General features: G+C 25.2%; 3 protein-coding genes across 7 annotated transcripts; 2 read left to right on the forward strand and 1 right to left on the reverse strand.

Annotated features, from left to right (window-relative positions):
* Positions 1–7,898: 7,898 nt before the first annotated feature.
* On the forward strand, positions 7,899–23,720 carry LOC132926824 (DNA excision repair protein ERCC-5). Of its 5 annotated transcripts, none has more exons than XM_060991227.1 (18): positions 7,899–8,119; positions 11,948–12,123; positions 14,249–14,463; positions 14,747–14,918; positions 15,016–15,232; positions 15,914–16,072; positions 16,506–16,616; positions 16,689–16,919; positions 17,160–17,471; positions 18,252–18,353; positions 18,482–18,597; positions 18,654–18,752; positions 19,278–19,491; positions 19,568–19,807; positions 19,887–20,074; positions 20,170–20,308; positions 23,065–23,183; positions 23,421–23,720. In XM_060991227.1, exons 1-17 carry the CDS (start codon positions 8,032–8,034, stop codon positions 23,142–23,144), a joined length of 2,859 nt encoding a protein of 952 aa, XP_060847210.1. In that variant the 5' UTR covers positions 7,899–8,031; the 3' UTR covers positions 23,145–23,183; positions 23,421–23,720. The 5 variants fall into 5 exon arrangements, with proteins under 5 accessions (XP_060847210.1, XP_060847213.1, XP_060847214.1 ...); XM_060991230.1 differs by having other exon boundaries at positions 16,734–16,919; XM_060991231.1 differs by lacking the exon at positions 23,065–23,183.
* Positions 23,721–24,606: 886 nt separating this feature from the next.
* On the reverse strand, positions 24,607–44,248 carry LOC132927788 (protein timeless). Its single transcript, XM_060992378.1, is given in 17 exon segments — positions 24,607–27,290; positions 27,292–27,333; positions 27,443–27,638; positions 27,748–27,955; positions 29,569–29,668; positions 29,751–29,877; positions 29,981–30,223; positions 30,288–30,470; positions 30,664–30,836; positions 31,027–31,110; positions 31,248–31,433; positions 32,203–32,352; positions 34,038–34,221; positions 34,283–34,341; positions 35,335–35,429; positions 36,431–36,564; positions 44,157–44,248. Coding segments are annotated over 16 exon segments (2,214 nt in total). The 5' UTR covers positions 36,528–36,564; positions 44,157–44,248; the 3' UTR covers positions 24,607–27,203.
* Positions 44,249–65,888: 21,640 nt separating this feature from the next.
* On the forward strand, positions 65,889–66,645 carry LOC132926928 (uncharacterized). Its single transcript, XM_060991352.1, has 2 exons — positions 65,889–66,135; positions 66,204–66,645. The coding sequence occupies exons 1-2, from the start codon at positions 65,889–65,891 to the stop codon at positions 66,524–66,526; spliced, it is 570 nt and encodes a 189-aa protein (XP_060847335.1). The 3' UTR covers positions 66,527–66,645.
* The last annotated feature ends 5,444 nt before the right edge of the window (positions 66,646–72,089 follow it).

Here is a 72,089-nt window from a genome sequence, read left to right on the forward strand (position 1 = left end):
TTATAATTTATTTATAATTGCTTGTTATTTATTTCTGTTCATATTTTTTCAATCCAATTATAAATCATTACTATTGATTAATATTATATATTTAACAGGTGATACTAAAAAAAAAAATTATAATAATAACAGTAAAAGTTATACAGGTTATAGTTATATTAATGATCAATTATAACACTATTGCCAGTTTAAAATTTTAAAATATGTGATTATATTATACTATATTATAGGTAATGACTTTAATTGGTGTGATTTTAAATTTGCAAATATAGTACTCGGGTACTCGAAGACAGAGGTGAATCTAGCAACAAAAATGAGGTATATGATATAGATAGTCTTGTAAGAGATACTTTGAAAAAGTATTCAAGTACAAATACAAATATTTTCAAAAAGTATTTATAGAAACTTTTAAATACCTACTTTTTTTTAATGTGTTATTATATGTAACTCGACTATTTTATTAGGAAATCGATGGACTGTATATATTCAATTAAATGGATAGTTTAGGCCTCTAAAAATATTATAATAATATATCAATACATAACGATGAACAATCTATAAATAAAAATGTTGTACAATTTGTATTAATTATTTAAATCTGTGCGTCATTGTATATTATTATTATTAGATTAAAAAAGTATTTAAAAATAGTGTTTGATTTTAAACACAGATTCATTAAAAAATTATTCATATACTGTACCCATGCAAGTACTTTTTTTCAAATGTATTTTTATTTTTTAGAATATGTATTTGAGTACTTAAAAAGTATTCGAATACTTTTATTCAAGTACTAGGTATACAAGAGGATAGATATAAAATACACGCTTATATAATATAAATCGAATGAGCAGTGCCGGATTTAGGGGGATGACATGAGCAATAGTGGCGAATCCAGAACGATTTAGATAATAATATGTGGGTAATAGGGGTGCTACGACTATTCTTATTTCACACATTTATCTGGCACAAAAATGATAATAAATAATATAACTTTTTATTATAAACAACAATAAAAATCAACTGCATAAGTCGAGGTAGGGAGGGGTGTTACAACATTCAATCTCCCCCCCTTCGCTAGAATCTCTCCTGGGCATGAGACCCAAAGGTAGATTGCCATGAGTTTCAAAAGCATAAGTTTGATGCCTTTAAATATTCAAACGTCAAGTGTACAAAAGGTGGTCTGTTCGAATAGATACATTATTAAATGAAAGGTCGTTTTATATACAAAAAATAGACGTATTAAAAATAAATTTTGTAATAAAAGATTATTTATAAAATAACATTTTAATTTTTTATATTAATAACTTTTCTAATCAGTTTTTAAATATAACATAAAAATCGAGTTTAATAATAATAACAATTCTAAAAATTTAAATAATTGTGTATGATCTTTCTTCTACGAAATCGATAACAATATTATAGTCTAAATGTTTTAGTCTATATTTTTAAAGTACTATCTATATAATTGCATTACCGTGTTAGTATTTTATTACTTTTTATTATTTATTACGTATATTTGTTGTATATTTTTCTTTTTTCATAATTGCTTGTCCTTGAATAATTTTTCTAAGAATATTTTATAATATTATAAAAAAATAAAAAACGTAATTCAATATCGATTGATCACGGATAATTTTGGATTGATGTAAATGTAACGAGACATAAAAACGATGACGTACAAGTCGGCAAGTCGTACAACAATAAAATATTTCGGGCATAAATTATAATATTAGAACGAACGTAAAATCAATTGTACCTAATTAATCATTATATTATTAAGATAAACAAATATAATATATAGATTATATGTACCTATAGGTACTTCATATTATCTGATTATTTGGGATGTACACGCATAACAAAATACATTATAGTTGAGTACTGAAAACAGTGAAAACATAAAATACTTTTCAATTTTATCCTGTTAGAGAATTATCGCTTTAAAATAAAAAATAAAAAATATTAAATATACTACAATATAATCGTAAACGATTCTGATTAATAAATAGTAAAATATTGAAAAACTTATATTTTCAAAAGAAAAATACAATATTATAATCACAAATTTCAAATACATTGTTTCCTATTAAAATTATAAGTATTACAAATTTCAAATACTATACTGAGTAATTCTTTTAACAAACAACAATCATTATTTCAAAAACTATAAACATTTTTGAAATAATGATAATATTGTTTGATAAAAGAATCACCCAGTTTACCTATCACCTCACTCGACTGGATTTTGTGGGTATTCCATAATTTACTCCATATTCTTAAAGACTAAGAATCTTCAGAATAGTATCTATTTGTATTAATTATTTGAAAATTTCATACATGGAAGTTAGTTGGAAATCGAAAAAAAATCCTCATATAGGTACAAATATTGAAACATGACTTACAAAAGTTAACTGTTGAACAAAATTAATTTCTAACGTCGCTGTATAATTTAAATTTAAATTCGACATTAATATTTTCAATAAAAAATTATTAGTTTTTATCTAATCATATAGTTTTTTGGAAAAAAAGTAGATAAAAGAGAAAGATGTGGTACAATTTTAATTTTAAAAACAAATTATTGAATTTGTTAACTACATAAAAAATAAACTTGCTATAAATCAAAAAAAAAAAAAAAAATCCAAATATTTTTTTTAAATTAAGATACCAGATGGTTGGTAGTTTACTAGTTTGGTACTGGATAAATTTTATTTTCGCTTTTGGTGTTATCCATAAGCATCATGTCATAGAAAAAAAATATTTGAACGAGCTGATATTATGTGCGCCAGAATATTTCTAACCGCAACCATATTGTTAATGAGATATAGTTCAGACTTCGGAGAAGACACACACTTATGATCGTTTAATACTTACATTCTCAAACGTCACGTAGGTAATTAATAATTATTTATAAAATATAACCTACCAACATTCAACCCTTAAAAAAGCCCGCTCAGTTGTATCGGAACTATTATGAGAATGCTGCAAGTCACTCGTCACAGTTTTAGCTACAAAATAAATTCCTAATCGTTTTACTATTCAACTTCTGACCGCATTTGTCATTATTTGTTAAATAAACGATAACTACACTGAAATTCTGGTTTATAAATATATAATTTAGGTATATATTTATTAGTTATTACTAAATTACAATTGATTGCTAGGAAGTAGGTACATAATATAATAAAATAAATACGGATTTAAAAGTATTTGCATACGGTGTTACGTATATATTTGGTCATGAATTCATAATAATATAGATATTATGGCCATAGCTTATATAAGATTAAAACTTCAAATCAATGTTTTTAATTTTAATTTTCAATATTTTATTGAATTTTCTGTTGATTACTATTAAAAATTGTATTAAATCATCTAGACATTCTAGACATATGGCCTAAAGTCTAAAAGGTTAAAACATCGATTATGAATTTATGAATAAAGCAAGGAAATAATACGGATTTAATGTACAATTTATAATCTCTTATTATGCACTAAATACTTGAAATTAATTTACAGCTTATACTAAATATGATCCATAAATATAGTATAAAGAAATTATGCAAAGCAACAAAGTTCAAGCACTACTTATTACCTACTCACACATAATACATACCTATATTGACGAGAAATATAAAATTATTACGTACCTAAATGGCTACATAGTACATTTTATTTTATATTTATAAGGCATGAATTATTTTCGTAAAACATATTTTTATAAATGATTCTAAGAAAAAAAAAATTATAAACTGTATAAATGTTTAGGAACGGTTTTAGCGTTAACTGCAAAGGTTGCAATAAAATAATATAGTCGATACCTAATAACTGTTTCTGAAATTGTTTATAATTGGTTAAATTTTGTTGTTGATTTTATCGATATAATATATATATATATATATTATTTATGTATATGCATGTGTTCAATAACCATTCTCTTTCCTCTGCAGCCCATACCATACAAAGCGTCTACGATATTATAATATTACGATATAATAATTAATAATGTATATATATTACATATTATATAGTTATATAGGAAAGTGTATATTATAGGCGTTTGGGTCATCTACATCATCGGTGCGCGCATCTAAATCTTATATGTTTTTCTTAACGAGACGACCGGATCGAGTGTGTTGGGCGGAGATTGACACGACTGACTAAACACCGCTGTTGTACCTATAATAATAATAATAATAATAATAGTAATAATATTATAAACACGCGGGTAGACTTTATGCAGTTAATAGTATAAGAAATAAGAACTAAGGCGGAAGGGGCTTACGAACAAACCGAACGCCGAACTATTTACTACGCCGTCATTGCACAGTTGAAATGGATTTTTTTCTCTGCACGCCGTTTACCGACGAATACCTATAACGTTTGTTATTACTATTATATATTATTTTTTTTTCTATAATATATTTAATATGTATAGGTGATCAATTGATTTATATGTCGGAAATTAGTGTAAAAACGAACCGTAACCGTAACAATAATAATATACATTAATACTATACATATAGGTATACATCATAATATATAATAACAATCATTTCAATGTCTGTATATATATATATGTTCATATCTATAAATTATACACACACACACCTATGATTGCTCTATAATGACGTTACTTTTTTAATCTGTGTAAGTACCTATGTAATAACGTCCGTCCTGTGACCCGTACATTATTACTTTATAAGACGAACAGCTATAGGTCATATGGAATATACCTGCGCGAAGACTTCGGGGGTGTTGGACCACTATATTATGTTGTATTAATATATATACTATATATAGTCGTTTCGCTTCGTTCGCCCCGGTGTAGGCATTGCATTGTTATTTTTAATTCGTGAGCAATGGCAATCACATATAATTAATCATTGTCATCAATCATAAAATTATTATTCAGCAGAGCGAATAACTCGGAATCGTGGACTAAACATTCACAAGAGTTTGTTAATTTAAGTGTCTATACTGTTTTTTTTCGTATTTTCCACTATTTTTATATTTTTTTTCAACTATACTTACTTCAAACAGTATAAATAAATTATAATATTTTTCAGAAATATTATTCTATCAGTAGCCAAATAAAACTATATAAGTACACAAATATACACACTGACGTGTCTAAAAACGCAGTCGGTTTCGCTGTAATAATAGGTTATAGCCCATAGGCAATGTATTATGATAAAAAATAATTTATTAATTAGATTGGATTTTCAAACTATTTGAAAATGTTTTTTCTTCGCTTAAATCGACAATAACAAGCAATTTACAATAATTCATAATACTATATATTGAAATAATTAATAAATAATAACCTAATTATAAATAATTAGGGAACGGAATTATAAGTAAATATATAGTTTTATTAGAATAATCAATAAGATATATTATTATAGAGTATGACAAGAAATAAAAAGAAACCAATTATATTTTACATACCAATTTCGCTATTTCATAAATACCTATCATGAAACATATATTGGTATTTCATTGTTTATACGTATAGGCTTACAGTTATACAGACATATAGTATTGTTGTATTGTTATAGTATTTTGAGCACTTTTTAAAAATACAATAAATTATTACCAACAGTAGGATAAAATAGTCGATTCAAAAACCTCAACCTCAACCCCTCTCCCTCAACCCTCAGCATCAACTCAACCGTTGAGAGGGGTTGAGGTTGAGGTTGAGGTTTTTTTTAGGTTTTTGAATCGGCTATTTTATCCTACTACCAACAAAACAATTTTTCTGAGTCAAAAAGTTTATATACCCGTATCAACAAAATAAATTTATAATCGTAGAGATTTTCGATTTTTAATATTTATAGGTAATAGCTTTACCTAAACATGATGTAATTTTAAAACAATTTTAATTTTTTTAAAACAATAAGCATTTTAGACATGTGATTTATGTTGTTAATATAATTTTTTTTGAAAGTGAAAACAGTTGATAATTCAATACAAGGATCTTCGACTCCTTGTTTTGAGTTATTCACATGCAGACAAACAGGATCCTGGAAAAAAAGAACAATTTTTAAAAATTTCAAATATATTTATTGATTATAAAAGAGAGAATGAGAACTGAGAAGTGTACATGGGAAGTTTCCAGTACTTAATAAAATATTATTTTATATTTTACCACTAGTTATACCTATCTTATGATAAAGTATGAAAAGGTCACCTATAAGGGCACTATGATTTCTACACAGGGAATTTCTAGTAATAAAAATGCACCTTACATTATATTATACTAAGTTATATTGTATAATGTATTTAATATATAAAAATATACTAGGTACCTCTATAAAGATGAAGGATGGAAGATATATTTGTTTAAATTTTCTCACATAATTTTATTCAATAAAAAAAACATTTTTCAAAAGAAATGCATTTATTTTATATTTAAATATTTTTAAAATTAAATTAAATATTATACATTTTAGATACTGACGGTTATTAAGGAGTTTAATGTAGGCAATTTCGATGTGACTGTATGCGGGTTGTGTAAATGTAAATGTGTGTAAGGATACTAAGTACTAGGTAGTAAATGATAATTTTTTAATTTTTATAATCAATAAATATATTAAAATTTGTTCATTTTTTACCTTGTTCTTTTTTCCTTGGTCTTTTTTACCGATTACCGGCAAAAATCAATTAAAAAAAATCGAAATATAGTAAAATATTGTTGTAAATGTGTTTACGATTCAAATAATCAATTTCTACCTATCCATCATGTAATTTCTTTATATTTTTTTTTCAATTTTAATCAAAAGTTAATTGTTTATTTTAATTTGTTAAAAAATACAAATACAAATACAAATTACATTGAATATCTAATAAGTATTGTAATAGTTTTAAATCTTTTCGAACCGTCTTGTTTTTCATAATAGCTACAATATACACACATACATATAAAAACGCTTGCCAAGTCAGAGATTGGCATGTAAACTTTCTTGATTTTCAATTTTTAGAAATGTATTAATTGTATGCAATCTGTATGTATAATGTATTTTATTTTCATTTTCGTTTAGTGAGATAGACCTCCAAAACCGGAGAGCGGATTTTGTTATTTGGAGTCTTGTTAGATTCACATTGGCTAGGAGAAGTGTAGTGTAGATTTTGAAAACTTTATCTTTTATGGTTAATTAAAGCACTACAGAGCTTAAAAAAAAAATTTAAACACATTATATTGGGCGTTTTTTTTTATGTTTTTCGGCTTTATAGCTTTGTAGTGAGTTAACGATTGAAGATAAAGTTCTGAAAATCTTCACTGCACTTCTCCAATGTGAATCTAACTAGATCCCAAATAACAAAATCCGTTTTCCAGTTTCGGTAATCTACCACGCTAAATGAAGATCTAGCAAAATTAACTATTTTTTTAACTGTGAAAAATTAAATAATTTTTTTTTGAAAATTTTTATCTCACATTTTGTACCTATCTACTTGATAATCCCTTTTTAATGAACTATATCAACCAACTTTTTAGCTATAACAGTTTTGGAGAAAAGTTAAAAAATAGAAATTTTGGGACTGTTCACGCCGACGTTTTTGTGGATTCAAATCGCTATACCGCTTGGGTGTGATATCGGATCGCTCTCATTAATTATCCACATACTCATTACAACGGAGTTACATTTTTATCGTTTTCCTATTTAACACAAATTCTCGAAGTTTTAAATATTCTGACTTTTTTCATTTCAATTACCATACCAAGAGAGTAAAAACTCACGAGCATAATACTGATAATAATAATAATAATAATATTATGTTGTTGTGAATTTGTGATTCGAGCCGCTGCCGCAGTGCTTACGACAACCTCCCACCACCGGACACCGCGTTATCGTCTACATCGTTATCACGATAATATTGTTTGAGTTGAAACAGGCTGAGTATTGATAACGCCGTGTTGTTGTTATTATTGTGTTCAATAGTTTTTGGATTATGAAGGAGACCGATCAAAATGTTTTTTTTCTCCACATCGTTTTTAAGTATTTTTGTCTTCTGATTTCAAATTAATACATTATGGGTGTGCAAGGCTTATGGAAATTATTGGAATCGGCTGGGAAACCGATTCCTGTTGAAAAGCTGGAGAATAAAGTACTGAGTATTGGTATCCTTTTTATTAAACAACAATTACCTATAATGTCAGTTTAACTTAATGTATAATAAAGAAATTGTCTGTTTTCGTCACATCACGCTAAATGGTTCGAAAACACTGTACAGGTATTGATCTCATATTACAGTGACCCACGTTTGTACGTCTTTCGTGAATAATAATAAAAACTAATTAAGTTTTACAGTTTGTGTTAATCATCGCTCGTGTTGTTGATTTACTTTCAATTAGATTAACTTAAATTGACTTAATATTAAACACTCAAACACAATTAATCTCGTGATGATGAAACACCTTGTGACGTATGCTTGAATATTTCCATATGGTTTATTTCAACATCACTTGTTAAGTCTTCATAAACTAAGTATACGTATAATTTGAACTAGATGCCTAATTGGTATTCTGTTAGTTATTATTTTAAATTTTGTTCACATTAGTGGTAAGCGTTTTGATAGTTTTATCTTCAAGTATGATTAAAGTTTTTGTAGTTTGACTAAATACAACTGACAACTTAATAACAAAAGATATTTCTTCGTTTTTAATTATTTAAATTGCTATGTATTATTATCATTTGGTTTGGTACAGTATTATATAGTCGTCGGCTTATGTAAAATCTGTTTGTGTGTTTTTCTTTACATAGATAAAAAGTTAAATATTATCTAATGACTCCCATTAATTGGAATTATTGAATTAATTCCTTTTTAAAATTTAAAATTGATTTTATGTAAATTAGTTTAAACATAAGAATATCAATAATTGAAAATTTTAATTTTAAAACTAGTATATAATAAGCTGTTTAGTTAATAGTATTAGTACATACCGCCCATGACTTTATTATTAATTATTATTATTCATTAATGATAAAATACAATTTCTGATAGGTACTTTTTGATGTTTTGAATTTTTGAATAGTACATTGATATTTTCTTGATTTTTGGATAAGAAAATGTTATAAATCGGTAAAAAGGTATTAGGACAGTTATTAATTTTCAGATGGATTGTATCTGAAAATAACATGTTAAAAATTAGTTTGACTAAAGTATTCTGAAAAAAACAATTGAAATTAGCTTTTAATCTAGTGTATAAGACTATTTTAAAATCTGATTTTGATCCCCACATTTTTTTTAAGTGTAAAAGTCATTTTTAGCTTATAGTAATACTTAATTATAGGTATCAACTAATATATATTATTTATTGATTAGTCTTTAGCTTACTAAATTACTTAAAAAGATTTTTTTTTTAAATTTAAACTCAAATTAAACTTTTTTATCATGTATTTTCTAAAATTCTTAGAATTCAAAATAACGAGCACTCAAATATTTGTTGTTTTATAATACAGAGCCTGATTATTTAGTAATTAAGATTAAGTTTCATGAAAAATATTTAAAAAAAATACTTAAATAATTTGAAGTTTAGGCTAAATATTTATGATTTTAAAATATTAAATATTTAATTTAGTTCAGTTAATTTATAAATTTAATTATGTAATTGCTTAAAAAATGTCCATTTTAATATGGTTTTGATTATTTTTTTCAAAACATCTAAGCATAGTATCCATTATTTTTGATTTATAGTTTAAATAATGTTCAGAATATACATTTATAGTTCATAAATTAAAATTGTCTAGTTAACAATAGTTTTGATAAGTTCGTGACTGAATATGTAACTAATTAATTCTTATTATGAGTCTTATCTCATTAGTATTATAATGTATGCCATTTTATGGTTAAAAAATCTATCTTTAGACAATTATTAAAAAATAATCGATAACTTTACTAACTTAACTATTACTATTAAAATTTTATTGACAAAATATAACAAGAAGATTAATAATTAATAGTTATACATAGTTGCAATTATTAAATATCATATGATATCTATACTAATATATAAATTTGCTTTATTTTAGAAAGATTTAAAAAAAATATTAATTGTTTTTTATTTTTAAATTTAGTATTACTTTAAATTATTTTTTATTGCCATTAATTTATTATGAACTATTATTAATCATGAAAATGATTTATTTTGTTATAATTTTACAAGTTATTCTGTTTTTTTATAATTAATTACACTATTGTCTATAAAAAAATAATAATTTATAATTTATAATATAGTTTCTTGGGAATATACATAACATACATACATATAACATTATTTATATTGATTAAAATAGAATTATTATTATTTTTTTAAATATACATTTTTAAGATGTGAAAGCCCTTCCATTTCAGTTGTTATTGACTTGATATTTAATATGTTATAAAGTACACTCAAATTTTCATTTTCCCATGGCCATACAAAGATGTATTGTCGATTGTATATAAAGCAATTATATGATCATTATGTGTACAATAATTAATCATGGGAATTCAGAATAAGATTCTATGTATTTGTGTAATTAAAAAAGAAAAAATGAAACACTTTAGTCTTCTTCAAACTTTCACAAATTTTCAATTTTAAGCATTTATTTCAAACGTATGACCCATATGGTATAAAATAATTTGAATGTTATAGAAAACAAATGTGATGCATTTAAATAAGTTTATAATCTTTAAATAACAATTTCTTGAAAACTTGTTTATTATTTTTTATTTGTACTATAATATTTATACACCTAATACATTTTTGTAGCAATTCAATTTAAAATGTCAGCAATTAAAGATTGCAAAAAGCAATGTGTATGTGTAAATAAGTTAAAAATATTTGTTTATTATTTTTTTACATAATTATGTAATATATTCTGATTATGAGGATATTTCTATAATAATAGATGAATAAAGTTGTTATAAAAAAATGTTTAATTGATTTTTATTTAAATTAATCAATTACTTAATTTTTTATATTAGTCTTTAAAGGGCCTTGCTACGGTTATTATTTATGTGATAACATTTAGGCAATTCATCATCTCGTTTTAGCCACCCGAGATCTATGTGTTAGTTGTAAATGATTATTAGTGTAAGTGAAATTCAATGCGGGTATTGGCTGGAGTCATCGAAGGTTGCCACTCTCGTACGCACACCCACATGTCAATAACTCAATAATAATAAAAATTCACTATATGAATTTTACAACAACTTACTTATTGATTTGACAAAATTAAAGTTAGTTAACGTTGTCTGATCTTAATTCTGAAAAATACTTAAATTCAGCAGAAAAAATGTCTGTAGATCGTACGAAACTTTCAGGTTTTAATTTTAATTTTAATTTTAAATTTAATATTATGTTTTGAAAAAATTCATATTTTCAAGTTTTTATTACCATTTCATTAGAATATAAGATTAAATTTTTTCAAAGTATTCCATACAATCAATAGACAATTTTCTGCCGAGTTCAGATTTTTTTTTAGAATCAAAATCGGACATCTTAAACTAACTTTAATTTTGTCAAAACTTAATGTCTTTTGAGTTCAAATTGACGGCAGTAGCGAGGCCCCTTAAATATATTTCATAATCAAATTATTACTTGTATTTAAATTTTATACAATTAACTGACATTCTTGAAAGTATCACGGGTTTCTACAAATTACTACAATTTTCATTCTGTACATTTTTATGAAGTATAATTGTGTTCACAATTCTTTTTACTTAATTCAAATGTACAAAAAAAGTTTTATTTATACTAGATTATAGATATGTTATTCTCTAGTAACTAATAGAAAGCACAACTATATGTGATATAAAATAAATAAAAGTTATTACTTATTAGTTATTAGGTAATAATTAAATTTTATATTTCTTGAATAGTTCATAAAATATATTAATACTACTTTAAAAGCATTAAAAATATGGCAATCGTATGAATTTCCTTAATTATATTATCAAATAGATGTTTCAATATGGATGTACCAAATAATTAAAGGGGTTCAAGAAAGTGAACATGGTGCTACAACAAATGGACATTTAATTGTAATGTTTCATAGAATATGTAAATTATTGTTCTATGGTATTAAACCAGTATTTGTATTTGATGGTGGTGTACCAGAGCTTAAAAAAATAACTATCGTAAGTATAACATCAAATTGTTAATTAGTAATTAATAATTACTTATTTATTTATTTTTATTTAAATTTAAATCTATGAGATTACTGGGCCTCACTAAGACATACTCGTGTGGAGGCCCAGGGTCTACTTATGTTTAAATATATATTTTATCATCTGAAATAAATTTGTTAAACACATACACTACAGAAATTGAATATTTATATTAACTATTAGTATAAGTTAATATATTTGTTGTGTATTTTAAACATTTTATCAACAATTTTGAAAATTATTTTTTATTGAAAGTAATTAATTAATATATAAATATATTTAATTTAGGGTATTTAGTTAATTTAAATAATTAAATAATGCTATTGTGATATTTTTGTAGAGTATTTGTGATAAAATAAAAAAAATGCCTTAAGTTTTATTATTTTCTCACATTATTTTCGAGTTATTTAACAGTTAGGTATTAAATAAAAATAGAGTAGATATCACTGGTTGTTTCTGTTTTTAGTTTTGACGACCACAATCATTTTTGAGAATCCATGGGAAAATCATTATATGTTAACTTGTTGTTACAGATTCTGTGGGAACAAAAATATTTTTTCTTGACTAATAACTGTTTGAAATGCATAGTAATTTATTTTAGCTATAATTAGTCCTTAATTACCATGCATCAGCTTTAGCATTGTTTTCATGGATGTGCTACTTATATACAATACAATATATATAAAAAAAAACATCTGATTATAATCAAAACTAGTTGAAATGTCAATAATTTTTCCTATTTATACTTCCTGTATACTATAAATAAATCATAAAAAATTATATATTTTTTTATACACTTACCCATGAATCATTAGTTGCATACATATTTCCATTTGTAATTGCAAGTAATGTACGAATATAATTTTTTTTAAATTATTTTATAATGATTTCTAGTTTTTAAGTATTTAACTATTATAATAGTATAAAGTTAAAGTTAATATATTTGTATACATGAATATTAGTAATATAATATTACAAATGTTAGCACTTATTTATTATACATTATAACATGACCTGGTAAGGTTGATTTAGCGATCAGCTAAGAATTTATATACTTAATAAGGTACCTACTACCATGATAGTTGGTAATTAATATTTTACAGTAAAAATGCAACTAAATATTTTTAGAGCAAAATTTATTTAATTCTATTTAACAAATTTTTCTATCATACAATTATATAATTGTTTTTGTTGCCCATTAGGCTTTGTCAATTTGTCATATGGAAGATTCATTATATATGTATATTATGTAATTGTATATATGAATTAATTTTTTTCACGAATTATTTTCTTTTTGGAATATTACTGGTTATTACTTGTTAGTTATTATTGATACTAAATCATTTATCTATTTAATTGTATTCTAATTTACATTAAATAATTATTTTATGTATTTAATGGAATGTGTACATTATACCTACACTACACATAAATAGTACAAGTATAGTTTATGATAATAAGAAAATTAGTTAAAGGAAAGTGGCTATTGGAATAGCATCCCTAAAATAAAAAAAATGATTGTAAATTAATTGCACATTATTAATTAATTAATTAAACTGTATAAACACACAACAATTTAACTTAATTGTATGTAAAGGAATTGAAAGCTGTAAATAATTTATTTTAGGAAACTGATTCAGTTTAGAAATATGGATATTATTTTTTCATAAGATAATTATGTAATAATGGGTATCAAAATGTGAAATAATGTAAAAATTTCAATTTTTTTAAATAATGTATTTGTGTATGCTGATTGCTCTGCGATATATGGAGATTTTTAAATTGTAATATTTTACTTACTTATAATGTTCACGAAAAATGAAATATTGTAAAAAACACAATTTTCCTCATTTCAAGTTTTATTATAGGTATATTCAGTCTAATATTAGAACTAACAATGCTAATTTGCTATGTTGCATATAGGTTAAAGAGAAAATAATTAATGTTTTGGTTTAAATCTTCTTTAGGTATTTTATTTTTTTTATTTTTGTTAAGTTATTTTTTCTTTTTATGGATACATACTTTTTATAATATGCATTTGTCACAGTTGTTATAGTTATATTATTATAATTTTTTAAAATATAATTCATTTTAGGCTCAAAGACAAGCTCAAAAAAGCCGTGCCAAAAAATCATCTGGAAAAACCAAAGAAAAATTATTAAAAAACATGTTAGAACAGGCAGCCTTAAAAACCGTTATGAATGCTGGAAATGCATTGACTGAAGACGAAGTAATTTCAAAAACTGTTGGCAGATTGAATAAAGGATCTGAAATTGATTTGTTTGAGCTACCAAATTTGCCAGAACCCATGTAAATATAGCATTATATAATTTATTAAAATAATGGAGTAATTGTGTTTTTAAGTTTATAACTAATTATACTCCATTTAAATTTAGAAGTGACCTGGGTGACTGACTTATGCACATAAACATGGCATCGTTATGTGTTTATATTACTATTGGTTGATTAAGTAGAGAAAACAGTTATGTGTGAACTGCGCACTACTAAAAAAACTGGTCGCTTCTAAACATAAATGGAGTATACATATTATTATTTTTAAATTGAGTTGGAATTTTAATAATTTGTTTTATAGTGAAATAGACAAAATTAAAATACCTACAAAAGAAAAAGATCAGTCATACATGAATTTATCAAATGAAAAAAATGAAAATATTTTATTATTAGCCGTTGAAAATCAAAACAACGATTTTTTGTATGCAAACAGTGCCAAGGACAAGGAAAAAAGTTCTCCAGTGAAATTAAATGTATGTAAAATATATACCAGATACATATTGAAAGTTATAATCATATTTAAAAATAACTCCATTTTTACAACTTGTATATACCAAAATTTGATTCCAGGCATTTTCATCTATGCAAATTGGTGAACTTTTGAATGGTTTTTCACAAGATCAAAAACGTTTATCAGAAAAAAAAAATCAACAAAAAGCAAAGCGTGAAATGACATTCAATGAATTAGAAAAGTTTTTGAACGATGACAATGAAACTACTAAAAACATTGATGAATTTAGTCAAAAAATTGATTCTGATCACGATACTGTTTTTTATTATGAGTCTGGTATGTAATTAAAAGTAGACGAAGAGAACAAATTTAAAACTGTAATAATATAAAAATATAAAATTAAATACCCAGGGTTAATTAGACTTTGTTAAGAATAAAAACTTTTTAACCCACCTTAAAAACATTAAAATAAAATAATAAAAGAATCTACTTTGCAATTCAGTAAGATAATACAACTATAGCTGTAAAATATAATAGTAAAGAATCATAATTCTATGGTTTTAATACCGTCTTCATAAGTAAAAAAAACCTAGTTTCTTTTTTTTACAATTGATTTTATATTTCAAACTTATTTTTTGTTATTGACATTTTATAGATCAACTTGTGTCTTATTTATATTTTATTATATATTTCTGATTTACTTACATTTTCACAAAAGTTGTGTAAAGTACTACTAAATATATTTATTATTGTCATTTTTGTGGATTATTTTATTACTATAGTATTTTTATTAATATCAATTTTAGCTTTAAGTAAAACCTGATACTTTTTTGGACATGTTTTATAATTTAATATGCATCTTAGATAGTTGAATGATCAATAGAATCAATAATATAGATTAATACATTTTTCCAATATTTACATAAAAATTGTCTAAACTATAAAACATAATAAATAAAATATAACTTAAACTTATTCAATAGATACTGCATTATATAAAATTTTTTGTTCATATAGGTTTTAATAAATCAGCAAAAAGTAGTAATTCAGAGAATAATGAAGTGCCCAAAAAGATAAAAACATCAAATTTTGAAAAAAGCGTTGAAACTGAATCAAAGAGTACAAGCCATAAGATTCTTACCACTGACACCATTGGATCACCTACTTTAACAGAAGGTTTGCATTTAAGCATTGCTAAGAGGACTTGATGCTTTCTTGTGTTGTCTTAGTCTGATAAATTTAAAATATAGCAAATCCACGTTCAGAAGAATCTATTTTGTGTTATTAATTTTAATATAACAGTAAACTTACTTATTATCAGATTTAAATGTAAGTTTGTTATATATTGTTATCTCATTTGTTTGCCATACTTTAATTTTAAATTAAAATGAGAAGAAAACACAGACAATATTCTTATTTTTAAATCTACTGTTATATTAAGAGTTAAAATTCAAAATAGATTCTGTTGAACATAAATTTGGCATTTTATATTATATTTAAAAAAAAAAAACATGCCCACCGTTCTCTTAGTGAAATTATTAATAAATATTTCATAAATTATACACTTTTAGAATTTATGCATATTAATTATTAAATATATATCTTATAGATATCGATGAAGATATATTTAAAGCACTTGCTGGTGATGAATCCCTTGAAGAAGATAGATTAGCATGGCTTATCTTCAATGAGAATAAAATAGCTAGTAAAAGACGATCAAGTAATCTTTTATAATTAAATAATACATATTAAAATAACAATTACATTTTCAATATGGAATTAATTGTTATAGGTGAATTTGAGTCACCAAATATAAAATGTCCTAAACCTGATACAGGTTTTAGTAGCAGTTCTGAAGTATTAACGTCAGATGTGGAAGAAGATGTAACTATGAAAAATAATAAAGTTTCTACCAAAAAATATTCTTCGAGAAGTATTTTTATTACAGAAGACGATGTATCAGATGAAAATATAGATAATTTCAACGAAGAAGATTATCTATCATGGGTGTCACATAGTAAAGGTACACTTATACAATGTTTTGATTGAATTAATTTTTAATTATAGTTTAAGGATCTCTGTTTTAAGCCTAGTTTTATCTTAAAAATCCCTTCAAGTTTAAGTTAGACTTATTTAATAAAGCATAATCATATCAAGGAATTATCTTATAAAATCATAATATAAGATTTAAATGATATCACACTAAAAATATAACTTTGTTAGTTAATGGTAATTAATTAGTTTAATTATTATTTAATTTTAGATGAACCTAGTCAAACAAAAATAGAAAATACAATTCCAAGTATTAATCATCAAGATATTCCATCTACTAGCAAATCTTTTTTATTTCAAGAAAAAGAAGATGATGTATCTAATAAAAGAATTGCCTTGGATCAACAACATATCAATGAATCAATATATTTTGCATCAAAATCTATAAAAACTGAAGAATTGAATGCATTTATTAATGATTCACCCACAATAGAATCTGATAATTCAAATGGCTCTCTTTCTGAAAATTCTGTTAATTTTTCACCTGAAGAAAGCTTATCTGAGGACGATACAATATTACAAGGTTTACTTAAATTTTTCTAAAAATATTATTTACTATATTTATAACAGATTTGAAAAGTACTAAAACTTTTAATTATATTTTGTACATTTATATTTAAATTTTAAAGTAAAGCTTCAATAGCTTGGGTCATTGGAAAACATTATATTACAATATACAGTAGTGTCGTGGTAATCTGAAGGTAATAATTGATGAAAAGGATCGTTCGAATTATTTATGACTATTATAAAATTATTTTGCAATTTAAACTTAAAATTTTTTTTTAATAATTTGTGTATAAACTATTTGAGTACTATAAACATAATAATTGATTACATTTATTTTTAAAATAAATTAAAATTATTATTATTATTTTAAATTTTATACGTACTCATTTATTATTAATTATATTATTCGTTATCAACGCACACGTATGATATGTAGTCGTAATAAACGTTATAATTATTATTTTATTGGTTTTTATAATTATAATAATAGAACGGTGGAGATGTAGAATAGAAGACGTTTTGATAACCGCGTCTTTCAGATAAGCCTATGTTCAGTTTACTGCAACACTACTATATAAGTATGCAAATATTTAAGTTGAATTAAAAATTACTTACTGATATGCTAAATCTGAGTTGCACACAATTTTATGAGGCTTAGATATATTTGTATTCTATTACTCCAAAAGAATATAATTAAGTTACAAATTATTTTTTATATGTTTAATTTATGATCTTAAAATATAAATAAATATATTTCTTTAATTTATTGACTAAGTATTTGTATTTACATTTTTAGATAATAAAAACAAACAAAAAATCAATCAAGATTCTAATAAAAAGTCGGATGTTCCAACAGTTGCTAAAAATAAATTTCGAGAAATAAATTCAACAAAAAATGGTAATTATAATATTGTATTATAAATTACAATACATAATGTATTTGCCCATTATTTAAAAACTGTTCCACTATATATTAAAATATATAATTTTTACATTTTTTTTTTTTAATTTATGTTTTATAATTAGTTATAAGAGAAAAATTTAATTCTCCAACAAAATTAAATAATATTTCTACAAAACGGCCCGAACCTCTTGACAGTCAAACAAGTTCTATGAATGAACAATATTTTCAGTCCATACAAGTATTTATATGACTAATTAATGTATAAAAAAAATAATTAATAATTGTATTTTTTAGGATACATTAATTAAGCGTCAAAATGATTTGGCTAGTTTACATAGAACATCTGATCGAATGGCTTCTTCTGTTACTCAAAAGATTACATCAGAAATAAAGGTAATATGACGTGTTAGTTATTACAGGGTACTAGTTTTCATAATAAATTAGTTAAAAAATTCTTAATATTTTTTGAGAAAAAAAAATAAATATTGTTGGTTTTTAAGTTCTTAACTTTATAATATTAGTCAGTCATAAACATAATTATTTAATCATACTGTTTTTACTTATTGTAATTGTCAATTAATTAAATTAAATAGGACTGATCTAAAATACTCAATAATATTATAATTATTTTTGTAGTATCCATTATAATAATATAATTATGTAAATAATACCAATAATATTTTAAAGTAAAGTTCTTTTTATAAATAGTTAAATCTTTGTATTTATGTTTACTTATTGGTTTTAAATTATTACGCTATTATTTGATCATTATTATTGCGATCAAATTTAATGTCGTGATATACTACTAAAACCAATGCAGCATTATTTTTTATTGCTATCAATTATCACATGAAATACATTATAAAAGATAAAAACTTAAAATAATTATATTAATAAATATTTATTTTTTATTTCTAGGGTCTCTTGAAGTTGTTTGGTATACCATACATAACAGCACCAATGGAAGCAGAAGCACAATGTGCCTTTTTAGAAAAAATTGGACGAACAGAAGGTACTGTGACAGATGACAGTGATGTATGGTTGTTTGGAGCTAATGTTGTTTATAAAGATTTTTTTGATAGTCAAAAATATGTTAAACAATTTAGGAGTATTGATATTAAACAAAAATTTGGTAATATATCTTTATGTAAATGTATTATGCAGTATAAAATTGTATATTTAAATATGTTTTAATTTATTTATTTTAGCTTTGTCTCGAAATAGTTTTATTCAATTAGCATTTCTTGTGGGAAGTGATTACACAAATGGAATTGATGGAATTGGTCCAGTATCTGCTATAGAAATTTTATCTTTTTTTGAATCAAAAACCAAAAATATGAACATTGAAGAAAAATTACTAAAAATTAAGGAGATTGTCAACTCAAAAGCTGAAGTATATTGTGATATACCATTTATGAAAAAATTAAAATCCACTAAAATTGGCAATGGTAAATCTATATTCTAAATATTATTATAAAATCATAGTTGAACTAAAATGAAATATTTTTATTTGTAATTAAAATGCAGATTTTCCTAATAAAGCTGTTATTAATGCTTATCTTCACCCAATTGTAAATGAATCAATTGAAAGCTTTAATTGGGGTACACTCCAAGTGGACTCAATTGTTCAATTTGCTCAAACTAATTTTGACTGGGATGTTTCTAAAACAAAAAGCAAATTAGCTCCAGTGTTAAAAAAAGTTTCTGAACGAACAGTATGTTTATTTAATATTCTTATTATTTATTTATATGATTAATACATAATAATTTTCTTTATGATTGGTTTAAAATATTTTTATTTTTGCTTTAGACCCAAACAACATTAGATTCGTTTGTGAAAACTCTTCCCAAATTGAGCAGTACAAATACTGGTATGAGTAAACGTGTTAGTCAAGCTGTTAAAAGGTTGCGAAATGATAGCAGCTCTGTTGAATCTAATAAAAAATCTGGTAATTCAAAAATATCATTATCCGATTCAAATGATACTACGAATAAAAAACGTAGGAAAAATCTAAAATAAATGTTTATTTAATTGTCATAGTAAACAAAACTGTGCCAAAATGTATTATGCCCAATATTGCTCGAATTTTTTTTAATATAATAGATATTAAATTATTTTTACCTTAGGTACCTATTATGTATTTATATTTTAAACTTATATATTTAAAAATTTATTTATTTAATATGTATACATTTTTATGTGATCCATATGATTCATTGTTTTTGATATTATATTACTGTTATTATTCTTTGAGTAAATTCATCTGTAGGATTTCTAGTCATTCATAATTAGAATTTATTCTTGTAACATTTTTATGTATTGAAATATCTATAAAAAAAAAAAAATAAATAATAATAATAATGAAGGGAAATTTAAATTGATTTTTTTGGTTTAATACTATTTTTTTTTAAATTAAAAATAATTATCTTAGAATGTAAATTAATTTAAATATTTATTTAGATAATAAAATTCATTATTATCCAATAATCCAATAAGTGTGTTTACACACAACAAAGTTAAACAGTTCACAGTTTATTATGTACATTAATAATGTCTTATTCTCTTAGCTATTTTAGCTAGAATAAGATCAATCTGTTCATAATTTAATTAGCTTTTATAAACGGTTTACTTACCTATTTCATATTTCAAAATAAACTTTTATAGTAAATCATTTATTTTAAATTTAAACACAAAACTATGTATAATAAATTACTTATAAAAATGCATATTAATTTTTAAGTTGAAATTGTTTTATGAAAAACTCATGATTTATTCTACTCTGTATTAGAAGTTTTAAAATACTAAAAAAAAACAATATTATATAAGGAATGATTGTTTTTTTTTTTTTTTATGATTATTATTCACTAATTTAGTTTTAATTAATTTTAGTAATTTTCATGTGGGACTGATTAAATGTATACAACATATTATCATTAAGCCTATGTAAAATTATAGATAAGTAAATGTGTGTTAAAAAATTGATTGACAAACAAAACTGTTTTTTTCTATAAAAGTAGTATAGTGTGGTTATTTCTTAAGAGAATGCTATTGATCAATATAATATTGTTTGCTCAAAAAATAACCATTGAGGCTGCAGCCATTGTTAAGCAACCAAATGATATATAATATTTTGTATTCTTTATTTTTTTATCGTTTTTGAGAACTATGACTTGCTTTAGTGGTTATTTTTCGTTTGCAAAATTGTTATTCTATATTTATAATTTTATATTTACATAATCACCAACAATGGTACTAATGTGGGACCACTTGTAAGTTATTTTGAATAAGTATTAAAAATTAAAATATATTATAATTAAAAAATTTAATTTTTCTCATAATGTCATTGAAATTGCATATATTATCTAATTTAATAAAAATTGGATTTGTGATATTCTCTTTTTAGTTTTTATTATAATTAAGTTGGGTTCACATTATAACTATATCATGTTATGTTTTATATACTTAATATGTAGTTAAAAAAATATTAATAACACGTTACCTACAAGTTGAGTATATTTAGCTCTTAATTGATCGTTACTTAACTATTCTTGTCAAATGTAAGATTGCATATTTAATTTAGCTTTAACCAACAAATCAGTAACTAAAATTTACTTATTATTATTGTTAAACACATTTACTAATCTATTGAACTAGGTATGTGTATAATTTATACCTAACATTCCCACTTTAATCAGAGTTATATATTTTAAATCTCACCTTGTCAGACATATTAAAAATATTAATGTTTTAGACATATTGTAGTTTTTCTCAATACATTTCATTTTATCACCCTTAAACATTAAAATATGTACATTTAGTCAAAAACAAGTTTTTACATGTTTAAATTTAGTATTTAAGATTTATTAAAATAATATAAAATTATTAATCTATATTTTTGGTTTCTTTTTCTTTTTAAATTAATTTAAATTATAATAAATTATTTAATGCATTAATTTGTGAAAATTTTAATGTGATAGGTCACACCATAAATTATTATTTTGACTCACTTATAAGAGTAAATTAAACCTGTGTTATATTTTTCCAAACCATGAATGTTGAGTGATTTAATTTGATCAATTATATATAATATAATAAATAAAATTATTTATTAACTTGAATTCATGAAAATTAACAATACATTTTATATTATCTGTATATTCTTATTTAAAACTTGATTTTACGTTAAACTATATAATTAAATTACATAGTTAAGTTTAATTATATAATGTTTTATTTTATTTTAACAATTACTTTTTGTTCTGAATTAATTATATTATGATAAACAGAATTATTCATAAAATTAAGTAATTATTTAATTATAACAGTAACAAATACATTTAAATTTAAAATGTCAAATGTTTGATTAAAGTAATTATTTAGATTAACAATAGATTTTAATATTATTACTACAAGCTGAAGATCTATGTTAATATATTTAATTATTTATTTATAATTTATTACAATATATATTTATTTATTCAATGTTAAGTCGGCAATTATTATATATGTATTATTAAAATTATTGTAGTGTCTAATATTGTTAATAACTAACATAATACAATAAGTGGTTTTTAATTTAATTTTCATATTATGTATTTACTTGAAAGTTTATACATAAACTTGTACTTAATTGAACAAATAAATGTGCTTAACGGTATTATTATATATTCAGAAGTAGTTAAAATTATAATTTATAATTTTTAGATAAAGCTGGCCAATTTAACGAGATAATTGAAAATACTTGTCAGTCGATATACAATTTTCGAGTTAAAAAAATATATTAATGTATAGTTTTAATATGTTTTGAAGATGCATTTTAAGAGGTTTGATATTAGTTATTTTAATGATATTTCGGGAAAATAAAATTTTTTATTTTAAATTTATTTAAATATTAATAATTTATTTATTTTTTCAAGCAGATGATAGCCTGAACCTAATTTAACTGGTTGGAAAAGTTGTTTTATTTATTAACTAACCAAATAAATATGTTGTACCTTAGGTTTGCTTATTGTCCTTTTAAGTGATGTGATAAAAATGTTTAAAAATATTTTGGATTTCAGAACTAAATTCTGCATATTTTATCATTTGAAATGGATCAAGAATTCTGAAATATTTTAATGTTGAAGCAAAAAAATGCATTAAGAAATATTGGCAGTCTTATCATTGTCTAAGAGACTAAGAAAAATTCATATCTGTGATAATACCAGTACATTCTTCATTAGTCATTATGCTCAGAAAAAAAATTTGTTTAAGATGATATTTAGTTAATTTAATAGATTAATTATTTTGATATAATTTAATAATTTAATAGATTACTATCTAATAAAACATAATAAAACATTAAAAATTTAATTTTAAAATATTTGGTTTTATTTTTATAATATGTAGTATATACTAATGTGCTATATAATTACAATTTTTAATATTCATATGGTCAATCTAAAAAATTAATATTACTAATATCCTTAAGAATTGTTCTAAATTGTGGATGGGATGTACTTAAGTACGTTTCCTTACATAATATTATGTGATACAGCTAATTATTATTTGTTAAAAAAACATGAAATTATTATAATATTCTAAGATTATGTTAAATTAAACATGATGTAATATAATAATAGGTAAATAGGTACAAAAAAAAATATATATTTTTGGCATTATACCAATTAATTATATACTCTCAATACTCGAAAATTCAAAATTGAATTATACTATAGTTTGGTTATTATTATTATTAATTTTAAATATCTTGTTGAACATAAGAAATAATTAATAACAACTAGGTTTCTTAATTTGGAGCGATATAAATTATATAAAAAGCACTTAAAGAGTAAAAAAGCAATTTTAATAAATTCAATTAATTAAGCAATAAAAGCAATATTTTTATTTAATTTTTCAATAATTTTTAGTAAATAAATGTCATGAATAAATTTTAACATTAAGAACTTTGATTATCACTCAATTACCAGAGCTAAAAAACAATGTATTGATAATTCTATTAGCAAAAATATAGCTAATACATGAATCTAATTTAATTTGTGTCATTAGTCATTAGCTGGTACCAGTTATTCATAGCACATCAAAACATTGTTGAACTATTTTATTAATTATGTTACCATAAGTAAATCTGAGTTACTGTAATAAAATAGTAATTTAACATTAAATATAAAAAATAATTTATAGGGAAAATAGCAACGTAATTCAATACAATTTTATTACATTTGAATGGAAATGAAATGCACTTACGTGTAAAGTATAAGAATTATTTTTCTATGTATTATATATATATTTTTTTAAATAACAAAAAGTAGGTACTTGATATTAAATCCTAAATCTAATAATAACTGTATTTGTGACAGATATATACTATAAACTAGTCTATGAAACTTATATATTTATAAATGTAATGCTCGAAAGAATTTCATGTCCGATTTAGCTTTATTAATTTTTAATTTTACTACTATACTTACCTATAGATTATATGATTAGATTTTTTTTTTTTTAACAATAGTATCAAAGTAAGTTTAAATTATATGTAAGTACTAAATTATGCAAAAGGCGATTATTTATATTATTTTTCATTAATTAAAATAGTACCAAAAACTTGCTTGTTTTGACAATATTAGTCTTAAGTTGATAATTAACTGATAATTTGTTACTCTTACCCAGGGCTGGGCAGTATATTATTTAAAAATGTTTAAGATACATATTTGAGATACCATTGTATCTAGTATCTTTTTATATTTTAAGTAATTTTATTAAAACCAATTGCATTTGCTTTAGATTATTTACAAAATCAAGTTAACTGTTATTATGGTAGGTATATAAATACCAAAATTATATTTTTAGTTAAATTCTGGTTTGAAACATTAAAAGGAAAAAAAACCATGCCATTTGTTTTCTATAATATTCTCATTAATAGTGTCGTTGACCAAGAGATTTGAATATTTTTTACATTGAACACTTGAAGTTAATAATATTATGTTATTTTAGGCTTCTGAAAAAAGAAAGTAAGAGATCGAGAAAAAATAAGAACATAACAGACAAGTAACAAACTTGAATTTATAAGTTTTTTAAATGATAAAAATAAAGCACTTAATTGCCTAAATAATTACCCAAAAATAAAAATAAATATTTCTAAAATATAATACTAGTCTCTATTCTTCAGCTGCTGTTGAAATATTTTTGTAATGTACTAGGCTTATTCATTTTTTATGTATATTATCTAGTATGTCAGATAATATTTTCAAAAATGAGTTTCTTTAAAAAGGTATCAAGGAATTTATTTTAAAACATGGATCATATACCACAATTAAATAATTTATAAATTTATAATTTAAAAATATTAAATATTAGAAATAAGAATTAATAACTGTAATACATTTAATAAATATCATTAAAAATATAAATTATCTTGTATCTTTTTCTTAGATATTACAAAATGTATTTTGTATTGAGATAGTTTTTTTTTAGATACCTTGCCCAGCCCTGCAGTCATGTTATACATATAATTTTAGATTTAATTACAATTAAAAATATTTATCTATAAAATTAAAAATTTAAAGAGAAACAGAATATAATATTACGAGATCAATCTAATTACTCATTTTAATACCTAATACAACATACATAATTAATATTAAATTATCAAATTAACACAAATGAATTATTAATATATAATATATTGTAATAAATATCAAATCAATAGTGATTTTTTTATGAATATGACTAAGAAAGTGATTGCTTTACTCTAAATTCTAAATTTATAGCAAAATTGTGATACAAACATGATAGCTACCTATTTTTTTTAATACTTTTCCTTGATCCTTAGTCGCTTTACAGCATGTTTAATAGGTTACAAAACTGCTGATAATTCTACTCTTATAGAACATATTTTACATCCTCTTTTTATAAAAATGCTCACCAAAAATTTTCCTATCTAAAATGTTATAATTTGGTACCTAGCTCGCTCATAGTTACCTATAGGTTTAGGTATGTTAAAATTATTCTTCCTTTAGTATTAAACTTTATCCACTTTAAGTTAATGACTTTTTTAATAGAAGATAATTTAAGATGGTTAATGTGAAAGAACTCAAAGTGTTCATTAAATATGTCCATAGTGAAAGAGAATTGAAATTAAAAAAAATGATTTATTTTTATCATTCAAAATATTCAAAACCATTAAAATATTATTTCCCATTTGTGTAAACAAAATGTCAATAAAAAAACATCTTTAAATCCAAAGTAGCATTCACTTATATGCGATGCAAATTCACTAAATACCTTACATAACCAAAATTGGAGCCCCTAATTGTGCCTTAATGTCCTTCATGACCACCAATATGGTATGGTAGTCTATAATACATATTTATTTTAAACAATATTGTTTATGTAATCTTTATTTGTCTATTAAGCCTTTTAACTATCCAGGCAAATATTTTAATTCCAGCATATGAAATTTCTTTTATGGTAATTTAGTTTATAATCATCACCAGCTAAATATTTTTGTGACTTCTTTGTAATTTTACTAGATAAGTACTACCTACTCAAAGAATAATAGGCATTCTGTAAATAAGCAGCTATCATGTAATAAGGTTAACAATAATTAAAAGAATAATTAAAAAAAAATTGCTTCCTATGCGATTTGATTATTAATTACCACAGTACAGTACCTACATATGCATTATGAATAATATATAGGTAACATACGTTTATTATATAGTTTTAAAAATAACAAATACGCGTATTATAATGAAACGGTTATTTTGGTTTTTTATTTTTTGAGATACCTACCTACCTACGTGTTTGTAGTTACAAGTAAATTTTTTTTCGTTTTTATTTATTCAACGTTTAAATTTTGAAGTCCAATCGTAGATAGGCGGAATTCCTCGAAGAGCGTTCTCAGAATAGGTCTTTGTTTGAGGTAGATTTTAGAAACTTGTTTAAAACATTTTCAATCAAATCGGACCACCTCTAAAGTAAATAAAAACGAATGATACTTAGGTCAGTAGTACATAAACGCTATTTACAGATATGATACAACCTATCCTAGTAGATACTAGTGAAAATATTTCGTCCTTACTTTGTACTGAATATCATTGTTTTCGAACATTTTCAAAAACGTTTTCAAAATGATCGGCTGAAAGAGTGCTGTAGTATTTTCAACCTTGCTGACGTGATGCATCATAGTGAACACGGATTCGTTGATTATTTCGCTGTTTTTTTCGTAGTTTTGCAGGACTACGCCATACTTATACATTAAGTCGGGAACAGCAAACCTGTATGCAGTACAATTCAATTATCCCATAGGTACGTATCATATTTTACGTAATTTTTGTAATTATTATTCACATTACAATATATGTTAATCTGTATTATATTATTTACTTTTTGATGTATGCAGTAATATTGTCATTTAAATTCCAACAGTCTTTAAGGGTATCAAACAACGACAACACCATGTGATTTGTAACTATTAAATCGTGCAAGTATTCAATAATCTGTATGTCGCTATCGTAGTAACGGATTAGCAATGTGAATAAGGACTTGAGGTCCTTTGCCCAAGTGATTGATTCTGGCGAGTTGTTACCTGAATCTAAATATCATAATATACGTTTTCAATTACTGAACATAGGTATTTCTATAATTTTAATTTTTGGTAAGTAAAACTTATGATATCTAACTATACAAATAACTGAGGTATTTTTACTGTAAAATACAAACTATATAAAAGGTTATTGCGAAATGACTACAATTTGTTGGTCGGTGATCAATACGGTGTGAAACATAATATTTTATATCGTAAAAATACCTACTCTCAAGATAATTTAAAAAATCATTGATACGCCGCGTATACCTACTCTCGAGTCTCAATGAATTTGCGGAAAAAATAGTTATTGTTTTTGTAGTGAGCGATTTAATTCCTTTTAGAAAACCAAATAAGATATAATTTTAAGGTATAGAAATTATTTTCCGCTAACGTTCGTTGTTTTTTGTGGAATAGAATCAACCATAACATAATATATTATAATTAACTGCTTAACTAATTTATGGGAACATCACTGGGTGTATCTAACTATAATAATTGTGTGTTCTATGAAGCTATAGGCGTCGAGAGTGTGCTCAAGGCAATGCGTTATTTTTTAACCGATTAAACAATTATTCGTGGGTGTGTGAGCGGGTAATAATATTTGTCCAGTAAAGCTAATAATTTTACCAAAACATGGCGTACCTACGAATAAATATATCGCGATTTCGTGATTACTGATTACCCAACCGTCTGGAAGTTAATTTCTAAAATGAGCGAAGAGTTAGGAGTAGATAGAGCTAAAATAGCGTTACAAGAATTAGGCGAAGGGATTCCAGCACCGAAAAAACGGAAGTCTAGTAACATCGGCGAACGTATGTTCTAGAGTGGTCATTAACGAGATATCGGTGGAATAATTTTTAATTAATATTGGCCATTGCATTCGAAAACGAAATAAATATTAGTTTTAATTATTTGTAGTTAAATGTTTTAAATTATATAAATATTAAATTATTATTACATCATACCAATCATATTTTATATTAAACCGGACTTTTTTTACGTATAATTATTTTCTGGTCGGACTTTTTTCCGTGTACTTTTTTGCCGACTGCCCTAGTATAACATCAGTCATTAGTCATAGATTTTTTTATTGATATGTGATAGTATGTAATATTTCTGAAGTTCTGTAGGTAGGTAAGTACCTATCAGGCATTAGTGAGGCGAGTAAATTAAAAAAAAAAATTGCATTTGTCTTCGTCGGTGAAATATGAGTGAGTGGGTATTACGTTGGAATACATTTGCTGTAATGATGTATTGATCAATTCGATACAAGATAATGATGTGGATAACAATATTGCTTAAAAAGTGTGTAATGTTTTTTAAAAGTTCTAAAATGTGTAGGTTTATAGTCAAATTTAATACAACCAATGCGACTTTGGAATTAACTTGTACTAACTTATATAGTTGTTAAATCAAAAATGCCTTTTTTATGTAAGTATTTAAGTACGTAAAATATTATAAGATGCAGTATACGTAATATAATAAATAATAATATATTATAAACATAATTCAACACGTAAACGAATAGTACTTATAAATTGGCTTTAATATGTTGTTTCTATAAATTAATTGCTATTAAATTGTATCATATTTTTATGTTTTATGTGGTGCATACTTACTCTGAAGATCTTTTATTAGATCTGCATACATCGGAGAATCGACAGCAGTTTGGCGATAAAACTCAATAGTTTTTATCACCTCTTTAATGGCCATGACGGCCTTTACATAGTAAGCACAGAAAAAAAAATTATCATATTTTAAATAGGTACAATTAATTGGCGATTGAAAACATGTAACATACCAAATGCAAATGTCTGACTTTTAAATGAATATTTGGAGATTTTTGCCGTTTTGCGATAGTTAATTGTTCCGATATTTTAAGACCCTCGTGAACAATAAATGAAATCAGTTTGAAAGATACAATTCGTCTAGATATCATGAAAAAATATAGTATATAGTTTACATACTTAGTCTAATATTGATTTCGGCCGCAGTAAAAAGTATACAAAACATATTATTAAGCTTAATTACCTGACTAATTTCAATTCAATGTTGCTCAGTTTGCAAAATCTACAAAAGTATGTTAATAACCAGAAATAAAGTGAAGTATCTATGTGTTGCTGTGAATTAGTTGTAAGTAAGTAATAGAGTTCGTCGACTAATGTATTGAATCCATTTTGTAAAAAACAAACAGTGAATTTCTGAAGAAAGTATGATATTATGCACATCTCATTTGGTACATTGAACTGTATTGGAAAAGTTGGTAATTTCAATCTAAAAAAAACAACCAACAATTAATTTAAACTATATTGTGATAAAATCATGCATTTCTCATCACTTTGTTTTAATGATTTTTTTTGTATATTTTTTTTTGCGCGACACCACTTTTTTTCTACAAACGTCACTCGCAAAAGTGGGTTTATAGGTTTTCATTTCAAATTCAAGTTTAATTTGTTCAAATGAATTTCTCCTGGATTCTCTGTGTGAGTTTTTAGAATCATTTTTCTCTTCAGTATCTTCTCTAAAATAAACAAATATTTATACATAATATTATAGTAACGCATAAAATAAATTATTTAGTTCACGGTAAATCAAAACCTTCGTAATATTATAGTAAAGTTGTATATTATAGCTCGTACATTATATATATATACATTATTATTATATATTATAAACCCGTAGATCTATTATTTATTAATCATTGTAAATATTACTTTTTTAAGTCGTGCTCAGGTAACAGTGAAATATCTTCCACTGTAGTTTTAGTTTCGAGCTTATTTTTTACATTTACAGTATTAACTTTTGAATTTTGATTTACAACTTCTTTAGAACTATTGTCTTGTCCATCCATCAAATTGTTTTTACGTAGATTTCTGATCATTTGATTCTGAAAATAAATGTATTATCTAATTAATGATTTGTTATTTTGTTAAAGTAATGACTTCAGTAGATGCCTATTGCCATTCACCGATCATAAATGAAAAAGTTATGCAAAATACGAGTATGGGCGTATTTTTTTTTTTTGTTTAATCTACCGAATAAGAAAATTAAAAAAAAATAATAAAATATATAAATACCACATTCAAATTATTATCATTATCATTGTCCTCTGTGTTTGACAAATCAGATACATTTTCTGGTGATGAATTTCTTCCGTTCTTCTAAAAATGTTAAGAATCATTTATAGATATACAGTTTTACATTGATTTTAAAAATATTTAATGAAAAGTTAAGAATTTAGTTAAATATTGTAATTCACTTGGCACATATCTTAACATGTAAATATATTATTTATTACTGGATATAATGACGATGTATTGCTTTCATTGTCCTCAGAACTATCAAACCTTATAGTTTCATTCATTTTAATAATTTGCTTTGACATCTCGTCAACGTGTTGATTCTTAAAAATCAGAGCTATTAGTTCAATGATTAGTACTGCCCAATGTCCTCGGTTAGAATTGGCGATCAAGGCAATAATAATCTAATTATATAAATATAAAATATAAATTAATATTTATAGTAAACTTTTATTACATAATAAATCTTATTATATATAAGAATTAATAAAAAAAAATGGTATAGAGTAATTTTTATGAGAGTATGAATTTAAAATTGGTACGTAATTGGTATTACAATATAAAGTACAAAATATTCTTAGATATATTATACGAGTACCTATACGGTAATATATACTGGTTAGGTATTTGTTCATTATATTATACAATAATTTATCATTAGATGAATATATCCATTATTACAGTGACTGAATAACCAAGTATTCTCGATATTATATAAAACCGCAAACAGACTAAAATTTTTAAATTTGAATTTACAGATTAAATAAATATGCCCTTAGTAGTAAAAATGCTTTTCATACTAATGAAAATAAGAAACTTAAAAATCAAATCGTTAATTTATGTCCCACGAAGTAAATATTTAATTATATGCACGTTAAAATATAATAGTAAGTCAGTAAGTATTGATTTTTACTGCAAATAAGTACTGCCAATATAGTTTATAACATAATATATAAAACGAGTACCTATCTACGGGTAAACATAATATTCGTACATTGTTTCTTGTAAAAATGAGACGTTTGATATTAATACTTATTATAATGAAACAATAATCGTGTGACGTCTTAAGTTACACTTTGGAAGATTTCAATATAGGTAGTACCTCCCTTTTTGTTTAAGTCGAATCTTATAATTTACGTTTGTTCAAATAATAATATTATATAAAAATATTACCTCGTCAAATTGTTCAGAAAATATCATCCACAATAAAGTATTTTGATACTGTTCGTTGGGTATGTGAAGGATATTTTTTATTAAACGCAAACAATTACTTATAAATGATATACTTTGATTGTTTGTACATCTTGCAGGATAGCAAGACAACTGAAATAATAAATACAAAGATAATCGGTTAATATAAAATAATAGTAGGTGGCACACAATACATTTCAAGATTTGTATGAATACTAATGAAGCAGTATGATCAGTAACTAAAATAATATCATATACTAGGGAATGGAATTTTACGCATTCCTCATCATGTCGGTGTTAAGACAACGACGATAGTCTACACATAGCTATGGCCTAAAATCGTATATTTTAATGCCTGTTATTAATGTATTACATTGTATTAATTATGAAATGAGGCACTTCAATAATATAGTCCATAGCGGTTATTTAGAAAATTATTAGAAAAAAAAAAAAATGGAAACCTCTATCGTTATAAATAGTGAAATGATCATTATTTACGTTGGAAAAGACGATTGAATTTTAAATACCTATAAATTATTTACGATATAGTCGTTTTTAAATCTCAATGTTTTTTGTCCCGAGACATACTCGTATTATACGTTATTAGTGTAATGGTGAGTACCTATATCATCAGGTCACGTCACCGCACTACCCGTAGATAATATTGTTAAAACGTGCGATGCGCCAACGACCAACCAAATTGTTTCACATACCTACCGGATTAATGATGCGCAAACGACAAGCTCCGATAAATAAGTGTACGAGCGTATCTCGCGCGTATACTTAACGGATAATGCTCTCTCTCTCTCTCTCTCACTCTTATAAATTATAGTTTCTCCGCTATCACTATACACATTTTAATTGGTAACGATACGGAATTGATTTATATTAGCAAACGTATAACCACGTAGTCGACCTACGCGTATTTTCGTCAGCGTTGGGAATGTTGAATTTTTATTAGTACCTTATCAAATTATATAAATTATTCTCGAGTCGTGTTGAACGTGTTTGAGATCCCCTTTACCGTTTGGTAAATTAACCGCGATTTTTAATTCTGTGGTACCCGCTAAAGTGCACACGCAATACTAAAAAGCACATAGTAATGGAAATAATGTAAAAATGAAATAAGTATACCTAAATGGAATGAGTAACGATACAATTTCAATTTTCGCTAGATGTGGGTCTTCGTTTATTTGAACGCGTTAAAACTATAAGGTTGTAACTATAAAGGCACATACATATTAATAAGGCAGACTGTGAAAATAATTAATGAAAAACAAATGAAAACTTTTTGTTTAGTCATAGTGAATTATGGTTTTAACTTTTAGTATAACGTATAGTCACCTAAAAGTAACATATACTATTACTGTATATATTATATATTATTCAATTACCTTGTTATCATTTAAAATTTTAAATAATGATTTTTAAAAAAAATTAAAAAAGTTGTTAGCATTTGTTACAAATTCGTATAATATTCGAATTATATATTAATTACGTCCTACATTGTACCTTTATAGAATTGTATTATATACATTGTGGAAACCAATGTGTAGACATTCTTAAAAATTAATTATTTTAATAGTTAAAATTGCAATGATTTTATTTAACATTAAAAAAATAAAATTTCCTTAAATTTATTCAACACTAAAATCATTGACATGTAGATTAACAATTCTTATATAAAATGTGTCGGAATAAATAAGTATTACTATATAAATATAGTAAAGAATAACTTTACTTTAATAATATTTAAATGTGAATACAATTTTTATCTATTCTATAAAGAAAAATTATATTTAAAATTAACAATTTACTTTTTTCATATGTTCCTTTATAATCTGCATGATTCGTTTGATGGCTTTTAAGTCAGTCCATGTAGCTTTACTTGTCATCATCATCCAATTCATCCTAAGTAATGTGGAATTATCACCCTTTTCTCCAGCCCTATTTTCAACAAGCATCAAACATTCGATTGGCGATATTAAACTAACAAGAATTCTGTAAAATTAATTTTGAATTAAAGAAATTAAAAACAACTGCATAATAAAAAATCACATACTTCAACAAAATGTCAATTATATTGTCGTTATTTACTGCAATAAACATTGGTATGAGATGCTAAACATGAAAATATAACATTGTATTAACTATAATTTTATTTATTAATTTATATATTATAATCTTATACATATTGAAAACTATTTATTAATGCAGTTAAGTAATTATAAAAATATTACATATTAACTAACTTTTTAAAATTGTTGTTCATAATTCGATGTCCAATAATAAATTATAAAAATTAAAAACATATAGTTGCTTTAAAAACAAAATTACTTAGAAAAGGAAAATAAAATAAAATATGTGAATTAAATATTTTGAAAAAAAGTTCTTTTTTTAAATCTGAGTGATTATTGCTTTTGGTCAATTTTGAATTTGGGATCAAGCGTTGTAGGCAAATTAAATTTAAAAAAATTGGTAAATTCTAATTATGCGCTAAAATTACGTGTAACTCTTCAAAATAATACATTTTGTACATTGCATGCACGCGACGTGTTTAACATAGATATGTAATTAAAAATGTATAATGGCATTCAAATAAGTATAAGGTATATTGATATATATCTAAGGAATACATCTTTTATTTTCTCAAAATGTCATTAAAATAGTCGATATAAAATCTTTCAAAATGGATATATGACGTTCTTTTTTAATTTTTAAGCATTGATTTTTCCTTTATTATTGAACAATTATTATAATATCAATTGTCCCTATAAATATATACATACATTATTTCAATAAAAATAAGTTCAAGTAAAATAAAATGTATTGATATTTGTTGCTATTTAAAAGTCAAAATCACAATTAGTAAGAGAATCATAACTTTTGATACTTTATACCTTCTCAGTTTTGTCTATAAAATAATGTATAAATACAGTGTAAAAGCAGTATATGCTTAGCACCGTAAATTACGGTCCGTAATAATAAAGATTAATTTGAAAGAGAATTAGAACAAAAGTTTATCGTTTGGTTAACTGTTTTTAAAATTTATATTTTTTAACATACTCGTAAATTATTAATTAGTTTATTATATTATTTTACAAATAAACAAACTTTGCTTAATAGCTGTGAGAATCCAATTATCTGTCTAAGATGCGTTGCGCTTTCTTCTGATGAATTCAATTTTTCGTAGATATGCATGAGTATAACTATAAAATCAAAGAACCGACATGATTGATATAGAGTTTTAAAATCATAAATAAATAATAATATGTTTTTTTTGTTTAAATTTATAGTTTAGACTTATATTCGAAGAATATTCATTTAAAATAGCAATACATTAACAATAAAACGCCCACATAATTAGGATTTTACAAACACTGCTGTGCCTAGACCGAAAGCGCAATGAATGTATTGCTTTTACAATCCAGTCATTTTTAAAGAAAAAAAATACATCAATTTTTAATTTAGATGAGTATGGATTTGGGTAGAAAATTATATCTATCTTATAATATTATTATATCTTAATAATCAAGAAAAACTAAAAAAATTACGGGAAAAGGATATATTTTAAATAGGTGGTAATATCTAGATATTATGTTCACGTAGCAATATTATAAAATTATCTTGGTGTTTTTTTTATTTTTAATTTTTCAAAGTACAGCTACCTAGCTACGTCTAATGTCCTACCAAAAACCACTCTCAATATTAAATAACGAAGATTTTTTTTTTTTTGGAAAAAATAACACTCACACATTTTAAAATCAATACATTCATCGCTCGAAGGTTTTATTGCAGTAAACCAAATTCCATTATATGAATAGCTTTTCGAATACGATAACTTGTCGTTGCTTTGAAATTTATATAATAATAAAAAACATATTCTCGCAGACACGTCATCATTAATCATTGTATTAATTTTAAGTTATACAAAAATAAGACTATTATATTATATAATATTATGCGTGTTAAATTTTGAATTATATGTTTTTCATAATAATATTTATTTCTTAGTTAAATTGTATTACATTTTTTACAAACTTAATAAGTAATAATTATTAACCTCTGGTTTGTGTCACATCAGTGAACTATAAATTACTTGATGTTTAATATTATATAGTCTAAACATATTTGTGCATATTATTTTAAAACGTTGATAGTAATAAATACAATAAGCACAATAATTTAATATATTGTGCATTATACTTACCAAAACAGTTCTTGGATGGGACGTAATCATTGCCAACACGAGTTCCCAAATGTGCAAACATATTTTGTGTGTTGCTGTTTTTAAATATTTCATCCATTTTAACTATATTTTCGTTAAGCGGGTGTAGATTTAATCTAAGTACACAACAATACAATACAGATCAATTAATAGTATCCGAGATAATAATATGAAATATATATATTCAATTCTACAATAATTATCCATAGTAAGTTGACATTCAATTTAGTAATCGTTTAGTGATTTGGGGACTCAACAACAGGTCATAACTCCTAACTGGTATAATAAATCAGTTTTCAGATAAACACAATATATATATTTTTACTGCCCAGTACCCGAGCACGTCCAGAGCCGTGAAGAGTAATCAAGCCCCCCCCCTCCTGAGTCAATTTTTATATTTAAGTAAAAATAAGGTAACATACCTATACTATTTATATAATATATAATTGGAAATTATTTTCCGCAAATAGAATTATTATCATTAGGTATTATTATAATATATAGGGTCCGGTTGCTTTGGTCGGGGCCGGATCCACTTTGATGTTCGGGCTTCGGGGTTACAGCCCCAGCTGCCCCCCCCCCCCCTCTTGAAGGTCCCGGGCGCGTCTTGTACACAGAGTATAGCAGATATCTGTAGGTGTATTTACTATATACATATACCTATAGCTATCTTATGCAATTAATAATAAGTTATTATAATAAAAGACATATTATAACAGACACGTAATCATTGTATTTTTTCTATATTATATACAAATACAGCTATTATATAATATAACAACTAAATATTGTATATAATAATAAGTGTTTAGTTTTAACTTTTATGTTTTTCATAATATATTTTATTGGTTAAATTGTATTACATTTTTTTCACAAACGTAATAACTATGGTTCGGAAGTTTATGATCTTAAAACAATTAAAAAAAATACCTAAAAAATGCCAAAATGACAAATAATGACCGTAAAAAATATCGAAATAATGGTTTAAAATTAATAAAAATAAATTATTTTGTTTTAAATTTCTAAAATACAAATTATTAAAGCGTATAATTATTCAAAATTATTGCTTTATAGTTTATACTTATATTATTAGACCATTTTTAGAAAAACTTCTCTTTACGTCCATTTAAGTGACGGTAGCGAATTTGAAATTATCAAATCTCTAGCACTAAAGTCATTAGAAAAACAGCTTTCAATTTGTTTTTAATTCAATTTCGAAATTTAATAATTGTTGCTGAGTCAATTTTTTCAATTGACGTAGAATCATCTTTGTTCATTTTTCATTTTTCTTTGTTAATCTTTGTAAATCAGTAAGAGTACAACAAAAAGATAGATACATATTATTTAACAAATTATATGATATTATGATTAAATAGTAGGTTTTCAATAAGCTCGTTATTTGTCTTTAAACTAACGGGAAACGAGTAAAAAAGACTAAATATGTGAGGAAATGACCTAAAAGTAAAAAAGTACAAGAAAATGTAAGAAGAAATCCAAAATAAAAAATAAGGTATTTACATTTGCATACTATTGAAATACATTTTTAGCTAAGAAAGCATCGTTTTAAAAATTAAAAAAAAAAGCATCAACTTCCGAGTCCTAATAATAACAGTGTTGCATTCGAAATGTTGTATGTTTATAGTTAGTGACATCTAATTAATAATACATAACTATTAACTAAGAATGTTCTTATTATAGGTAATTAATTTGAAAGTAAACATATTATCGTTATGAATAAACTCACTTCAAGAAAAAATTTTATAAAATATTATTCAAATAAGAAATACAAATCATATAATGCATTTTATGAATAATTAATATTTTGCTTCTTATACTATATCATATATATTATGCCAATCAAGTATTTTTAATTTTTTTAAGAAGTATCTAAATAACTAAATAACTAATAAGACATACCAAAAAAGTGATGACTAAGGCACGGATGTTGTAGTACTAAAAAACTAGTAAAATTGTTGTAGTATTCCACTAAAATATACCAAAAATTGCATTTAAAATATTAAAAATTACATTAAAAACAACAACGTTTTGTTATAATTCATAAATTTGGTTTATTTTCATTAATTCATTAACTTATTGTATATTTTATATATCACTGACTCATTAGTAAAAAAAATTATAAATAATATATGTATGTATATATTACTTAAAAAATATTGTTGCATTGAATCATAAATTATTTTTGTGTTAAATGTATAATCTTATCTATACGCATTGTAAATACGAAAATCGCAGTATAACAAAACCGATACGATTCTAAAATTAATCAAACTATCGTTTCGACTATACAATTATACAATATCATACAATATCAATAGACAATAAGTAATTTAAACTGCAATATACATCAATACACTATCTACTTCAAAATTAAAGCAATTTGAAAATGTTATTTCATGATATGTTTAAATATTAAAAAAGTGAAATTATATAAAAAGCTTAAAAGAATTGTTAAATTTTTTTTATAAATTAGTAAATTCTATAAAATTGCAATGAAAATCCAAAAATTCCAAAAAATGCAGAAAATTGCACTTAAAACTTTTAGATTTTAGTTCGTACTTGCATGACACGCATTTTAAACTTACTTAGCAATTAATTGAAAAAGTAGAAAAAAAAGTTGTAAATGCAACAACATCCGTGCCCTAGTGACGGCCTAATATTTGTATACAATGTTGGTCTTACTTGTCTCGTGATCATCTTTATAAATATATAATCGCTCTACAATATGTTACAGTTACTACTTACTATAGTAGTACCCGTGTATTAATAAATCTAATACTGTACATTTATATAAAGATGAATACGAATCAAATAAGATCGATAGCAAAAAGTTTCAGTGAGTTTAGAAGAAATTCAAACTATTTGAAAAGTTTCCAACGTTATAATATATTAGTAAAGAACTGTTCTACACCAACTTAGTTCATTTATATGAACAGACATATAGACATTAATATAATACCTATGTCACGTTGACTTACCGTATCACGTGTACAATAACTTACTATATCTACCTCCATCCTTTACACTACCACAGACATACTCACTTCAAGAAAATTGCCTTTGCAGTTATATAACCTACGCGACGGTCACGTTGTTAAGCATCGAGTTTATGCTATTGCCATAGTAGTACTTATTGTACATTACAGGGGAAAGGGGAGCAATATTTTAAGTACAGCCCGCCCAATGATAATTTTATAACGAAATACCTATTTAGTTGTAAAGTGATGTCTTACACACCTCATCCAGTATAACGGTGAATCGCTACAAAATTATTAATTAAATGTTGAATATAAGTGAATACATAATATAACCTAACTCGAGTCTTTGACAGCAATACAACAAACACCTATTTGAATGAACGTAATTTTTTGATAGTGAAATCGTTTAGAACGCTTTCCTCTCGTTCGGCAGGTACAATGATTTTGTTTCGCACAATCAACATTCGTTGTGATTCGAGTAAGCACAATAATTGTCTACAGTTTTTTTCTACAAGTTTTAAAACAGGTAAAATACCCGCACGCTAGGGTTAATGGATTATGCAATTTTACGTTTAGTCGAAGCGCGAGCAATACATCAAACGAGAAAAATTAATGATTTCGTATTATTATTCTAACAACTTTGAACACAGCTTGTAAATTAGACTATACATGCTTCTTTTTTCTTCTTTTCATGCTTCATTCAGTTGTATGTAATAATTTAGCAAAAATAAAGATTCCATCAATATAGACAATATTAGCTGTAAACAATTGTCTGATGTTTTCTCATAAGGACGCGGAATATAATATGTCATGATAAATTGGACACACCTAAAATATTAATATTTTTAATTTTATAAGTATAGATCATTACATTAAAATATTACATTTCGGTGTGATATCATTTAAGATTACGCCATGTCTGCTTATGTTGTTTTTATCTCACAAGTAGGTACGTCATGACATTATTACAAAAGTAGTACAATTTTATTTTAATTATTTTTAGTATTGAGTTAGTATCAAACGTAAAAGTATTATCACAGCCCGTAACGTATTAAATGTGTTTTTCAATATTATTTTGAAGTGAAATAATAGTATTTTTTAAATCGTAGTACTTTACACGTTTATGTTGCTTATAACTTACTTTAAAATTTAAAAATTGAAAAAAAAACATGTTTTTAACGACAAACGTTAATGTGTGTTTTTAAAACAGTGATCACTAGGGTTAGGGACTTATAGGAGTTTGTATGTTTTCTGATGTTCATTAAAAACATAGCTTAATGTGGTATAGAAATTTGTTTCATAATTCTAGGAATCTATGCTGATTATTATTATTTTTTGCATATTTTACATATTTTACTATTTTCCGTGTGTTAAGAGGACGTTATACCCGCATGTGTTGTTTCTGTCTTACTAATGTAGATCATAGCAAATTTTCGTTCAGCAGAACACATTTTGTGATATAACCTTTAATATTAGAGTAAATTATTATCAAATTTAGAGGTAAGAATATTATCTAGGGTATCTTATAGGCTTTTATTGATATGTTAATTTTTAAGTGAGTTATGGTTATGTAAAATATTACAATTTTAAAATGCTTGTAACTCGCTTAAAAATTAAAATAGCAATAAAAGCCTATGAGATGCCTTACATAACATTATTAACTTAGAGTTTGATAATAGGTAAATTTACTTATATTAAAGCTAACATCACAAAATGTGTACTGCTGAACGAAAATTTGCTATGATCTACATTTATAGTAAGACAGAGACAACACATGCGGGTATAACGTCCTCTTAATGTATATTTTGTTATACTATAATTTTAAGTGTATATTTTATTATTTAGGTATATTTTTATTTTTCTATAAAAATTGTTACAAAATGTTTGAATATAGGTACCTAAAAAAGGATTTTCAATGAAATTAGTGTGGATTGTGTTTTCCTCGTCTGCGAGATCATTTTATAGTTGAAATATTTGTGAACTACCAACATACTTTTATCTACACACACATACTACACATTATACTATACATTTATTGTACCTATATTGTATGATTTCCTACAGTTACACACTTATACGGGTCACATCGTCACGGGATATCTATTTTCGTTGTTACTGTTCGTCAATTTTACATATTTTATTTTGTTATTGCTTAGGTAGTATTTTCCCCGTTTGTATCAGCATTTATATTTGAGATTAGTAGTCAATGTTTTATATTTGCATTTATTATTTATTTATATTTTACAAAATAATATTATCTAACAAAAGAGAATATTTTTCTGATATAGTGCAGTAGTCAAAATGTTTTAGTTTTTAAGGCATATTTTAAGTGATATTTCGGAGGCATAAATAAATGAATTTTAATGTTTTTGAGGTCATGAAGTCTTTAGCCCTAGTGATCACAAAATTAAGGTGTAACATATTCATAAAAGCAAATTTTTATGCAAAACAATTATTATTTATAGATTTTTATACTTTTATAATGGCATAGTGTATTCATTAAATTTTAAATTTTAAAATAAAAATGATTTATTAACATTATTATTTTTTATTATAATTACTTAGTATTAGTATTTACCTTAATGTTTTTAAATAAACAACTATAGTTGATATAATATTCATTCAATGTAGGTATTTTATAACTAATAGCAATATTTTTAGAACAAAACTTCACGTATTTCACAATTTTTGTCAATTGAAGAATAGTAAAATATAAGATAACAATGATTTAATGAATTACTATTTAAAAAGTTAAAAAGATCTAAAATATTGCCATGATAAGAAGTAATATTATATTTTTAAAAAAGAGTTAGTTCTTACATAATATTTTATTTTTTGAAATCTCTAAATTACCAAAAAGTCTCAGAAATTGAGTGCTGTAAGTTGGGATAGTTAAAAGAGCTATATTTATTTTTCATTTAGACTTAAATAAGCCTTACAAAATTATGCATACTTAGAACAATATTAATAGATATAATATATATGTACATATAAATTTAAATTTATCGAACTTTCTTTAAATTATTTTTATATAATTGATTATGGTATATATTAAAATTAAAATTGTACTAAAATTTTAATTTTAATTTCTCGATGTTTTTTTTATTGGGAATTTACTTTTTAATAAAATGAAACTTTTATTCTAAAACTGATTTTTAATGCAACCCAGACAAAAGGTTGATAAGGCATGAGCAACAGATATATATATATTTACAGATTCATATAAATCATAATCATTCTAACTTGATGTAATTTTGTCAGGTTTCTTGATATAATAATTATAAATAAAATAAAAACGAATGCAATAAGGTTAAAAAATACTAAATAGGTTTGAATCAGTTTCTTGGAGGAACAAAATACGTATTTTATTTTACTGATTGTAATGGCACATTGTGCCTGTATGAGATGAATATTTGGTTGATAAAAGTGGTCTGGTACATTAGAAAAACTCACTCACTACTCATAAGCAGTGCAACATACGTACCCAAAAGTTAAGAAAATTTCCAACGAAAACTCCTTTGAAAAGTGTGCTTATTTTAGTGTTAATATAATGTTCATTGATTGTAACTGTAGGTATTATTACTTATATTAGTTTATGTTTCATATATAATATTATAATAAATTATGATATCGCCATTTCTTACGGTTTACAGAATAATGCACAAAATTATACTTACGTAATTCATTTATGCATAGACAGTAAGTTACTATACTTACTATTAAAGTCATATCTTACTCTGGATAAAAAATAAATACCGAAAAAATGTACACACGGCAGTGGTGTGCCTAAAAAGCCTATACAGAACGCCGTGTGTTTATAATTTATTAAATCATAATATTATCCATTAGTAATAACACTAATAACTAATAATAATAAAGAAGTTTTCACTTCAATAATTAATAAGTTAGACTAGTTAGGTTAGAGTACTAATAATGATTGAAATTTAAAAAATCAATTAATTTTCCATCATTTTTATGATCTTTGTTTTGAAAATTATTCGTGACAATCGTTAATACATACTAATATCATGATCAAAATTAAATTATTTACTATATTTAATACAGTTTACAAATTATCAGTACCATAAAATTAAATGTCTAAAATGTTAATAGTTTAAAGTTGCTTGCGTATTTGCATATGTTTTTTTTAACTTGAACATATTTTCTATTTAGTATAATTTTCAAGCAATTTGTTTTTACCATTTTATTATGTTTCGTTTAAATTTAAATAATAATTTAAAAAGTAGAATAAGTATTTTAAGTAAATATGAATTATTTAACTATCGTTATTATTATTATTGAACATTTAGCGAAAAAATAAAATTATTACTACGTCTATTTGAGTCAAATAACACGTCATTCTAAAGACTGAATAAAGAAATATAGGTTTGGTAAATAAGGGGTACTAAGATATTATGACTTATAAATTATAATTCATAAGTGATAAATAATTTCATAGTTTTTCACGACTATTGTGATTTTATATTGACAACAAAATTAGGTAAAAAAAACTAATACATTGTTTATAATGTCATACAAATATGACCTATGTAATTTAGGTATTAATTATTTTTTAAATAGCCAACAAAACTATACTGAAGGTAAGTAATTTTGAATATTATTATTAAAATTTTTTTTTTTTATAACTGATAAAATATAAATAAAACTCTCATCTTAAGCACTAATGATTATTAATAAAATATAATAATTACCAATACAAGCGATTTGCTCAGTGTCCTTATAATCTTATGCGTATTGAATATGACTTATGAGTATACTCTGCAGTAGACGAGCTCGAAGTAGAATGACGAAAACGACTGACTCCGAGTGTTGAATTATATAATTTTTATACTAAAATATTGTGGTAGATATTATGTAGGAAGGTATCACGTTTTCGTGCAATGTGACAAACCGCAGTCACGCGTACACTATACATATATATAGATGTGTAAAACTATTACATTTTGAATGAAATGTTTTATGGGTGTAATTCTTAATAACGCGTTACGTTATTATGTTTACTTACTCTGGAATAATAATTGAGAATAAATTGTGTAATATTATTTTACGGCTTTTACGTGTATCTGCTAATTAAAAAATGTAAGAAAAAAAAGAACTGTAAATATTGCCAATACTTAAAAATTACACATGAAAAAAATCTAAATTTTTTGTCAACCCATTAAAATGAACCAGGTTAATTATAGTGAAAATAATAATCTAAACATTAAAATAAAATCTGTAAAAGATAATATTTAAATGAACAAATTTGAAGTATAGGTATCTAAGCACATTTTTTTCTTCGAATTAAGGTTAAATTATATATTTGAACTATGAATTAATTTTTTTTTATTATAATTCAAAAACAACGTTCGTGGAAAATTAAAACTTATTATAAGCATTAAATATTTTAATGCTAATTTCTGATAAGAACACGAGGAACCTTATATTAAAAGACAAGTTCATTCCTCAGCTTGTTAGCTAAATAAATAAAATATTTTATACATTTTTAACTACTAAATAAATTAAAGATTTTTGTGATTTTGTTAATCTTGTCAAAATGTTAATTTTAAATGCCAATAAGAAAAAAAGTTAGTAACTGGTAAACGAGTATTACTCTGCTGTAGAGTCGGTTTCGAATAAATCACTGTAATAATATTAACGATATTAATAAAGAAAAAAACTAAAAAATGGAAAATCTTAAATTATTTAAATTGTTAAAATATTTGGAAAATTATAATATGTATTTTATATTTGTATTATGTGCTTGTGCCCATCTATATTTCTAGAATAAATCTAAAAGTTTATTTTTATGTAATGTATTGTATCGGTCGTTACTGTCTGGAAGTTTCAATAGAAGCTTATATTTATATACTCTAGAGTATATAATATTGGTAATAAAAAACATCTCAGTTAATGAATAGTTTATGGATAATTAAAACTTAAAATTTGTTTATTAATTAATGATACGTGTAAGATAATATTAGGGAAGTTTAACATGGACTTATTGAAGGACGGTAAGAGTATAAGACAGTCAATTGAGTTATATAATTACTTGGTAATAAATAATAAATTTTCAATGTGTTTACGGTCTGCAGGGCTAGATAGTTTTAAAACTTTAAGAACGAGCTCATAATCATAATGTGCTGTACAAGACAAGGTGTCCTTTTAGAAAATTATAAATAGTATGACGTATTATTGTTATTATTTTAATACAATACGAACACGTGTTCGACGTCATATTAACAAACAGATACTTAGTATATCTATTATGTAATAATTTTCGTTTTTGTCAAAATATTATATGTCACATAATAATAATTCGTTTTAGTTGTAATGACATACACATGCACACACGTACAGTGTTATATAATAGTAATTGTTTTTACCAAAATATTATTACATAACATTTTAATCATATATTGCTCTGTAAATAGTGTATTCAAACTCTTTATCGCTAATTATTATTTCCACTCAAATACATACTGAGTGAAGTATCTAATGGCTAAATTACGAGTAGATACCTATAGTACCTCTGTCTATAGATAATCAAGAAAATATGAATATTTACGGAAAACCAATTTTCAATATATTATTGTTTATACAAAGTAGGTGCCTACCTAACGTTCGTCATCTTCATCATAGATATCCTATGATAATTTATTCGTTATATTTGGTGGTGATTTTATGTTATGGGAATAACAGCGTACCTATCGGGCTGTATACGAATTGCGTTTCTAAAAACAAAAATATCCGTCACGAAACCAAATCGCGTCCGCGATTTTTCTACAACACGTCCGGTTTGCGTTCACAAAAATAATTCATATTTCATTTCATTTCTTCCTTTGTCTAGTTGTAAATATTCATTTGTCGTATCAACTATCGATACTTTATCCGTGAATACCGACTGTAATTAATCTTATTCGTGTTAAAATTGTTACACCGGAACATTTACTGAAGGCTTACTACAACGGAAATAGCTGAGACGTATCGGAAATTTTAAAATAAAAAAAAAAAACTAACTATTTTATAATTAAAATAATATAATCGCATATAATTTGTTTTTATTTTCGCCAACTCCCTCGCCCAATGATTACCCGAGAAAATCGCCACTGCCGTAACACTGCGCAAGTTTCCATTTTATACCTTCCCACACAACGGAAGTGCATTATTGTGCACCGGGCAAAGTGCTACCGAACTATACGTACAGTTTGTTCCGTCTCACTGCTTGAAGGTTATACCTGCAGCGTCATTAATCATTGTTGGTACTTCGACAACCGTATCACGACTGATCGGTAAACACTTGCGGCGATACAGCGCTTATCATCACCACTTAACCATGAATTACTCTATATTGTATCCGTCAAATTATTTAATATTGTATTAATTTGTATTATTGTCATCGCTTTTTGTATAAAATACTTTTGAAAAAGTGTTAAGACATTAATAATAAAAATACTTTTAAAATATTACAAAAAAATGTATTATAAAAACGTGCTTTACAAATATTTATAAAGTATTCGAATACAAATACAAGGATTTTTCTAAATTTTATACTATAACTAAGGAACGAATTTAAATGCAAATTACATTTTTTCTGACATTTTTTGGTTTCCAAGTACAAAGTTCATTTCAGAGTTTCATACATCAAGAAATTAAAAAATGTAACTTTTATTTTGCATTTTTCTACATTTTTAAGACTTTTTTATTTTTAGAGCATCTTTTACATTTTTAGTTAAAATTCAATAAAAATTAAGCAGCATCTGATTACCTAATTATACAGTGCTATTATGAAACACAAGGTAAGAGTGCCCATTCTTTCTAAATTGTATGTATTCATGTTTTGGAAATAATTTTCAGAGTAAAAAAAATATAGGATAACTTTACTGCTAGAAGATGATGTAAATGATATGAATTATTAATACTTAAAAATACAAATTTAAATAATTAGTGACATTTTTTCAATATTGAAAGTAATTTTAAGAGCATTTTTAAAAAAAATTCTGTTATGAGTGCATTCAATTGTATTTTTTAATGAATTTTTCTTGTTTTTTTAGAGCATTTAAATCCGTTCCCTAAGTCTATACCTATTATAGTACTTACCAATTACCACAGATCGTAACAATTTTACAAATACAAAATATCTGACCATTTAGAGGTATACACGTCATGTTCACATATATTTAAACCAATATTCATAAAATTATTAGATTTTCATTTTTCTTAAAAAAAAATCCAATACAGAACCCTTGTAAAATAGGATGTAACAATTTTTAATTTTAACAATTTTTGTCAAATTTTTGTAAAACATCATTCATAAAACAGACTTCATGGTATTTAAATTTTGTTAAGAATACTTAAAAATTGTATTTCGAATACCATAAAAATACTTCAAAAAGTATTTAAATACAATTATTCAAATATACTTGTGTTCGGATACTTTACAAGGCTGATTGTCATATGTATACGGCTGTTGGTGATTTTTATATATATATAAAAAAAAATAGTAATAATACGTCATGTTTCTCGATGTACTATATCAACAATGCCATTTTAATTAATTTCGCGAACCGCTCGCTCGTCGTAGGTACGACGCCGCGGGCGTCCGGCTGCTTCCGTCACTCATCGTTTTCTGCGCCCGCTCGTAAAATCGCAACGTCACCCCGTCGACACGTTCCGACCGTTCCGACACGACCCCGAAACGCCCCCACGAGTTACCTCCGTGGTAGATAATCATATAATAACTTACCGCAGTTACCTCCATATATATCGAATAACGCGGTATTCGCGTTCGCTCTTTTAACTGTTTGTGGTTTACGAATCAATTCATATAATATGAGTAATATGACTCGTCTCTTATTAGACGCACACACGTCGTCGGTCGTCGACGAGACCGTTCTTCTCTTCACTTGCTAAGACTTCGTGTCCGGATGTCCTCACACTCGGTACGTGCACATCGGTTATTCATTCTTTTCGCTGAGGACGTAGTAGAAATCGGTCACATTACCAACGCCACACGAACTATAATCGGCCAAACATCGTTCTGTCATCAATTGTATATTCGTCGTCCGTCGATAATATTATTATTATATTATTTGAGTGTCACCTAACTAGTTATGATGACGTTTTTTTCGAGTTATAATTTTTTAATCGAAATGAAATCTGTGTGAGAAGAGAATTTTACGATGATTGAGCGACGCACGATATTATTGTATACCGACCTGCTGTTGTGACAACCAAATGAGTGATGGCAATTGTTTTTGAAAACTAAAATACCGATAGATGCCGCCGTCGGATTGTTGTACAAAAATATTTAGAATTTAAGTACAATGTACATTGATTAAATATTATAATGTACTGTATATTATTTGTTTTTATCGATAGTATTTAGTTGTAATTTCGAGGTTATGCGATACGGTTATGACGGTTATTTGAAAATTCGTACTTGCTATACTACTGTTGTACAAAAGCGGAAATATTTTATTTTTAGTGTACTTGTATACGAGAAAAATATCTCGTCTTTTCTATTCATCCGTTTATCAGTGATGGCAGACAGTGGCGTACTTAGACCTGATTTTTTTTTTGAGGAGGGGAAGGGGGTTTAGGGGTTACGGGTACTAGAAATTTTAGTTTTCTCATAATAAATTAAAATCCAAAAATTTCGTGGGAGGGTTATCCCCAACTCCCCCCCCCCGTTAGTACGCCACTGATGGCAGATGACACTATTGAGCTGTCCCGTTTGTTTCATCGGATTTTCGACAATTAAATTATCTATTTGTGCACTTAAGTACGATTATCGATTACAATGTAGCAAAACAAATTATTGATTTGTGTGGCTATTTTTCAAAATCTGAGTTTTCAAAAATCGATATCTTCTTCTTACCGAATGCACAAAAATGTAAAGCTACAATCCGTTTAGAAGGTTTAGATACGCATTAACCGTTAAAATACCTCAATATTTTTCTAATATCCAGGCGTTCGTTCTAATACGAAATGAAATCGTTGTTTATAATACACTATACCTTAGTGAAGATTTTGGGGCTTGCTTCTGCTCCACCCAGTATAGCACCATCGCCGGAACGGCACACATTATAAACTTATTAATCTAACAACTATTTTAATGTAATTTTATATAAAATTAAACTAAGTCTTCATAGTATGAAATTTAAAAATCAATGCTTTGTAAATAAAAATGCTTTTCAAGAGTTTTTAGTGTATAATGTTTGGAAAAAAAATACTCTACGAAATTAAAATATGATTATGTTATATTTATAATATTTCAAATTTCATGTTTCCTATACCAACTCACGTCGATAGAGACATTAGATACGTAATCATATCATATCATTTATTATTGTATTGCTGTGATATTTTATATTATCTATATGAATTAAAAATTATCATTATCATGTATTATTATATTATGATCAGGGAATAATTATTATTATATTATCAAATGTATTATTTATTAATTTGTGTAGACATTTTTTTTATTTACACATTCATACAAACGTTTGATAAACAAATCAAGCATTAAACTTTTAACTAAGGTCATGAGTAAGTGCATAGAATTCAAAACTAAATTATATATTTATCATAATTTATAAAGTGAAAACGAAAAAAATATATTTTATCTATTTATCATTATAATTTAAACGAGAGCATCAGTTTTAATAAAATATTATTACTTGATGCATATGTAAAATTATTATTATTATCTTTTTACGTACATAGGTATGTAGTTACTTTTTTGTATTTAAGTTATTTTTTTCGTTTTTTTTTTTTTTTTATGTGAAACATCTAATGGCGTGGTACGGTAGTGAGACCGACTGTGGCGTGGCGACGCCCCACTCGTGGCTCGTCGGCTCTATTCGCCGAATTCGGCAAAAAATTAATAATAATAATTTTAAACATTATTACAAAAAGATAATTGTTGATGTTTCACATCTACCAGGCGTCCCGCGACGGCTCAGTTTTGATTTTTTTTTATAGTTTTTTGAGAGTAGTCAATGACTTTGTACTATACTTTCTATTTTAACCAAATTTAATGATCAATTTTGATGACATTTTGGGCACCATGCTAAGGAAAACTTAAATAACAACGATGTATATAAGCTTTTAAAACCATTTACAATTTTACAATATCACCTTTGATATATTTTACACTATATAAATAAATGCAATGAATTCAAGGTGTTTTGTTTTTTACTATAATAATATATCGCGTTTGGCAAATGACGATCAATAATCACTATTATAATTTATAGTATGCATTCAGGAGTGTAATATACTATTATACGATTTATTATCTGTTATCATAGAAGATAGAATATTACCTATTATTATAATTATTTGATATAAAATTAGTTTACATAATAAAGAATTCAGTGTTAACAAAATACATAATAAATGTACCTATGTTATTATTATTTATTATTTATAAAACAATAAGTAGGTTAACTATATTTTATAAAAGACAATTAAGACAATAATTAGCAAAATCTATAGATAGCCCCGTTTGTACTTTAATATTACTTGACTGAAAATCAGCAACCTTACCTAACTTATTAGCTTCTTTTAATTATTAAGATTTTTTTTTTTTTTACTAATATTTATTTTAGAAATTACTTTTCAGTTGGAAATTGTATTGGTAGAATCTATTTACGAAATACATTTCAATGTAATTAATTTTTATAATATAGGTAACGCACTGCTGATCAATTGAAAAAAAAATGTAAGAATATGCTATACTGTCAAGGAAAAAAGAAATGGCAGAAGAAAAACAGATGTTACAGATGTAAGAGAGTGACAGTAGTGACAGAATAGTTAATTAATTAACAGTGGATATTAAAATTGTATTTGTTGTAGATGGTGATAATTTTAGCATAGTTTACAAGCACTACTCATTAAACTGTGACACCTATATTATTACAATTAATTTAAGTCACTTGACAACTCAACTTCTAAATTAAACACTTTTATTTGTTTTATACACGATTTCTTCTACAATCAAAGTACCTACATAATTTTATCTATAGCTTTCAACTGAGCGAATTAAACAAAATCATACTCTGTCTCTATTATGATAAGTAAATTAATTATAAATAATTTATATCAAAAAGTAAATATTCATTGTTATTATTAGGACCGAGATTTTTATGTACCTAAATGAATATTTTTCTACACTTCAATTTGAAATAATTCTGATTTAATATGTCGATATTTCGTCATACCTAAATTCTGTATAGGTAATTATTATTTTCAAACACATCGTTTATATCGATAGTAAACGAATACTAAATAGCGGTATCAAAATTTGAAATACCGTTAGCTCTAAAATAAGTAGCAGTATAGTAATAACCAGGGATTTTATAGTATTTGCTACTTATTATTTTATATAGATAAAAATAACAGAGTTGGCTATAGATTTGTTTTATGAACCAGGGACTCTAAATAAAAAAAAATTTTATTTTGCTTTTTTTGCATATTCGAAGTATTTTAGATTTTTAGTGTTATTTTTTGTTAATATACATAATTTAATGCTTTATTTTGTATTTTTCATAAATCTCGTTTATATTGAATGAAAAATAGTATTTATTTATGTGAATCCATTAGAAAAATGCCAACATTTTCGTTTCATATTAATAATTTATAAAATATTATATAATATTTGACATGTTATAATCTTTTAAATTTTAAATAGTTGTACACAAACGATGTCATCATTCAAGGTATAAAATAGGTATATCAGTAAATATAAGATTTTAAAATCGTAACAGAAGATAGTCTTAGTTTTTTTATAAATAAATTCAATAAATATAACAAAATGTTGATTTAAATTTTTTGCTATTTTTAATGTTTTTAGGGCATATTTATAGAGGATATTTTAAGAGTTTTTTGGTAATTTTATAGCGCATATTTTAGAAGGCACGCATACTAAAAAAAATTGAGGGGGGGGTACAAAATATAGCAATACAAATTGTGCTGCCGCAACATAATAAAATAATTTTTTTCCTTGTTACTCGAAATTATTTCAATGGGTGGGGGGGGGGGAGGATTGAACCTCTAACCTTCCCCCCTGTATACGTGCCTGTATTTTAGTATTTTTGGTGCTATAAAATCCGAACCCTCGTAATAACTAATAGACAACTAAAGTTAATATATTTTGATACAAAATAATTCTGTCCTTTAACGTCATGCTCGTCGAACACAACATTTTTATAAATAAGATATTATATTAGTTAGGTATTTTAGTATTAGTAAGTATCTATTTGTATTGAATATTACTTGGACTTAATGTGACAAACGATGCAATTGGGGTTTTATAATAAAATTTAAATATATCACTTTAATTTATGAATTATCAATATATCACCACCTATATACAATGGTGTACAATTTACACGTTAAATATTAAAAAAATATTTGTGGAGAGCCACCTTTTATACCTAGGGGCTAGGGGTTATGAAAAATAGTTTACATCACTCTCTTAGACCTACTAAATAATAAATAAATAATAAATATACACACGAAATTTCATGAAAATCGATCAAGCCATTTCGGAGGAGTTTGGCGACATACATTTTCCATTGTGACACGAGATTTTTATATACGTATATTATTATTAATCTAATAATATTAGATATAGTTATCATTGCTGGCCAAAGTTGTAAAGAAAAAACAATACAAAAAATTAATTGAATGTATCATATTTTTGTGTTACATGAAAAATATATCACTGATAAGCATCGTACGCAATCGTATTATTCTTCTTGTTTTATTATGTTTAATAGTGCGCTATCTCTTGGCAAGTCGTTTAAAAGTATATGTAAGTAGACACGCAAAGAGTGTGTAATACTTCACGTTTTACAAGTAATTTTTAATAATAATAGTATGTAAAATACTAGTAAAATACATTAAATAATGTTATACTAGTTTATTATTAATATTAAAGTAATATAAAATTCTTATTTTCCCGGTAACCATAATAACAATGGATATTATTATACAATATGTATGATTCGTAATATTATGTAAATTTAAAATTATAGATACATTCAATCAATTTCATATTTTCATATCATTATTGTTATTATTATTATACAAGGTAAGTATTGCCGGTAATATGAGTAATGTTATGATTAATGTATTTATTTTGAATTTAAAATTTCAGTTGTATAAAGTATTTTCATAGAATCTATGAATTTATTATATGTATGAACTATATTCTTTGATACCTACGTCATGAATCAATACGTGTTAGGGAATAAAAATATACTGCCCATATGCACTTTTGTTATACCTAGTTAGGAAGTATGCAATTGTAGAAATAAAAAAAAAAAATTGGATCAGTAAGTTAATTCAGCGTTAAAAACGTTAAGCTATAAGTTAATAGATAACAAACAAAAAACTTTTTTTTTTTTTAAATTGAAAGTTCATATTACGGAGAAAAGTATTAACTTGGTTCGGTTAAATAGAGTTAATCAATATTTTTAATTACCAGCTTGGGAAATATATTGACGTATTGATAGAGAAATTATCAATTTTTTCAAAATAATTACTAAATATTTTGTTCAAAGTACATCTTATAGGTACCTACTATTTCTGTACGGTTGAGGCAATTACGGTTTGTTGAGTAAATTATTAATCAAAGAAATATATAATATATAATATATTTTTTGTTTATGTTTATTTAAAATCATTGTATATCGTGTAGAATGATAAAACTAAATAATAACTGATCAATAGGTTTTAATTACAGTTGTGGATATGCATAAATATGATTTTATTTTAACACATTATTTTTTAAATTAACTAGAAAAAACCAAGTTGTAACACAAAAATGGATAAGTTAAAAATTAAAATTTTTTTTTAACACTGATAGGTTTCATTTATTAAATTGTTAATTTCACCTTTTATATTTTAGTCAAGTATGTAAAAACGTATTTACAGACATTTACTCAGATCGTATGTTGTATCATATAGGTATATTTTATATGTGATATGATTACGATTTATGAACTATAATTTATATATATAAATGTTTTATAGTTAAAACATACCGATGGTTACTTATGAACAACAATGGACATACGTGGTTATTATTTTTTATTAACTGTTAGTGAATTCTGTCTAAAGGTAATATAATCAATTTCGGAATCAAGGGGTGGTACTGGAAGCACATCCCCGCCCTTCCCTTTGGAAAACATTGTTCAATAATGCACCTTCAGTGGTATATCCAAAATTCATTTTTATTTTCACAGAAGTTTTTATGTGTTATAATTTATTATTACTTATTATTACAATAATAAAAGCATTAAATATATTTAATGGGTTTTGTTTTATAAAACTTCAAATTTCAATTTGGTATGACAGACGTCCGTCGTATTACCAGCATTAAACCAGAATTCCCCGATTTCAACTAATTGTCTCGTTAGTCGTTGTCCCGGTAACTTTCGTCGGTATACCGAACTTCTGAGCCAAGAATCCGATTTTCAATCTCACCATGTTTGCATTTTGCGTTTAATATCACGTTTATTTCTTTCATTTTGCAATCATTTATTATACGGTGTAACAACATCCCGGCTGCAGATCTCAATTCATAACCATTTGTTTACGAGCTACCGTTAGCGAGTGCGTATTTTATAATTTTGGTGAAAGACGGTTCACCGAGAATGATCACTTCCATTTTATTCTTTAAAATGCAAATTCTGAATTTTGACATTTTAATTTATTTAAACTTAATAGCCATATTTTTAAATAATTTGATTTTACCGTTTAAGGTCTTGTGTTGAAACAAATTTTTTTTTAAATAGAAACTATCTTTTTTTTTTATTGTAAATTGTTGAGTGGATAATTTTTAGACATTTAAACGAGTAATTCTTCAATAATTAAACTTTAAGCGCCTAGGTACTATACTAAAAATTGTAATAATTTACCAACATTTTATAATTTGTAAAAAATGTCAAAGTATAATATCTAAATGCTACTTTAAATAATAATATTATATGTCTATTTTGTATTTTATGCAAAACTACCTTAAAACATTATAATAAAAGAGTATTATTTTTATAGTACAAGACGTGTACATAAAAATGAATAACTCAGACACTACTACTGTTCCAACTTCCATTTAGATTTTAGATGCATCAACGTTTTCCAAAAAAATCATCTACTAAATAATTTGCAGTATAAAATTAGTGGTTATTTTTCGGAAAAGAAGTTTATAATACCTATTAAGTGTCAGAACACTCTACAAAAATACTACAAAATCAAAGTATCTTCATAATATGATCTTTAAATCTTTTTCAAATATCAATATTTAATATTAAAACAAAAATACATTACTTGAGGATAAATTAGACTGATAATGAATGGTGAAACACCCTGTATAGAAGTCCTGGCGTGAAGCTATGCAGTGTCGAAATGAGTTTTGATAAACGGAATCTCCGGACCAATGATGACGCATATATATTGCCACCCATTTTCCGAAGATTACGCTCCGGGCGAGTAAGTTGTCAAGGTAGGATGCACAAAAACAAGACGAACCCGACAAAATCACCTGTATTATTCACAGATTCTTTGTAGGAATATACAGTTTCATTTGCCTTTTACGACCATTATTTAAAAACGAGAATTTATTGTTTTTATATACATTATAATAATAATAATAATTTATAGGTATTAAAAATTCGTATAAAACATTGTTGAAATAATTGCGTTATAAAACGACCAGACATCTACAATATAAAATACAAAACAATACTTTTTTCACTTTAAATTAAATAACTTTTATTTATTATTCTTATTAAACGTTCAAAAACTAATTTAAAACGTATTTGTTTTAAAAAAAAAAATATCACGCTTATATTACTGTATTTTCTAGTGCATATAATTACGATTTTTAGGCATATTTTAACGTTTTAATTATAACAGTTTTCATCTCTGCTTAATAAATATTAATAATCAAATATTCCATTGTTTAGATTTATTCAAAGGATATTAAAACTATAAAATAGGGTAAATGTCGCGTTCACTTAGTAAAATCGTTTTTTTTTCGCGAAGTGGACGGATATATAGTATAATTATTAAGAAAATGCATCAAAATCACGAAAATTTGTAAAATGTGTAATTTCTATAATGAAGACTTGAAAATTTAATATCACTTTAATAGTTACTTATAACTTATAAGTATATGTGTATAGTTCATACTGAAACCAACAATTCTAAGAAATTTATATGCATAATTTTTTTTTTATAGACATTTTCGTCATGTTGACGAAATTGTATATTTAAACAATGAATAATCAGTGTTATCAGTATATTTTACGTCAAACACATAAATAATGGAGACGTTATAACTTTTATGCATATTATTATATTTTATTCACACAATGACATTTTATAATTAAATGTTTTTGACGAAAATGATTTCAACCTACTACAGTATAAGGTGCTAATAATAAAATAAATTACTTTATCTAACAGCAATATCAAAAAACATAATATGAAATATACTTAGTAATATATAGTCTGATAGGTTGTCTCCGCTCAGAATCGGTTTTCGTATACAATATGATATATCATTAAACTCAAATTTAGCACATCAATTATTATTATAGTAATTCACTCGACACATAATATATTGTACTGCAGGTACCTACGACCCACTTGATTACCTTTTTTCAATTGTTATTATGAGGGGTGGAAATCAAAAACGTACTATTGCTAAAAATGACAAAAACGAGTTAGATATCGATTCTTATAAAAAAAAAACGTCGACAAATCGATTGGTATTGACAGAATAGACCAAAACGTACTATTTCCCGGTCAAATCAGCTGTTAAAAATAACTGCCTTATCCAAAACGAACCTTTTCCATGCATAAAAATTATATTTAGATAATCAAAACGTACTATTGTCCATCATGTTAAGAGAATAGGCACCAATCATTAATTATACCAAAACGAACTATTTCCATAAATTATTCCAAAACGTACTTTTTTATGTTATGTCGATATGTACTATTGGCCATGTTGTAGGTATAGGGAAATAAAATAGTTAATCCAAAACGTACTAAAATATAATTTCAAATTTATAATATTAAGTTATTATCATAATCATTAAGTTTGAAATTAAATTAAAAATATAATACTAGATTATTAAACACATTTGAGTCGTTTTTAATAGAAATAATAAATTATCAAATAACTTAAAACAACTTCCTTGTTTTCAAAATGACTTGTCTATTTTATGAAGGTGAAGTAACTAGAATTGGTGTCATAAAAAGTTTTAAAAATCTTCAGAACATCGGTCAAGTCGATATCCTGCCAAAACAAAACCATGTTAAGTTAGCAAAAAAGAAGATGTATTCAAATTAAGTATATTTTGTAAAATACCAGTTGATGCTGAGGAATTTTATAATGATATCTATCATAATGTAAATAATAATAATATTGAAAATGAAGAAGACCATTAATAAATAAGAATTTTTATTATTGTTATTGTATTTATTATTTAAGAATTAATAATAAATTAAATTAGCTGAATCACAATATGATTAACTGTATTTTATATACTTTTCAGGAGATGCAAAAAAGTAAAAACCATTTAAATATGTATACCAAAACTATAGTCATTGATTTAAATATCTACTTATTATTCAGAAACTTAAGATCAATATTATTTAATTATAATTTAATATCATATGAGTTATTGACTACCAAAGTTAGAGATATGACATTGGAATTAAGTATTTACTTGTCATATACGTATTAAGCATATTATTTTAGAACGATCATAAAAAACGTTAAAATGTAAAAAAAATAAAATAATTAATAATATTTTTATTTTAGAAAATACACATTTTGGAGTACATTTTAATAGGTTTTCCAAAACTAACTGTTTTCATTGAATCTTCCAAAACGTACTATTTCCATTAAATTAATGAAAAAGGTACATTTTGGATTATTGTACATTTTTATATGACAAAAAATAGGGTTTATACTTAAAAAATGAATTTTTTTTTTAAAAAAATCACTTTAACTCATTATACTTAAAATGTATAGTGCTTCAGTTAATTGACATTGGTTATAGAAAAGGAGATACAGAAAATCGCTTCTCCTTAAAATCAGTATTTTGGCAATAGTACGTTTTGGATTTCCACCCCTCGTTTAGTAGTGCGTTATGGTATGTTCATAACATACATTATTTAATACGGAGAAAATATTATATTATGAAGAGCTAGAAAAATATTATACCGCAGCCCTCTTAAAATGAATCATAGGTACGCTGTTGAAAAGAAATCAATTATTCGGAAAGTTGAAGCTACTAAAATTAAAATTTAAGTAGACATCTGTCTAATAAAAAAAAAATTTAAAAAGAATTCGCAATACATTAATTTTTTTAATTTGTTGTCAATGTCATGCGCGCAATTGGCATCCCGAATTTGTCCAATCGGTTTCAAATTGGTGTAATTTTTCTTGTTGCATTATCTTCACTTGTGCTATTTGCTATTTTGTTTACGTAATTGTTCGAAAACATGTAGTTAATAATATTTAGTTAACGCCTAGATGTAGAATTTTTTAATTTATGAAACAAAAGTATTTAATCACGCAAATCATAAAAAAAGATGAAAATATACGGTATTAGAAAAATGTTTAATGTACTTAAAGCTTAAAAATATAATAAAGTTTAACAACATTTTCTAATGGAAACTGTAGAAGAGAAAAAAGCAACAATAATAATATGTAAACTATGTAAATCAAAAGAACAAATAGAAATTTAACACAAAAAAGGATGTTTTTAAAAAGAGGAAAAGTGATAAAGGTAAATTTTTAATTTAACATAATATATTAATATGAAACATAAGCAAATTAATTATAAATAATATTTTTTTTGCGGTTCGTTAGGCAAGTCGTACAAACGTATCTGCAGAATTTGATGTCAATAGTTATGTTGCTATGACTGTACTTTAAGTCTACAGCGGATCAGTTGATTCACCAAATATTATATGCGTAATATTACCTATTTTTTTTATATATATTATATAAAATGGTTTGTATAAATTAGTGAAAAAACATGGAATGATCAAAGGATTTAATATGGAGATGATTGCTTGAAAAAATGAGAAGTGTTCTTAAAAGTAAATATAGTTGATTTGTTGGATAAAGTGTCGACTATTCGTGAAACTGTAACAGCTACATTAGGCGGGCAAAGCTTTTCTTTTTGTTTATGTAATTCAAAAATATCGTGTCAAACATCAAGATGCGCTTGTTTAAAAAAAAATAAATGGTGTGCAATTCCCGTTTCGCCATAATTCTTCGACCATGACGTGCAAACAAATAACAAAACAAGGTGAGTTACGCTGGCATCCGCAGGTTGGAATAAATACTCAAAACCGGTACAAAAATTTGTAATATAATTTGTACGAATTTTTAATCGTATTTTGGAAATTTGTACACCCCCCCAAATGGGGGAAAAACACTTTTTCATCTCGGATGCCAGCGTAACGTTACTCCAGCATCCGCATTCATGATTTTTATCTTAGACACTCAAAACCGGTACAAAAATTTGTAATATAATTTGTACGAATTTGTAATCGTATTTTGGAAATTTGTATTCCATTCTAACCTATAGATCTAGACAAAAACTGATTGTAATAATACGTTACCTATTTAAAAAATAGTAGAGGTACACCTTCCTAACATGTGCAAAATCAACATTTAACGTCGGGCGCCAGCGTGACGTTATTTCATCAACCGTAGAGCTGTAGTATATAATCATGATTTATTTCCAAATAATTTTAAATTATACAACAAATGTATTTGTATTTTTACATATTATTACGTACAATATTCCTTATTGATATACTTAGAGATAATTTAAGCAAATAAGCAATGCTGGTAGAGTTTCTTCATTTTTTAAGCTTGTTTAATTTTAATTAGTTTCTAAAGTAGTAACTCAGTTATATCATATTAATATAATTGTATTCTTTGTAATATTTTTATGTATAATTGTTAATCATAATATACTATTTTATTTTGTTTATTTAAAAAAATATAAATATGATAAATATCGTGCAGTTTTTATTTTAACTGTATGGTAATAGTTAAGTTTATGTTGTGGTTATTCACGTGCGACGTGCAGCAGATATTTTGTTGGTTTTTCCTAATTTTGACGGGCGTCATCGTAGCGACCATCTCTATTATTTATTGTTATATATATATAATATATAATATATATATATATATATAGACCATCCTCTATTGTTATAAATAGCTATTTTGGTCTATATAATATAAATTAAAAATAATTTTGTAATAATATGATTTCTGATGATTACCGATTAGTATTTTATACGATCATTTGTCGTTTGGATTTCTCCGTGATCAGATTTCCTGATTTCCGAGTTTTTATTTTGCTTAATTCAATTATTTATAATAATATTCAATTTCACCGTCGTTATAATGGTAAGTACCTATTATTAATCATCATAATATAATGTTATAATATATTATAATTACCTTGGGTGAAACTACGGGTAAATACTAGTAATACTGACTAACAATTTTTACATTTTATATATTTTAATAATTATTTAGGCATTATAAATAATATATTTAAATTTACATGTAAACGTATACCTACATCTGTACATTTTATATAATATAATATCAATATTATCATATAGTATATACTATATTTATATAGGTACAAATGAGGATTATAATATAATTATAATATTATAATATTATAATAAAAATATTAAAAAATAAAAAAATATAAATAAAAAATAAAAAATAAAAATATTATTATTTATTTTTTTTTTATTTTTATTAAAATATTATTATAATAATATTATTATATTATAATATTATTATATATACTAATATTTTATTATTATATAACGTACCTAATAAAATGATTTTTTTTTTTAAATAACTAATAGCATACCTATTTATTTAAAATGAATAACTTTATTTTTCGCATATAAAATTTGTGAAATTTTTCGTTTAAATGTTTCTTACCTACTACACGATTATTATACCGCTCGTACCTATTAGAAGTGTAAGAATATGTGGAATTTAAATAATTTCTTAAATTTAAAAATTGTACATACTACACAATATGAACATAATAATTAATAATAACATTGATCTATGCCTAGACTATCTTCTATTTCATATTTTAAAATATGTCGTTAGTGATATTAAATTAATAAATGTTTTATATGTGTAGGCAGGTAGAAAACCAAAAGTCGATCCATCTGTTGTTGATAAAGAAGTTTTAAAAAATAAAAATGAAATTTTCGATGGTAAAAGTAAGTAAAACAATTATTACCTATACTGTTAACAAATATTATTATAATGAAATCAACACAATAGAATTCCTAAAAGCAACTAAATTAATGAATTTACTTTAAGATAAAATATCAATATTGTAAATTATATATATATATGTATTATTTTTTATGTAACGCTAATGGCCTCAGCTGTCGAAGCGGAAATTAAAAAATTTCAAGATCAATAACAAAAAAAAAATATATATTATTATTTCTAACAAATATCTTGTAGAGTAAATACAATTTTTTCGAAGTAAAATACTTTGTATTTTTACGTTTCAATAAAATTGTGTATTATAAAAAGAATTACCAATCTTTTTGTTTTTTTTGAGTAAGGTAGTTATAATTAGGGTCAGATTTAGGGATTACTATATTAGGTAACTATATTTTTCTTACAATTTTAGTGATTAAAGTCTGTCAATTTTGATTTTGTGGGTATATATGGTTCTCTTAAGAAAAGTGTAAAATGTTCATAGGTAGTATATTTCAAACTAAATCTGACACCTTTGCCTAAATCAGACGAGTTTAAGATGGTTTTCTTTAAACGCTTTGTTAATAAATTAAACGTTTACGCCATCATTTGAAATTGGAATTATTTGAAACAAATCAAATATTTACTTGAACATATTGATGAACATTGTCGGTGCCTATTTGTTGTCAGTAAAATTATGTTTTAATCTAGATATTGCTGGTGTTAACGCAGAAGTGTGGCGAAGAATAGCGTCCAGTGTAAGTGAAGGGATTCAAGATGTTGTTACACCAGGATCAATACGTATTCGTGTTACTCGTAATGGTGGAAATATACTAAATATTCTTGGTATTTTACCTGCTAATAAAACAGATGTAAACTCCCCCCACACAGTAAAAAGTAAGTACATATATACATTTTATATACCTAGTTTACATAATAATTCGATTTAGCTTAGAATCATTATAAACTTTATTCTAATTATAATTTTTAGAACATTATGGTATTAACTCTACAACATATTATGATACATCTTCTTCTGATGAAAATAATTTAAATTCTAATAACTATGAAAAATGTATTTTTGATATAACATTTTCTGTCGATGAATGGAAATTAATTCAACCTCGTCAAACAGTGCATTGCGAAAAGAGAGGTTATAGAACTTATAATATACTTACTCCGTATGAATGGAGCAATGTGATCCAACAACACTTTTTTTTACATACAAGATTACCTTGTTGTCTTAAATTTCAAAAAAGGCCGGTGGTCAGCTTTTCTGGTATCGTTTTTCTTACCATACAAGGACAATGTTCAGAATGTAATTCATCATTTAACGGAAGGATAGATTCAGTACCAGCAGCAGATACTCGGTTAGTATAAACCTATTTCATATACTTGTCTTAATATAATATAAGTTATTATTTCATATTATATTTTACAACTATTATTAATAATTTAGAGTAGTTATGAAATGCGTATACAGTGGAAATTTTAATGGAGATCATTTTAAAAAACGGAGACTTATGGGTGCGGAAAAAGAACGTGCTTTAAACGCATTGCTGAGTCAGCGAATGGATCCGTCGATTTATACTCGAAATCAAGCAAATGTTTTAATGAAAGAAGGTAATTATGATATTATATAATATATTATTATAGTACCTACTATTGATATTTTTGGGCAGCATTTATTTAAATAAACATTATACTGTAGATTCTAAAAAATGTGTATAACGTGTACAATTCTTAACCTTATACCTTTGTAAATAAACTAATCCAATTTTAACAAAATTATTTTATTTTATTTTTCAATTTTAAAGGTGACAGTATCCCTGCTCAAATACCTAATGTCAATGCTTTAAGAGCTCTTAAGCACAGAGCAGCATCAGCAACTAGATTTCACAGTGATCCATTTAAAGCATTAGAATTAATGAAAGACAATAGTACATTTTCAACATCCATTCATGGTATTGGTCTAGATAAATTTTTTATTCATTTTTGGAGCCCGTTACAATTACAAATATATAAACAGTATTATAACCAAAATAGTACACCTACAATTTCATTTGATGCTACAGGTGGATGTTGCCGAAAAATTAAAAGAAATAAAACTGGTCCTATATTTTTGTATGAAGGTGTTATAAATTTAAATAATAAAAATTTTACTGCCTTTTCGATGCTATCAGAAGAACATGACAATTTGGCAATATTTATGTGGCTTAAAAGATGGTTAAAATGTAATGTCAAACCTCCAAAAGTAGTAATCAGTGACCAATCTTTAGCACTGATGTCTGGTCTAGTACAAGCATTTACTCAATACTCATCTCTTGACAGATATCTGAATGCATGTTTCTCTCTGGTGGTTAAAAACGAAGACATAGAAATACCTTTATGCTATATAAGAAACGATATAAATCATTTTATACATCTTGTGACTCAATGGGGCCCAATAAAAAATTCTATTTATCCTAGCACAAAACAAATTATTACTCGAACTATGGGACTACTCGTTCTCTGTACATCAATTAAAGATGCCGAAAAGATTTTAGAAGCATTATTCGATGTCATTTTAAGTAAATTTGATGGAAATATAGAGGGGATGAATACGTGGACACCTTGTTATAAAGCCAAGCGTTATTTACAATCATTAGTAACAACCAGTGTTATAGATTTAGTAGAATCTGATGAGTGTAATGAACCAGATCCAAACAATACAACTAGCAGCATTGATGAATATAATACTGATGATGAAAATACATCTAACACCAATACGACTTTCAAAGATTGGGCACAAAGTATTGCTGATAAATCTAGATCAAAAGTTAAAGATGTAAAGGGAATTTCCGATAATGCACAATATCTACTTGCACTCGAACCTATCCTTATAAGAACATTTAAATTATTTCCTTGTTGGTCCGATAAAATGAGACAACATTTTGGATTTGGAGAAGAAACTGCGTCTAGTAGCAGGATTGAGAGTAATTTTAATCATATAAAAAATCGTGTGTTCAAAAATAGTCATTTGCCCCTGAGAGTAGATTCATTTGTAGAAGAACTGATTTTATATTATAGAGGCGATCATCTTTTATTACAAGGAGAAAACGATAATAAAACGATAAAGTCACTCGATCAACGCTCACGTAGTAATAATGATAATAACACATATTATGATAATCAAAATAATGTAAGCTTATCCCATTCAATTAATAATGATGACTTAATGGCTTATGAAGATGATTTCTTGATAATAAGCGATACTAATTTTATGAATCAAAATGATATCAGCTTATCTCACAGCCATACTGATAATGACTTGAACACATACTCGAATGACAATGAGCTCTACGATAATTTTAAGTCTAACGAGCATAGTGATGCTACTGCCAATTCTACTGATGATTCATCATTATCTTCATGTATTTCTATTGACGTAAACGAGCACCAAACAAATAATAAAAGTTCAATTTTTGATACTGATTTAAAAAATATTCAATGCCAACTTTGCAGAAATGGAGATATCCCAACAGGTCTTTACAAGTGTATACAGTGTAAAAAAGCTGTTCATTTATTTGGTTGCTCCATTAGAATTCCTAACACGGATGAAGGTTATGGAGAACCAAGAATTTGTCTCGATTGTGATAAAAAAAATTCAACTATAGCTGAAAATAAAGCAACAGAAAGTTGGAATAGAAAAAGAAAACTACAAAATTCACGATCTTCGCGTTCCTATCTTGTTCGACAACCAGGATTTGAATTATTAGACCTCAATAAAAAGGGAAATATAACTTCAATTATACTTTTGAAAAATGGGAATTCTCTACTTAGCAAACCAATTATGGTACCCGATCATGGAAAGTTAATTATAAGCAATACTTGTTCGGTTGATTCGATATTGTCACTCTTAGCAACATCAGCTGCAGACAGTGGGGTTTATCGAAAATATTTAAGCGACTTAAGTTCATCAAATTTGACTTCAAATATAGCATTGCAAATGATTACTGAAAAAAAAGTTAAACAAATTTATTATAATCGAGCATTACTTTTGCTACAATTTTTCGCAAATAAAGTTGAAACTTTAGTAGGTGGTCTTAAATCGATTGATACAACTGATACTGCTGCATCCATGGCAAATAAAATGATGAGTGAAATGCCTTCATTTATAAAAACTAGTAAATGTAACCACAATTTTTGTTCTGTACCTGTGTTAAAAGTCACATCTACACAGCTTTCATTAAATGTGTACGATGGTCGAATAAATATAGCAAATGATCTGCAAGAATATATAAAGGACTCTGAAGAAAATTGCTCTTTCTGTGGAAATAAAAGAAGTATAACAGTGGAATCTACAACACATATAATTATCGAATTGAACTCGATTCCTTCAGGTAAATATTATTAGCTTGAACCAAAAAAAATTTATAAATATTTTATGTAATAAAATGCTTTTATTTAGATCTAGAAGCATCAACTAGCACGGGAAATATTGAGAGTGTTCCACTTCATTTAATAAAACAAAACTACGCACGTCCAATTACATCTAAATTAGATGATTTGGAAAAATTTGTAAAAGTTGGAGATAAAATATTCAAATTAAGAGGAGTAGTAAGTTTTTATGGTGGAGACAGGAGAGGATTGCGAAATGCCATGGGACACTATACAGCATCTGCTTTCAGAGAAAACTGTAAATGGGAAACATATGATGACACAAAAATCAAAGTCCAAAACACACGCTTATCGAGTGAAAATGATGTAGAATTATTGTTTTTTACGGTTTAATTATCATTACTTTTACAGTTGTATTTAATTTACAGATTGGTTTTTTTTTGATTTATTAGTTTATTTAAAAGGTTTTTAAAAGCAGAGAAGCATATGTAAAATTTAATTCAAGTTTATAATTTTCAGTTCATTTAAAAGATTTTATAACCAAATAATCTAATACTATTTATTATTATCTTTTTTTTTATTATGAAAATGTTTACTGTTAATTTTAAGATTGATCTCTACTATTTTTTAAATAGGTAACGTATTATTACAATCAGTTTTTGTCTAGATCTATAGGTTAGAATGGAATACAAATTTCCAAAATACGATTACAAATTCGTACAAATTATATTACAAATTTTTGTACCGGTTTTGAGTGTCTAAGATAAAAATCATGAATGCGGATGCTGGAGTAACGTTACGCTGGCATCCGAGATGAAAAAGTGTTTTTCCCCCATTTGGGGGGGTGTACAAATTTCCAAAATACGATTACAAATTCGTACAAATTATATTACAAATTTTTGTACCGGTTTTGAGTGTCTAAGATAAAAATCATGAATGCGGATGCTGGAGTAACGTTACGCTGGCATCCGAGATGAAAAAGTGTTTTTCCCCCATTTGGGGGGGTGTACAAATTTCCAAAATACGATTACAAATTCGTACAAATTATATTACAAATTTTGGAACCGGTTTTGAGTATTTATTCCAACCTGCGGATGCCAGCGTAACTAACCTAACAAAACATACAGAAATAGTGATATTATGTAAAATAAAATAATTATTATTTTTGTATTTTACTATACCGGCATTCAATATTTTTACAATTATTTGTATTTCATACTCATTTATATAAGGCTATTATATCAGGGCTAACAGTTATAATTAAACGAAACAATAAACAGAATAATATCTATATTATGTATTTGCGTACCTAACCTAACCTATTATATGTATATCGCGTGAAAGTAATTGTAAAATATTCTAATTCAAAAATATAAATTAATTTATTAGTAATAAACAATGTGCATAAAATTAGTTTTGTCTATTTCACTAAAAGTTAAAAACTACCAATATTGCGTTTTCGTTTAGTAAAACATCGTCTTTACGAAATGGACACATAACGATTTTACAAAGTGGATGCGACGTACTTATATTATATTATATCACAATATTGGATATAATGTGCTTTATCTTATTTAAAGTTGTAGAATCTTAATGTTTGACAGTAAGGTGTAATACAATTTTGTTTTAGAACTTTCAAAAGTGATGACTGGTGACCTATATTTTATTTTATACTATCGGACTTAATAATAAACTTAATTGTAAATATAAAATGAAAAATAAAAGGAATACGACAGTTTTTAAATCGCAATTGTTTTTATCACATATATTATTATATAATATCTTATGATTTGTTTTAGAAAAAGGCAAAGCCATCGTCAGTATTTTTTTTTTTTTGTATCAAATAAAATAGTTATCAATAATATTATTAAATATAAGATATAGATTAGTTTATTACTTTACTTACACTTTGATTGCTTTACATTTTGTATATCTGATTATATTTTACATTGTGCTCTATTCTAGATTCTGATATGAACTCAAACTGCTTTTATTGGTTTTACAGAAACGTCTTCTCTCTCTCTCTCTTTCAAAAAAAACATACGTTCTATACGAATATTGTGAGCAATGTAGTCTGCGGATAGATAGAATAAACGCTCCAAGAGTATCAAGTAGGATATGATTTCAATTGGAAATTGAATTCACTTATACATAGATTACTGTTCTCTTCGGGGCTCGGGCGCGATATATTTTCATAACTAAAGCTTAAATGATCTTCTTTGTTTTACAAAATAAAAATATGTTTCGCTCTGAATCGTCGCAAAATATTATGGTGATAACATTACGCACCTACTGATGTCAAAGGATGTCATCTAAAAGCCGCTACGAACACAAACGATTTTTATCACAACCACGCATACGTCCGATAAAAAATAGGTATAACAACTTGCGTCCATCGTTTTTCGATTTATGAAATGTATAAAAGTTTTTCATTTTCAAACAAGTTCACGGTTGGAGCATATTTTTCGCACTGAAAATTATTATTCAACGGAAATGTATAAAGTTTCAAGTTTTAATCTCGTAAGTAATTTTTAGAAACAAAAAATTCTCCAATGTAAACTTGAATATGGATTTAAATTTCGAAAATATTCTTATTTTTAAAATCTAACTAGGCACTGAGAGTAGTCAATTTTTTCTTAGGCTATGCGTTCGTAAATCAGGTGATTTTTATTGCATAGATATACTACTGAAAAAAATGTACTACATATTGTATATTCTGTTATCTGTATATTACATACCCTAATAATCTTTTTTCAATCCCACAATTACAATTAAGTATGCATTTGCAATTACATACACACAGACTCCAAAAATGACAGGTTTTTTTATATTTATAATTTATAACAGAGGACATAATAAGCTACGGTGACCGTCCTGTTTTATACCGGTTCGTCCTTTATTTAAGCTTCATGATTTTCCCAATGAAAGGAATTTCTTCACAGGATTTTTCTCCTGGTTTTCCTTTTAATTCCAATATTATTCCAAATTATTAACGGGTACAATATTATATAATATAATATACAATATACATATAAACTAAATATTAAATGCGAATTTATTTTTGAGTAAACTAAATCACCGATGGAAATTATAATATTATTGAATGTGATAAACGACAGCGATCGACGATTGTCTATTAATACTTATAACAACCGCGATAAACGATGTCATAGACACTCCTGCTCGTCGACCGTTTTTTACTCAGAAATCGTAGCAATAACAACAACACTGGGGAAGCCAACCTTTATCTATAAGGATATTTTATAATTTATTTGTATTAGTACAATTGTTTTATATATTATGTGAGCATATTTTTTATAAGTACAATGATTACAGTATGTCGAACAACTTTTTGCCAAAAACATCGTATAGTATTTAATATATAATATTAGATTATCATCAATAATAACTTAATGTGTATACGTAATCGACATATTATAATGTATTATATACCTACATATAAATATATATATATATATATATATATATTATATCAATATATTTATTTGTGTTTAAAAAGATTAGGCGGCAGGTACACGAAGTATGACACATAAATGTATATTATTACTATATTTGTGTTGTAACTTGTATGGTTGTTTGGATATTGAATTACAAACGGGTGAGTGAGGAAATATTATATTTTATTTTGTATTTCGTATAACTGCACTGCAACGACAGTAATTACCTACCCGAGGGCGTATAATATTATAATAGGGCACCGATATAATAGGTATAACAGTAATAATATTCATATTAAAAGTGCTTCACCACCGTGTTGTCACATTATATCGGCATTATTATTATTATTATTATTAAATAATACATTGATATTAAAAAAAAAAAACGACTGTCGGTACGTAACACATAATATAATAATGTTTGATATCGGTAACGCTCATAATAATATACACTGACGGGGTTTTAAATTATATTTACAAGAAGCGCCGTGTACGACATACAATATCATAATGTCTTATACGCTTATGATAATTTTTATTGCGTTACAGTTTAGTAAGTTTGGTTCTACACACACACGCGCGTCGCTATTACATTATTATGCCGCTGTGGGTATGGTAATAAAATTATTTTGAAAATGTGTAGGTATACAACTTGTTCACTCATCGCATACCTTACGTACATTAAATCACATAAGCTCCCATATAGTGTATATATATATAAATATATATATGTTTATATGTGTAATATATTTAAATATTTTACAACATTCCGTTACGAAAAAAAAATATTACATGGCGTATATATTACGTTTTTAGTTTGTTATATTATTATTATTATTTTTTTATCTCCAAAAATCCATAAAGGTACGTCACATGCACATTTTATACATTATGTATAGTGCAGGTGAACAATATACAAAATATAACAAAAATATTTGTGTTGTATGTGCATTTTAATAATATTATAATATAGTATGTCGCGTGGAGTTCATAAAAACAGAGGGTGTACTATACATGTATGCGCGTTTATATGCACCTTAAATGTGTTCCAAATTTATAAAAGTATCAAAATATCAAAGCGAGTAAAAATAACTCGTAATTATTAATTAGTACTTAAATACCGGCTATTTTTTAAACTTACCAAAAACATATTTATAGTTTACACGCGCGTTAAACAGTCTCCTAATTCCGTGCCGTCGATAGTGTTCGGATTAAAGTCTACAGTGAGACTTTTATACAATGTATTTCATTTTTAAAAAAAATGTTCTGTTTAAGGCAATGTTTTTGAGAACCATAACCGTATCAACACCAATAAATACATGCAACTAATTCTAGTTTTTATTTTTTTATTGAATTTCTCCATATAGTAAGAATTTGCAGTTGTATCGCCCGCAAGACTTCGCGATGATAAGGAAATTTCACTGTGCAGTGTTTGTGAATATTATATAATATATGTTTTATTAAGTTTCTTTTATGATTTAAGATTGTATTTGTTAAAAACTGATAGCGGTTTGTGTGATATTATCAAGTTTTTTTTTCGTCGATTCTTAAAAAGTGTATTAAATAGTTCAGTAGTTGTATAAGTTGTTCAGATTTTTTTTGAATACCATACGCCCACACAATTATTATGTGATCGTGCGATAAACTAATTTCATCAAAACCTTCAGATATTTTAATATAATTTGAACGGGGCTTTTCATCCATAATTGCTTTATTAATATTTCAGTTTGATTATACTATAAATTATGTATCATATAAATTAAATCTATGGTTAATACAAACATAACTGTGACCTATATGGTAGTAAAATATTATTATTTATTTAATTTATTATGTGATGATAAATTAATTAAAATTATTGAAATTATATATTAAATTCACCGCGTGCAGATGTATGTGTTGGAATCATTGCGAAAAATCGCTATAAAATTTAACATTCGTAGGTATTTACATTGACATATTCCGATATTCGCATAAAAGTATAAAACCCGAGTAATTTATTCAAATTTTATAGAAATATATATTTACTCTATTGTAAATAAATGAAAATGTGGATAATAAATAGCGAAATACAATATATTATGCAGATATTTATAACGAAATATGTGATAGCAAACGCTTTAGAATATTTTGAAACGTATATACCTAACACTTGCCAGAGTTAATAAAATGTACTAATTACAAAATATATACTTAGTTTTTATGTATAAATTTAAGCACTTGGAATGAAAATGTAATTTATAAATATTATAATACTTACAGTTTATACATAATACTATAGTAAAAAAAATAATAATAATAATAATAACCGGTAGGTCTATAATTTCTTGTTTCCTTACTATGATTGCAGATGAGGTTATTTTTCCATTTTTGAATCAATACAGCACGAACCTTATATTTTTGTCACATCACGAAACTAAATAACTTGACATATTTATATGAGTTACAATTTAAAACTGATTATCAATAGTTTTTTTATGTTACGTGCATTATAGATG

This window comes from Rhopalosiphum padi, chromosome 3 (genome assembly GCF_020882245.1).
Source record: "Rhopalosiphum padi isolate XX-2018 chromosome 3, ASM2088224v1, whole genome shotgun sequence".
Classification (NCBI taxonomy): Eukaryota; Metazoa; Arthropoda; class Insecta; order Hemiptera; family Aphididae; genus Rhopalosiphum; species Rhopalosiphum padi.

Excerpts from the sequence above, each read along its gene's own strand:
- LOC132926824 (XM_060991227.1), top strand. The coding sequence starts at position 8,032 with ATGGGTGTGCAAGGCTTATGGAAATTATTGGAATCGGCTGGGAAACCG. Across the intron at positions 16,073-16,505 it reads ATCACCTACTTTAACAGAAG|ATATCGATGAAGATATATTT; the intron begins GTTTGCATTTAA and ends TATATCTTATAG. Across the intron at positions 18,598-18,653 it reads AATATTTTCAGTCCATACAA|GATACATTAATTAAGCGTCA; the intron begins GTATTTATATGA and ends TGTATTTTTTAG.
- LOC132926928 (XM_060991352.1), top strand. The coding sequence starts at position 65,889 with ATGAGTGAAATGCCTTCATTTATAAAAACTAGTAAATGTAACCACAAT. Across the intron at positions 66,136-66,203 it reads ATTGAACTCGATTCCTTCAG|ATCTAGAAGCATCAACTAGC; the intron begins GTAAATATTATT and ends GCTTTTATTTAG.